The sequence below is a fragment of the Callospermophilus lateralis genome, chromosome 9 (assembly GCF_048772815.1).
Source record: "Callospermophilus lateralis isolate mCalLat2 chromosome 9, mCalLat2.hap1, whole genome shotgun sequence".
Classification (NCBI taxonomy): domain Eukaryota; kingdom Metazoa; phylum Chordata; class Mammalia; order Rodentia; family Sciuridae; genus Callospermophilus; species Callospermophilus lateralis.
The window spans coordinates 71,962,664-72,024,380 of record NC_135313.1 but is presented as its reverse complement, the minus strand read 5'-3'; the positions used below and the strand labels follow the sequence as shown (position 1 = coordinate 72,024,380).

The window sequence follows — 61,717 nt, the reverse complement described above, 5'->3', positions numbered from 1 at the left end:
TGTGTGTTTGATGCTATAGATTGGGAGAAAGTAAAACCCAGAGTTTCTACCTGCAACATGAAGGAAATTAAATGTCACTGAATAATTTTAACTCTCTTAGTTACATGGCTTTGTCTAATCTAACCTTCTATATAACAGTTTCAATAACAAGTGAACTTTCATTCTAGATACTGTTTTGCAGACTTGAAGGAGTAATCAAACTCTAAATTATCAGGGTGCTTGTTCTTCTGTTCATGATTGTGCACAATGCTCTCATTCTTCTCCTTCAAACACTGCTCAAATTTCACTAGTTTTATACATATTAATCCACAGGAAGTAAGCTTAAAACAAGACAAAGAAGAATATTGAAGAATTTTGTTATTGATTCCCTGAAAACATTCCTTAGCGAGAGAACAAGATTGAAGCTATAGAGCATATAGGAATTTGGAGTCAATTTGGACATCTTTATGTACCACATTTTTGCCTATGATCAACCAAAGTCATTATAAAGAAGGAGTTGGATAGATAATTTTTAATTTCTAGGAAAAAGTACAAACAGCTTTCTAAATTTATGTCTAAAATTTCCCTGAGCTGGCAGCTAGTTCCTGGATGTCACCAGTGTGTTTTGTACTTTGCCATGTCTCTAGATGATTTCTGTTGCCCATTACCCACCCACCCCCCGCCCCGTATCATTGTGTCTGTGTAGACAGTATGGTCCAGTCATCTCGTGTTCTTCATGAGCTGTGTAAAGATTTGGGTCCTCATATTTATGGTGTTATGCTACAGTTTGATATTTTAATATTGGCAAATATAACTTTGACATTACTTTTTATAGCCCTCTTGTTTTTATAGAGCAATGAAAGTTCAGACTTTAAGAGAAGTGGTTGCCTTTCTCATATGGTCAAACATATTTCTTCTTTATGATACCCTGGTGTTTCATCCTCTTCCATAATTCTCTATTATTACTTATTTTAAATGTTTTCCTTATCACTTTGAAAAACTTAAATGTCTGTTCTCCATTTGAAAATATGCCAAAAGTACTACCCCATGTAAATATGTGAAAACAATTACTATAAAAGTGCCAGCAAAGTTTAAATGCATTACCTTGACAATTACAAAGATAAATATGTATTTTTTCAAATTGTTGGTGTTAATATGCAACTAAAACAATATCTCAGTTTCTTTCAAAGTAATAGAAATTTTTTTCCTATATATTATATATCTCCCAGAAAGTTTTTATAATTTCATATGTAATCATTTAAAAACCTTTTTGAAATAAACAATGCAAACGAATTGAAATGAGGTGTTCTCTTGATTTTTGAAAAGGCAATTATTGATATTCTTAGTAGCTGCTAATATGGAAGTTTCTTACTAAAATTTAAAAGGTGGCCAAAGAAAGTCTAGAAACCAGAAGCAAAGACACAAACTTTTATTCACAGCAAGCCAGACACAGCAGTTCTTTATTTAAATGTTAATATATAGAGATAGGTTCTACAAATTCTGTGTCTTCACCATAACAATATATTTACAGACAAATAAAGCTATTATTAATTTCTAATCAGATGACAACAAAAGAAAATAAAGGTCATGCAAGAAATATCAGCATTTGTACAATAAACCAATTTTCTTTTCTCTCAGATACCAGAGTTCCAACTGAACCTGGAATCACAATGACTCAGGTAAACCTCATGTGCAGTTACCAATGTGTGTCCTTAATCATATCCCATGTGCCTTTCAAATATGTTGAGTATCCCTCACATAATCTGAAACAGGACCTTGTCTTTGCTAAGCTACAAAGACTTAAAACCCTGTCAAATTTCTCCAGGTAGCTTAACTCTGTGACGGCAGTAAGGGCAACACGTGCCAATGCTGAAGACGAGTGTCAGTGCTCTCTAGTAACCACTTTGCCCCATCCATGAACTTGAAGCATTTACCAATTGAACATACCCTAACATAGTCTTTGTTGACAACATATTTCACAATTGGTTAATTGTCTGGTAAGAATACACAGCTAAAAAGACCCAAACTCTATATACTGCAGCCACATAAGAGCCAGTTGCTTTGCCATGTCACCTACCCATAGACCACCCATCTCCTTCAAGTTTCACAGGAATTCATCACCTCATTTAGAATAACTCAAAATGCAGGCTAAGGTGGACTAACAATATGGTCCTGCTCCATGATGGAAAACACAATACTGTACTTTGACAGGGGAAAGAAAATAGTTTCTAGGTGGAACAATTTAAAGGATCTAAATTAAATAGAAAATTGTCCTAGTACACCCATCTCCTACCTAAACATTATCAATAAAGATCTGACTTCCCTCATGTTGTTTCAAATGAAATCTGCAGGTTATATAGTAACTGTGAAATAGAATAAAAGGAGCACCTTGATCCTGAATAACATTGAGTCTTGCAAACACTAAATGGCAGTATTTAGTGGAAAAATATTATATAACCAGGAAGAATTAAAGAAGCTGCCGTTAAGACATGTGGGATTTGTTACACATAAATAAGCAATAATCTAGAAGGAATAACTCAGGCTTTTTCACAAAATGAAAAAGAAATAAACAAAAGGCTGAATAGTACAATGAAGACTGTAATACACTCAGACAATAAGGAATTGTCTTTTTATTTGTGGAGCCAAAAGATATTTTTAACTGTGGCAACAGAAAGTTCAGGGTAATATATATGGAAACATGAAAAGAAACATTGTGGAACAAACTAAGTAAGAATATAAATATAGACTCTCTTTTCATAAATATTCAATACATTATTTGATGCATTGATTTGAGTGAAGCTCCACAAGTATAATTTTAAGTATTTTTTGATTTGGGCTGAGGTTCAGTGAATTACATATTCCCAACAACTATCAGAACTTTCTCACTAAAAATATATGCTCACACCCTACTTTAAAAATATTCTAAGATAATTATTTCCATTTTCATAGTAACTAGTACAGTTGTGACTAGCATTGTCTCAGGTTTCTAAGGAAATAAGATTATTCTGAGATCCTGTTAATAAGAGAAAGCATGATAATAGAGAGGGACATTCTCTGAAAACTGTGCTAAAATCATCAGTTTTCTTTTTTATGACTTTAATTGTGCTAGACAAGATTTTGTTTTCAGTCACAAAAATACAACTATCCAATATAACTCCTTAGTCTATTGCCCACAATCTTCTAGCCCCTCCCTTTATCAACCTTACAATGGGTTTGATTCAGTTTGAAAGCATAAAGCCAACATTTAGCAAACAGAATTCTGCAATAGCTCTGCCTCTTAGTGAGAAAATTCAGTGAATGGTGACACTAGGAAGGTGGTCCATAGAATTTTCACTCACTAGATGCCAAGGAAAACCACTCAAGATGTTTTCTTTCAGCGTAATAAGGCAAAGAATTTTTGAAAGTTTATTACCAGAGTCTATAAAAACCATGCTTAAAAGGAGGAGGACTCAGAGAAAGAAAGACACCAGAAGAAATACAGGAGTCATTTCAAATAGTTATCTCTTTGATTTGATGGCTACTTTTTCCAGCTTTGCTACTTTTAAAGCCAAATCATGCAAGAGTCCCCAGTGGGTCTGGCTCTTAATGCTTGTCACATAATGCTATATTAGTAAAGTTTTAAATAGCAAGTGCTCAAGAATGAATCTAAAGCTTTTTGATTTGAGGTTACCAGACTGAGTTTTGTCTAAGGTTATTTCCATATCATTCTACAGCAAAAAAGACAATAAGCTTGCCTGTGTTTCAAGGGAGGGGGGGGTAACTCAAGGCATAGAAACATTTCACTCAGGACAAATGGAATTAGCTTTTTCTTTAGTGGGTGTGAGAAATTCTCAGTTCCAGTTAGTTCATAAATGCATCATAGACTCGAATTCATCAATTCTTTGCTTGGTGTTCCCCTTCCTTATTTTCCGATAGGATATTGTATTGTATCTTGAATAAGCATTTCTGGAGATATCTCCCTTCTTTCCTAACATTGGCTGCTCATCGGGTGTCACAGGTTGGGAGCCAGGGCTGCTCAGTGGGGAGTCCTCACTTGCATCGGTTTCTTCTTTAAATTGAGAACCTTCTTCATATTTTTTCTTGAATTCTATCACTCGAACTTCATCTTCATCATCATTGTAATCATCATCATTATCCTCAGGAGCTTCTTCATTCCAAACCTCTTCCTGCTCACCATGTTGAGAATGCAGCATGTCAACTTCGCTAGGTTTGCGAAATCCCAGCCATTCAATTTGTGCTGCCTGGTGAGCTTTGTTCTTCCTATCCTCATTTTCTCTCTCTTCTAGAGGTTGTTTGGCAATTCTTTCTTTTGGACTATTCATTTCCTGGTTACTGCTGCTCAGAGGAATCTTCTCCCACTGAAGCCCTGTAGCAAAATCAATGGGTATTTGAGATGTTCAGAGGTTCCAACATACTGAGCTGTTACTTTGTTATTCTCTGAATTATTTTTCTGGACAATCAGTTTCCAATGTGTGTTTTATGGGATATGACTCTGGGCTACTCATATGTTCTACACAATCAAACATGCTTCATGGTCAGATTAGTTTGGAAAATAACTGCATTAAATACAGTTAAATAAGCTTCTTTGGAATTTATACAAGCCTTTAAAATGTTAATGAACATTGTAAATCTCCAGGAAAGGCTGCAACCCAACCTCGTTTGACTATGGAATTCTATTTTGTGTACCACTGTATTTAGTGAGACTGATATCCCCTAACTATACTCTAACTTGTCAAACTGGAAATATAATATATACAAGAGAATGTTTGGACCTATTTCACACATACACAAAAACAGCCCTAAAGGAAAATTTAAAAAAAAAATAATAATGACTGCCTATTGTCACACTCACAGTAGCAAACTTGACATTTGATGCTCTCTTTCTCAGAGTTGCCCTAAGGTAGTCAGGTATGGAAGGAAGAGCAAAGACCCTCATGTGGTCAGCACACAAGGCTGGCAACTTAGGCACCAAGCCCACCAAAGCCACAAAAAAATAAAAATAAAAATAAAAATAAAAAAAAAAACAGTCTGAGACCTGCCCAGATTTTGAAATCATGCAGAGGTCATTGTTACATAATGTCAGATTAGCCTGTATTTTAGGCATGTTCCAAACAACAAGCAATTGACACAAGTTATTTGTTACTGTGTTAGCAACATTTAAAAGGCTTAAATGCACTGAATTTTCCATTTTTCAAACACCTAGGTCATGTCAGTGTACCTTCAATGATATTTATGGAACATGATAAGAATTAATTATAAGAAGGCAGAGGTTCTTTTCTTAGCTTTTGCCCCTCAACAGCTTCTGTGGGAAGCTTCAGTCTGTATTGTACAAGAATCAGAAAGGTCTGAGTTGGGTCCCTTGCTGGGCCTGGGCTCACCATCACCTTCCAACACCATTAGATCCTATATCTAAGTAAGGTGAGAGGCAATTTTGTTCTCTTTGTTCTTTCCTTCTACAATTCTCCCTGAAGGTTGTTCATAAGTCCCTTTCATCCAAAGTTTTTAGTTTCCTTTCATTTTTTTATTTTATTTTTTTTTTTTACTGTAGGAATCAAGACTATAATCTTACAGAGAAAAAGTGAATTGTCACTCCACATTAAATATACAGCTACAATCAGTTCAATGGCATCCAGTCAATATTCTTTACATTGCATGTAAGTATACATTAGAATGTTTGCTCTAATATCAAGCTTTGTTTTTTTTTTCCAGAAGAACCAAAGAAACTGACATTTTTATTCATATTCAGAACTCAGGCATGGATTATCACCAATGAAATTACTTGAATTTAAGTTATAGTTTTTCCCCAATATTTTTAGCATTTTTATCCAGGAGCATTGCCTTTCAGGATTTTTTTAGCTCTTTGCCATAGTGAAAATAAAAAACACCAAACCTCTTGCTCTGTCATAGAGAAAAAAAGCACACAGTCCATGTTTCATCAGACAAGAAAGGACTCATTCAGGGACAAATTCAGTGATAAGACCATATAGCATTAAATAGAATCTGCTTTCATTCTCCATTTAGTCAAATTGGAAGATCCTAAAAAACTGTCGACTATAGTGGGTCTTCTGAATAGAAATTTAAAGGTGGCTCTGGATGGAAGACTGTGATCCCTGCCTCCAATGGCTTATTCCATTGGAAGCAAAAAGACTAAAACAAAGAATGTATTGAGTTCATTTTGTGGGATCTTAAGTTTTATAAGTTATCTCTGATAAAGTATTAGCTTGACAATAACTATTATTTGCTACCTTTTCCCATAAGTATCTATGTATTGGTCAGCAGACAGTTTGAGAGTTGTCCAGCAAAGGGAGGAAGTCCAAGAAATTGCCAAACACCTCCAGTCTGCCTGAATATTTGCATTTTTATGTGAAGTTCTAATATTTCAACCAGTAGTCTTTTCAATATTTTGCCTGTTAAGGTTCAAAGCTAAATTAGTTATGTCTAACAAATTGGTTTAAATTTCTAGATAAGATGTTTATAGGGGCAGGAGAGGAAAAAATGATTAATTGATAGATTTTATTGGGTACTTTATTTGAAAGCTGCTTGAATGTATGTGTCTTCTTAGAAGTAATATCTAAAGGATTTTGTATCTTGTGGCCTATTCAGTTTATTAAAAATTAAATATTTGTCACTTCAATGTTCTCTTTATTTCCCCATTTACTTAAAGAACAAAATTAAAATCAACTTCATCACGATAGAAGCTTTCTTTGACAAGAAACAGTTCACCATTTTGTACTTATATCAGAGGCCTAGAATTTTCCTATAGAGCAAATCAATTTACAAAGTTACTTTAAACTGTCTGTCAATAATTATCTTTTAGGGTAAACCTATTTTTGAAATATTTACATTTCACAAGGTGCCTGGCAAAGATTTGGAGACACCAAATTTAAAAAGAAAGGTTGATTAAGTGGGCTAACACATTAAGACACAGATATCGAATTGGTATGCCAATCAGCTGTACCAATCCATGCAATTTTAGTCTTGAGTCATCTGGAATGCTTCCTGCGGTGGAACCGACAGATAAGTCAAGACTCTCTTATCTGCCTATTGCAGCCTTGAGATTGTGAAGTCAGTGCCTCAATTGCTTTTTCAACATTTTACTCACACAACATCCCATGTGAAAACTGTCATCATATCCAAACAATTTCTGTGTAGAAAACTCTAGTTCCCATTACCTTCTCTGAATGTCATTTCCTCAGCTCTTGTTTCTTGGAGAGACAGATCTGTGATAGCCTTATGAACAATAAAGAGGTGATCTTCTGGGTTTTCTGGGGGGAGGAATACAAGTATTATAACATGACATATATATATATATATATATATATATATAGAGAGAGAGAGAGAGAGAGAGAGAGAGAGAGAGAGAGAGCGCTCAAGGGATGTAAATTTAGACTCTAGGTAGATTTTTAAATTTTTAATTAGGATTATTAAAACTTACCATTTAACTTCTGATTTTTAACTGATTTCATTTATTTATATAGCAATTAATTTCTTTACTGATATTCTCTCCCTTTATGCTTATATAAGATGGAATCATGAATGCAGACCTCTTTAGTTATGTGTGACAGGAGATTTCAAAATTCTGAATTCTCTTTGTTCAGTAATAATATTAAATCACAGTAGTTAACATTTCACTAACATTTAGTAATTCTTGCCACTATCCCACAAATGTAGTAAAGATTCTTCTGCTTTCTTCTAGTGAAAAAAAAAAAAAAACAGGCACAAGAAGACAAAGAAAATTGTCCAGGATCATAGAGCTTTCAAATACACAAGCCCCAGAGATAGAGGTTCAGTTATTATGTCATGCAGCCCTAGTAGAATAGAGAACTACAGTTCTTCCTCATTCCTATAATAGCAGTTTATTAAAAAAAAAAAAAAAAAAAAAAAAAAAAAAAAAACATCTGAGTGAGCCTATAAGCAAAACTACTAAAGTGAGGAAAAAGGGAAATAGTTTACCTTTTAGAATCTTCTCATCCATGGAACGGTTGAGTAGAATGTTCCCTTGTGATTTTCCTCTTTCTTCCTGATTTCCTTTTGTGGGCACATCTTCAGGACCTGGTTCAACCCTGTAGTCTGGTGGGGTCTCCATATCAGTCGCATCCTCATTGATTTTAGTGGTAGGTTGCTGAACAGTTTCGGGAAGACTATTCCCATTACACTCAGCCCCACTGAATGTCCCAGGAACATCTGTCATGATGTACCCTGGAATCCAATTTGTAAAGAGCTTTGGAGAAACTGAGCAAATCCTCTCTTTGCTCTCAAATCCTACAGTTTCAACTCTGACTCTAAAAATACAAATTATTCACTTTGGTACATAATGATGAGATTCTTTTCCTAAAGGTGTCCAGAGTTTAGAATAAATGCAATAGGATTTGCCAGATTTGCCAGGAGCCCGTAAGCAACCATCTAGCCAATCACCACATCCTTTGTTGCTCAGCAGAATTAATGTCACCCTTTTGATTTACATAAACAAACAATCTGAGGCAATCAGGCTTTTGTGTTGGCATGTAGAGGGGGACTTTCAGCTTGTCAGTCCCCCTCTGGGAACAGAGATTTTTGTCCCTTTCCATAATGGCCCTTTGTAATTTTCCTGGTAACAGGAGCCACAATTGTTCCCCAGCTTTAATCCAGAGAGAATGACCACCTTGAGGCATATTAGTTCTGTGTCACCAGCTTAACATTTCCAAACGGATTTTGTTCAAGTAAAACCTCTGCTATTTTATAGGGCACAATGGCATCGTTTCTTATTTATCAAAGAATAAAAACAGCTTATCGAAAACCTGTAAACAGGATAACTTTATTGTAAATGATTTTGGCAGCAGATTTTATGGTGTGCTTTCAGGAGGTCAAGAAGGGACCTCAGAGAAAACAAAAATGTTACCAACTTGCTAATACCCCAAATTACACAATTTTAGAGGCATTCACTTTGTCTATATCTTTTCATCCTCTAGTTTATTTATGTCCGCTGGAGCCCAAATCATTCTTTTAAGACCTTTACAAATTTCTCCCTGAAGTTTTCTCTTTTCCTAATCAGAATTATTTCTACATTCCAGCTGGTATTATGTGATCTTGGTAAAATGATAGAGCACCAATACAGTCTACCCGTGGGGAAAATGGTGATTAGTTAAAGCATTGCTACCTGCCCCTCGCCCCCACCCCCCACCCCCACCCCCTGTTTTTTAAAGGTATTAATTGTTTTTCCTGTTTGAATCCACATGGTGGCAAATGATTCCAGAGCCTATGCCTACACTGCTGGCTGTGTAGAGTGCCATCCCTTCCTCACAGCCAAGCCCTTCCCTGACCCCCAGGACTTGAACAGGACTCCTGTCACACATTATTTTTTCCCTTCTGACTACTCTTTGCAGATATAATGAAAGAGTAATTGTTCAATTAACTGTGTAATGTCTTTCACCAACTAAAACCTAACCTTCATCTGGAAAGGAATATGTTAACTCGCTAACCTGTCTCCCCAACATGTATCTACAGGTGAATTAGGTAGGCACTCGACTTTTTAAATTTATGTATATCTATATATCTATATTTATATATTTAATGAGTTTACTCCTGAGAGAATACATTTCAGATCTTTTTTAATAAGAAGATATAAAGAATAAGGGTAGGGTAGTAATTGTAAATTTCTCACCTTTAAAATTGTGCCTAGGGCTAGCCTATTAAGGTCTAAATCAGGAATGACAAATGAACTGCACTGTTCATCATCCCCACTCCTGTGTCCTTGGATGCATCTCTATTAGATCCTAAAACTTCTTCCTCCCTTGGCATCACCAGTTGTTCTATCCAGCACACAAATCGTTTGATGGTTTTCAATTTCTTCAGCAAACACTGTATAACACTTATATGTGAGCCACTGTTCGGTTTCCCAAATAGTAATAAGTTCTATCTTCATAACAGCTCTGTGAGATAGGTACCATTATTATCCCATTTTACAAACTAGAAAAGCAGAGCACAGAAAGATCAAGAAATATACTCAAGGTCACACAGCTAGTAAGTCTACTGATAGGAGTTTGCACCGTTAATGAAGCCAAGTGACTTCCCTGACCTGTGTCCCAGAGATCTCTGGGACAGAGATCCTATAGGGATCCAGAATTCATCACTGTGGCAACAGAGAGAGCTGGTGCCATAAGAGGGCAGCAGAAGGCCTGAGGCAGGATCAAAGACTGCCCAGGAGAAACTGCCTTGCAGATAATGTTGAGAAAGTGTCCTTTGAAGAAGCTCAACTAGTAAGCCTATGAAAGAGAAAATACTGATGGCATCATACTGAGATCCTTGGGGGAAGAAAATGGCATTAATTCAACCCAATGCCCAGCTATGTACATAGAAATATAGAAATGCTTTCATTAACTTTGAGGGACCTGTCTCCAATCCCTACCAATAAAACTGGCAAAAGTTTAGAGAGTTTGGGACAATTGATCTCCCACTTTAGATTTCTCTTACTCTGCAGCAAGTGCAACATATACTTACAGACTAGCTTTAATGATCATTTATTTATGTATTTATTTATTTATAAACTGTTTTCTTTGTAATGCTATACTTTGACTCTTTCATGAAATTAGAATTATTTCAGATCCAGAAAGACAGAAAAATGATCCAGAATTCTCTTTGACTTGGCAAACTATTGTATTAAGAAAAAAAAAAAAACCTCTATAACTGGTGTTATGCTGACCTGCAAAATAACTATTGTAAGGTAAATGGTTTTAACATGTTATTTTCTTACAATAAGGTGGCAACATGAAACAGCAGCAAGATGATTCTAACCACGAAATAAAACACAGGTTATTTTGTCTATAAAGAGGTAATTTGTTTTTAACAGCCAATAACTTAAGAAAGTATGTTGGAATTTGCACTAATAAACCTTTAATTCAAATATTATCCCATAATGTCTACTGTATAAAAACATGACTTTTGAAAATATAATTTCCTGGAGTATTTGAATTATTCGAGTTAATATTCATAATGGTAATTGGTAAAATTGTAACCATTATCAAATCTATAGCAAATACAATAATGAAATCTAAAATGTCAAAATAAAATTATAAACATTTGTCCAATGCCAAATGCTTGAAGTTAAGTCTGTATAAGATCCATTTGGGGAGAAGTAATAAAATCCTAATCCTTAATAATTTGTGGAAAAACAGGAAATGGAGAATATCATGCTAAGTGAAATAAGCCAAACTCAAAAACCCACAGGTCAAATGTTTTCTCTCATATGCAAAAGCTAGAATAAAAGGAAGGAAGGAAAGGAGAAAGAAAGAATAGGATAACATAAAGAACCAATCAAATATAAATTAAGAGAGGGGCAAAAGGAAAACTAATATAATATGCCACAGTCTGGCTGGGCACAAATCACGAGCCACTCACAGCTTTGTAGATTCAAACAGCAATTCTTTATTCCCGATCTCACACCGGACTTCTACAAACTCGTTCTGGGGAAATGCATGTTTTCTGCCCAAATCCACACCCACTGGGCTTCTGTCTCTCAAATATATTCTGAATCCCGTGAGAACTCAAGGGGAACTCAGGCAGCAGGATACGCCCTATTCTAAACGGGGAATGCCCTAAACTCGGGTTATCCTAAACCGGGAACACCCTAAACACGGATCCGCCCTGGTCCTTGAGCAAGGTCACCTTCCAGGAGTCCTTCCACTAAAGAAACATGGGGGTACGCTGGCAAGGAAATTGTCATACCTACTTGGCTGATGGCTCCCAGCAATAATAGAGAAAAGAGAATGGGAGCTGGAGGGAAAAGTGAGAGGGGAAAAGGGGTGATAGGGAACTGAAATCGATTTCCATGCATGTATGCGTTTGTCAGGATGAATCCAACTACTATGTATAACCATAAATCTCTAATAATAATATAAAAAAGACACAAATTCATATTCTAGTGAAGAGATAGCCAATGAGCACTGAAAAAACATAAATTAAATTAAAAGACAATTTTTTGATCTTGGCAGCTTGGAGCCAATTCTTATACAAACAGAGGTTTATACAAGTGAGATAGGGAATTGTTTTAATTGTGGTTGAATCATAAAGGTAGAAGCAATCTATCAATCCATCACCTACTTACCTACCTACCTACCTATCTGAGAGGATTTGACTTTAAACAAGGTGGGTGCTGGTTGAGCTGTCTCTTTAAGTCTATTCTCACATCTGATGCTGAAGCTTGAAATCTATGGTGCAGGAAATTGAGGAAAGAAGATGATATGAACAGGGAAAGCAAGAACAAGATGGAAAAGTGAGTATAAAATGAAACACACAAGGGCAAGCTGAAACATGTGCTTCTGACCTTCTCCTCTAGGAAGAACAGTCTCCTTTGGGCCCAGTAATCATAGAGTTGAAGGAAGATCCAAGGAAAGGTAGAACTGTCACTGGCCCAACCGCTGCCTCATTTACCAGGTGAAACAACACATGAGCCATAGCGAGGATGCTACAAATTGGCTGCTGCTTTAATTCTGCCCTACAAAGCTTGGATAAGAACATTTCTGTTTGTTCCACCTTTCCTGGTCTGGAAATATACAGAAAGAGAATTATGGAAAATGCAGTTTAGCATAGTCAGGTAGACAGCAATTCTACCAATAACCCATACAATTTTCTAAAAAGAAGAGAGAAATGCACAACCTTGAATGACCGTGAGAAGATAGGATAATGCAAATTGTTTGATTTAAAGAACTAAAATTCCAAGTGGAAGAGACAGCCCAACTAAAGTGAACTGTTAAAACAGCATAGAATTCAACAAAATCAACAAATATCCATATACTTCACTTCAAAAAACAATGATTGCTGGCTAGATAGTATAAATTAGATTATGTTGATTATCCTGTGCCATATTAGTACCTAGTGTGGAAGAACAGTTACCATTCTGACAGTACAAGATCCTGAAATCAATGATAGTTTCCTCTGAAATCCTTAGTGAAATTCATGAGGGGCCTGAGTTTTGACAACTTAATGTGGCAAAAGCTGAAAATCCAAATGCATCTTGAAAGAAGTGTGCTTTCCAATCTTGAAGAAGGAAAAAGAGAAGATCGTCTATTGTCTCTTCAAAGTAAATCCTTTCTTATACCTGAGGAACGGTGTATCTCTTTATGGTCCTAGAATATGGAGCCTGGCCTCCCAGGGAGTCACAGAACACTGTGTTAAAGAAGATCGCTGGAAGAAATGACGGTAGGCATCTGGTGAGGACTGGAGGAACATTTGACCCTGAACAAAGGAGCAACACGCAGGTCCCTGCAGCCAAGATGGGTGGAACTGGGAAATGGGGAAGGAGAAAACTAAGCAAGAATTAAGTGACTCCTCCAAATAGGGACAAATGAGCATTTCTATCAGTGACCCCTATAGTGGTCAAGAGGAGGGAGCCAGCCTGCTCCTTTGCAACCTTTGGCAACTGTAAGAATCAGGCCTCTCTGAAGTATGGATTACAGAAATTCATGAAAACAATCATTTTTCTGTTTGCTTGCTTGCTTGTCGGCTGTGGATCAAACCCAGGCCATGCTAAGCAAGTGTTCTACCATGAGCTGCATGTCCAAACCCAAAGAATCTTAAACTCTTTGAATTTATCAGATCATATAATAGCTAAGTCCAGAGTCGGTTTCATACTTGTTTTGATCCAAGGATTTAAACAATATTACAGGTAACCCATTACTCTTGATCACAAGGAAAGTACATATTTGGAGGTACTTGGGCCGACCTGAGGTCTAGTCTTTTTCTGGGTTCCTCTAGCAGAATGTAGTAGGCTAAATGATGACCACTCTCAAACATATCCACATCCTAATTCCCAGAACCTGTGAAGTGTTCCCTTCTGTGGCAAAAGAGACTTTGTAGATGTGATTAAATCAAGAATCTTGAGATGAGGAGATTAACCTGGATTTGGGGATTGGATGGAGTCACAAGTGGGTGTGAAAAAGGAGGCAGAAAGGTCAAGGAAGTAGTAGATGTGACCTGGAAGAAGAACTTTGGAGTTACATGAGGAAGAGATGAAGAGCCTACAGATGAGGGAAGCCTCTTGAAGCTGGAAACACAGGGAAATGTCTTTTCAGGGTTTTCTCCCTTGAATCTTCTCAATAAAATATAGCCCTGCCAACACCTTGATTTTAGACTTCTAGCTGAAGTCTAAAACTAAATGAGAATAAATATTTCCTGTTTTTAAGCCATTAAATTTGTGGTAATTAGTTACAGCAGTAATAGGATGCTAATAGACTCAGTCTTCTACATCTCTGTCTTCATTTTCAATGACTGGCTAGGGGCAGAAAATTCAGGTTTCCAACCATTTACAGGATACATATTTTTTAATTCCAGCCATCTTGAATTGCTTCCTTTTGACCAAATGGGTCTCTCTTAACAAGACTGTATTTTCTTCTCCCTCAGCTTTCCAGTAGTTCGTGTCTGAAATTTGTAGAAGGTTACTAAAAGCTGTAAGAAAATCACAAACTCTCTAGCACCCTGATGTTTTTCTAACAAATCTAAAATTCAGTCTTCATCAGGAAATGGTATGAATCAAGATATAAGAAGAAGGCTGGGGATGTAGCTCAGTGGTAGAGAGTTTTCCTAGCATACGTGAGAATCTGGATTCAATCCCAAGTACTGAAAAAAAAAATTCAAGAAAAAAATTTATAGCAATTGTGGAATCGTGGTTAGCTTTACAGTCAAGGATGGGCAAAATTATCTCTGCTTCTCATTGCTCCTCTATTGATCCAGTCTCATCATTTAAGGTCTATAGTATGTAAACCATTCATGATATCTTTTCTTTTTCTCCTTCTTTTGTATGCAATGTTTCATTGTTTGAAAGTGAAAGAGATTCAATCCAAAACAAATTCAACAAAAGCAGGAATTATTCTGACTTCTGAAATGTTCTCTATCCTTCTCTCCTCTATTTTATCTCTCCCATTATTTTACTCCCCTATATATTAGATTTTTCTCAAGCTGGTCCTTCCTAAGTCATGATAAACATTCTTCTGACAACTCTAAACTCATATTATGAAAATAACTAGTGATGCAAAAGAAGAGAACATTTCTTTCTCATTAATTCCAGCCAAAGTCCCTGAGATAGCCCTCAATGAGCTACTTTGGATATTTGTTAATCCCTAACCAACAACAGCTGAGACTAATGGAGATAGATATTCCAATTGTCCATTTCTAGGACAAGTGTCCACTCCTGAGCAGATAAGTGTTCATAGAAAATGAAAATGACTGTAGATCAAACAAACAAGTAATAGGCATCTATTACAGTAAGAGATTCAGATCCCTCATCTGATAAAGGTAGATGCTAATATGATATACCTTTTTAAGTTGTTGTAAAGATTAAATGAGTTAATTCATGGAAAGTATTTATCACAGTATGCAGTAGTAGGTATTTTTTTCAATATTTGTTTTTATGGTTTTATTTTTTTGTTATTATTATTATTATTACCACTATCCATTCAACATTGGCAGTCACAACCTACCTGGGCTACATCCATTCACCTGCTGATAGGAATGATGACACATACCTTGTACCATGACAATTTAGAATTAATGTGGACAGGCATGTAATAGAGACCCATGAATACTAGATATTACTTGTATTGTTATTTGAGAAGTCTCCTGAAGGAATAAGATAGCATTAGCTCATCTACATATGCATGAATATTTTTACAAGTGACACTCTGAAACTCGACTTCTGAGATGGGTTGAAAGTAGATTATGAAAGAGCTCTTTTTACTCTTTTAGGAGGCAAGGTTGATTCTGAGATATGTCTCAGTGGCTTGTTTCGGGGATTCTGCAACACTGGCAGCACCTGTTTTATTTAATAACACACGCCCTGTTTAATAACATGACTTTATTTTCTTATCTTTGTATAGCCATTATAAATACCACAGTGCATTGACTCAGCAGAAATTGACCCCATGAGAGTCTGTCCTAACAGGACGATAAACAGATCTTGACCCCCAGATCTGTCTCACACAAGAATCCATGCAAATAAAGCATGACTTATATTTTTAAAAGTACTGCAGCAATTGTACAGATAAGAATGGGAGAAATACCCATAAAATAAAATCATTTCACTCTCTTGCCATAATTTTAAGTACATTATCCTATATGCATAAGGAGTGTCCCCAGTGAACTGGGCTGTCTGGAGCTTTTAACTAGGCAATTACAATTCTGCTTTACTTACAATGGGATTTTTTTTTTAATCTCGTTTAATGGAAAGAATGATTTCTCTATTCACAGAGACTCCACAGTGTTAAATAGATAGAAGTGGAATTTGTATGGGTGCTTATAAAAGCACAGAAAGTATTTTGAACTGTGGAGGCAAAAACATTCTTTGGTAGTTTTAAAGTACTTTCTAATTCTCCTAGGGAAGCAGAGCTGTATGCAAGTAATATCACTGCCTGCATCTCCCCTCCCAAATTGTTTTGAATGTCACTAGGAGTGAAGGAAACATGTTGTTTTTCAGAGGAGAAAGGGAAGAAAATAATTAAACACATTTTACCTTAAGGAAAAAGAAAACAGAAAAAGCAAATCTGCTACGGGTCTGCGTTTGCAAGAAAGTGATAGTGATGTGACTGTGAACAAAGGCAATTTTTCTTAGGATGCCTCTGATAGTTTAGCTGAGTAAACTTTGTCTTGGGAAAACAGGAAAAAATTCACATGCTGTCAGTGAGAAAATAAATACAGATATACCAAGATCTTTTGTAAAACCTTTGTGTTTAATCCAAGAAAAGAATGTTGGGCAGCTGTGAAGATTCTACTGACTTTTGGATGAGGAGGGCAATGATTTTAAACCTCTGTTCAATGATGAGCTTACACACTGTCCAGAAGCTGAAGCCAGACAGGAAATGCAGTCCAGGAGCCATGCTATCAGAAGACGAACCTGTGGAGAAAAGCAACATCCTCAGTGGGATCTATACGATAAATTAAATTTAGGCTTCCAGAATTATTCTTTTGGAAAATTGTAGCAGTCATCTGACTCATCTCCCACCTCCATTTGCCAATCCTCAGTCTCCTAAATCCTCTGTGTCCAAATTCCATCCATCATTCCTACTAACACCCAATTAATATTCTGAGAGCAAGCTTCTAAAAGAACAATTGAGAGACCATAAGTCTCATAACACATTGGTTCACAGTAAGCGTTTAATAAAAAATGAACTTCTAATAAATTTGCTATTTGCCAAAATCCTTCACACACACACACACACACACACACACACACACACACACTATACAGACTTAAATACTCATGTTTTGTACTTCTTTAAGTACAAACTCCTTATGATATGACCCAGCTGCTTTTCAAGTTTTTCACCCCGTTTTTCCAAGTTCCTCTAGCTACTCAACAGTGAACTATTCTGTATTACCAAATATGGTCACATTTCCATGTCTTGGCTTATCTTCTCCTTGTATCTTAAACATCTGCCCCACCTCTGGTGCCCAAATCACCTAACATCCCTCTCAGTGCCTCTATTCAAGCCAAAGCCACATGTCAAAGCCCATCCCAAATCAAACATTACATCTTCTATAAATTGCCTTATGACACTTTTACCCAAAGGCTCTATTTGTACTTTTGAGCTACCTTAGCAGTTTATCTTTATGTGGTTTTAATGACACCTCATTACTTTGCCTTGGTTTACACAATTTTACAAAATTTTACATAATCACCGTGCTACCAGAAAAGCTTATGTTGCAATTCAAAGACCTCGATTTAAATCTTAATTCTGCCATGGAAATTCTGTATGAACTTAAGCAAATTCCTTAACTTTTCAGTCTCAGGGTATTTGAATAATGCCTACTTCACAGAGTTTTTAAAATACTAAATTACATGGCAAAAATCTATGTGGATCACCTGATACAGTGACTGACACTTAGCAGGAGCTCTATAATTGTAACAGTGTTATTTGTCAGTATATTATCACATCCTTGCAGACTTCATAGGATTAATTTTTGCATTTCTGCATGGACAAACAGCACCTGCTTCATGGTTTGTGTTATATATTCTTTGAGTTGGCAATAACTAGAATTTTCCAGTATTAGAATGTGACAGTAAATTCATTTGAAAATATCCCTGGCCTCATTTTCCATTTTTCTATTATAATCTGTTTCATCTGTTGAACTAAATATTAAAGATCCAAGATCCAAGCATTGGGTTGTTACAGTGTGTGGGATTATAATGTCGACTCAGATGATGCCACCTACTGGCATAAGAGAATGAGTTATAAACTCTGTCCCCAAGGTCTTCAATTTTCAAAACATAGGGATCTTCACCCACCCTTCTGGCTGTTTATTAGACATACTTGCTCAGTGGAATATGCAGTTGGTTAATGCAGTCTTCATGCAAAGGGGGCTCTGCATCAGCCCTGAGTAACTTGAAGGAGAATATTCACATTTTCCAGGACAGAAACTCTCAACAGAGGGGCAGCTTGTGCTCAGACAGGATGCACCATGTTTGACTCTTTAGAAACACCAAATTCACTCCAGGAAGACTTGATTCTATCCCCAAGTTCCATCTACAATGTGCTCTCACCAACATATCTTGAACAAACCATTTAACCCAGGAATTCTGGAAGCCACAATCCCTGATCTGAAAAACTAAGCTCAAACTAGAAGCTGCCCTTTGAGGCCTCGAGTGAGGATTTAATAAGATCATACCCAGGACGCTCAGTAGTTGGTGTATAATATTTGAGTTACCAAAGCGAGTACTCAAAGGCAGTGCAAGCTTGTTTGCTCAGTTGTCTTCAAAGTGCAGTTTGCCTCAGAATCCTCGGGGCACCTCATTTAAAATAGATATTTCTAGAAAAAAAAAATCCAGATATTCTGATTTTATTGAAGCCCAGAATGTGCATCATAAACAAGTACCTAGATATTTCTGGTTCACATTCTAATGAAAAATAGCACGCTTCATAATTTCCAATACATAATAAAAGACAGCAACAGTCTTGGAGGAAAAATTTTTTTTCATTCATATTACTTTAGAACTTATAGCTTCGGGACAAATAAACTTTGGGGAATAACAGTAATAATAATAAGGACCACTCTACGGCATTTATAATGTGACAATCACTGGTCAAAGAGCTTTTAATTTTAGGGTTTTTAAATCTTCACAACAACTTTTTGAGACAGGTTCTCTTTTTTCTTGTCATTTTTATAGATGAGGAAAATAAAACACAGAAGGTTTAAGTTACTTGTCAAAGTTAATAGTCTGGTAAAAGACAGAGCCAGGAATTGAACCAGAGACTGCTGTCCACCACAAATTTGTACTTTCATTAAAAACAGCAAAATTAACTGACTAAAACATATAGAATTCTTCAAAATAAAGGGCCATGTTTTCTGTTGCACTTTTCTATCTAATGGTGGCTCTAGGGAAAAACAACTTCTATGACAGTCACAGAAAATTTTTTAATGCATTCTACTATAGTAAGTGTATATGTAGTGTGTGTGTATCCTTTAGTATTTTTTAATTGAAATGATTTATGCTTCTTCCTTTACTGTATTCCAATGTTAAATCCCCTTGTTAACAATACTTTAGTCTAATATTCATGGACACAGTTGTGCAAAAATCTTTATATTTGCTTGCATTTCTAATAAAAAGTCACCTGCCTAATAAAACCAATCCATCCTTTCTAATAGTGAACATTTAGAAAGACCAAGTGAATGAAGAAGTCCGAGGCAATCTCTATTAAAGGCGAGTTTTGAAAGTACTAACTGATATGAACCAGGAACCCTAATGATCACACTTCGTTTTTACCACGTATCGTCAGTGATACAACTTAATGGTTATATCTCCCAGGGTATGTTGTCATGGTGTTTTATAGTTGAGAATAAAATTCATGCCTAGTGCAGGTTTTTGTGGCCAATTTTAAGAGATAACTTGCCACTCTTTCCTTCCAAAATTCTGAAGGAGAAGAGGAAAATGAGAGAGATAATGGTAGGAATCAGAACTCATAGTCACCCTTGAGGGGAAATCAGTGGCCATCCAACAATGATTTGTCTTCTAACACTGATCTCTCTTGGTTATTTTGCATAGAGTGTGTGCTCCGGTATTCATATGGCCTCGTCACCCATTATTCATTTGATATGGTTGAGGCACATCACTTTAGGGTCGGTGATATAATTGTAAACTTTTCAAAGGCAACACCTGGATCACAGGTATCTGACCACCACCTTGCCATCGGTTTAGAAAACTGCAGCTGAGTAAGAACCTGGGTCTTTGCATCGCACACAGGGAGCTGGCACAGGCCTGCTGCCAAATGTGCACTTCATAAGTGTTTATGAATTAACAGAGTACTTTGACCACCCACCCCTTTTATACTTCAAAAAACCTAAACCTCAAAGAGGTGGAGTTCTAGGAGGCAGAAGTGAAATCATAAGAAAGTTGAGGAGGCCAAGTAAGCCAAAAACATCTGGCTGTTCCATTCCCTTCCTTTTGCTCTCTTTCTCATCCTTATGTCTCTGTCTCTGAATCTTTCTTACCTGCCTTTGGTTCCTTCTTCACTAAATTAATTGGCCTTAATATGTAACCGAAATATGTTTATTTGTTGAATTAAGGAAAATTTGAATATTTAAAGGCTCTTCATTAAAAAATAAGCTTCCTATGGTTTGAGATGCTCTGTACTTTTCTGTAATAGTGAACTGCTTTTATGTCTTTGTTGGTGTTAGTGGTCCTCAGGGGTGAAGGGTTTTCGAGTTATAGTCTAACTTACCTGCACCCTGTCTTGCTAGCTAATTTGTGTAATTTTCTGTTCTTATTTTTCTTCAGCGCTGCCCATGGGAATAAATTATATAAAGTAGATAATTAATTCATAGAAGTGCCAGAATTACCACTGAGAACATATGCCTCTCATTCCCAGAACCAAAGATGTTCAGAGTTCATGAATCTGCCAGTTTATATAGATACTGTTGCTCCTGATTTAATTCATCTTCAGACTGGCTAATCACATTCTTCATATCTTTATGTACATTGGCAATTATATGAGAATTGAGGGCTGGGCATAGTGGTACATGCCTATAATCCCAGAAACTCGAGAGATTGAAGCAGGAGGATTGCAGGGTCAAGGCCAGCCTCAGCAATTAAGCAAGGTCCTAGGCAATTTAGTGAGATCCTGTCTTAAAACAAAAAATAAAAAGGGCTGAGGATGTGGCTCAGTGGTTAAGCATCCCTGGGTTCAATCCCTGGTCTCAGGGAAAAAAAAAAAAGAATTGAAGACTTCCAGATGCAGGTCCAATATGTAACAAGGTTGGAAGTCATTGCTTCCATTTTTACAACAATAACAAAAAAAGCTGGATAAACTGAAAATCAATGACTTTTCTTGGAACCATCAGGAAATTGAAGCTTCAGGGTAAAATGCTGTCCCAAATTCTTCAAAGATCAGTTCATTCAGAGAGATACAGTTCACTTCTACTTACCTGAAACAGAAGTTTCCGAAGCCATAAAATCTTAGGAACACTCAAGAGTAATTATAACAAATTGCTGGAAGCTGAATGTGGACCAATATAAGAGGAGAAAAAACTCATGGGGTCAGATTCTTAAGGGTACCCACATCATTTCTGGGATTTACTTTCAAGAACCTGGCCAGGTTCTCATAGTGAAAATCTGAGGAAGATCCTCTCCTAGATCTGATGGGAAAATGGGAAGGGTAATTATTGTGATCACCCCAGAATAACAAAGGCCTACTTTCCAAGGAAGACTTTCCCTAAGTCTTATTCTAGTAGATGAAGGGCATTCCGCTTTCTCTAGCTTTCCAGTTCCACATAAGGGGGAAATGAAAAAGCTATCGCACAGAAGAAACACTTGTAAAAGTAACAGTTCACAAACACAGGCCCCCAAATCCCAAGACCAAATTTAGTAATAAAAGTGTTGAATGCTTCCCTTTCCCCACACATTTCTACCACATCTGCAGGGCTCCAATGTAATAATAGTGTGTTACAGCTGAAAAAGCTATAAGAAAGATTCCACCACCCCCCCACCCCCCCCCGCCCTGGGGAGAAGTACTTAACAAAATCCAAAGTCAAGAAGGGAAACAAAATCAAGAAAGAATTTGAAGCCTCTGGCACCATTGAATATTAAATCTAGCCCAACTCTTGGACAAATAACATAAATCCTTCTAGTAGGGACCTCTTTGCTTACTTATCTATTTGCCTATCTACATTTGAACAAAAAATTGCCAAGTATGCCAAGAGGAAAAAAAAACAATCAATCAAACAAAAACAACAACAAAAATACTGTCTGAAGAGAACAATCATCAGACTCAAACTCAGATGTGACACAAATGTTGAAATGATCAGAGATTTTTGTAGTAACAATTATGATTAATATGTTAAGAGCATTAATTGAAAAAGTAAGCAACATACAATAAATAGATGCATAATGTAAGCAGATTGATGAAAGTTCTAAGAATCAAAAGAATGGAATCAAAATGAACAGCCCTCTAGAAGAAATGAATAATGTTTTTAATGAGCTCATTAGTAGACACAACACAGTTAAAAAAACAATCAGTGATCTTGAAGATGGGTCAGTAGCAACTTCCCATACTGAAAAGTGAAGAGAAAAAAAAAAAGGAAAATAAACAAAAACCAACAACAGCAAAACCCAAACATCTAAGAACTGTAAAGAGCATTTAAAAAGATATAAAACACATAGAGATCTGAGATCATTGGAATTGGAATTGGAATACAAGATGTATCAAAAACCAAAATAAAACCAGAATGGAGCAGAAGCAGCCATTGAAATAATAATAGCCAAGAACTTTCCCAAATTTTGACAGACTCCAAACCACAGATCCAGGAAGATTAGAGAATTCTAAGCAAGATGAATACCCAAAACATAACAAAACACCTAGTCGTATCATATACTCAAACTGAGAAAAACAAACACAAAAAGAGAAAATCATGAAAGTAGCTCTTGAGTGGAATAAGAATTTCAGTGGACTTCTCATAAGAAATTATTCAAGCAAGAAGAAAGTAGGAAAAAAATTAAGTGTTGAAATTATCCTTCAACAGTGATGGAGATATAAAGACTTTCTCAGACAAATAAAAACTAAGAGATTTCATCACCAGCAGATGTGCCCTGCACTGAATGTTAAATATGAAAAAATTTTGAGAAGCAACATTAAAAACCTCATTTTGGGATGATATCATTTTGCTAAATAGCCCTTATTCAGACACATGGAAACTTTTTTCTAATTGGGTATTTATTATTGCATTAAACCCATTCCTCTCCATTATTTCCTCAGAAATTTAATGGAACCTTGAGTATGTACAGTGTAAGAGTATGCTTGTGGAATACTGGATACATTAATTCAAAAAGCAATATTTTTTTGCTAAAGAACAAATTGATGTGTTTTTTTTTTAAAGAGAGAGGGAGAGAATTTTTTAATATCTATTTTTTTAGTTTTCAGCGGACACAACATCTTTGTATGTGGTGCTGAGGATCGAACCTGGGTCGCACGCATGCCAGGCGAGCGCGCTACCGCTTGAGCCACATCCCCAGCCCGAACAAATTAATGTTATTCGATCATGAATAGATCTTCGTGAACTCTCACTGGATCCACTTCCAGGTTTTCATAAATTATGTCTTTAAATCCATTCTGGAACCTTTCCCAAATTTATCTAAAGCTCAGCAATCTGGAATGTCAGAAAAGAGCCACTTTTTCCTTCTTTTGCAATGTGAATCTGCATTTGCATTTTCCTACCTTCCCTTTTTCCTTTATCCTTCAAATTTTTTCACACATCACTGTCTTCATTTGCACTTCATACCATACTGGGGGGTTAATGCTCATAAAGTGGGAAACCTGAACTCATTTCTAGCAGTAGCATTATCTCTTATAACATTTTATCTGAACCTCAACTCTATTTCTCCTTATCAATGTTCACTCCACACAGTTTAGTGTAGAAGTCAGTCTTTTTCACAGAAAATACGAAGCAACATAGAGATGAACGTGTTCTATTCCTTATATTATCCCTTAGCATTAATCCAAAACCATAGCACAGGGCCTATTCCTTCAATGATCCTACTTTTGTCCTAAAACAAACTAAAATCTCTTGATTATACTTATTGAGTAAGATCCAACCCATTTTGGACCTTACTCTTTCTAACTATGATCTTTAGATTTTTGCTTCCCTCTTTATTGTCACCTTATATTTTTTCATTAAGAAAACTTGTCTCCATTGCTGTGATTCTGAGATCATTGGATAGTCCGGTACAGTTTCTATATAGCTGACCAGGGTCAAATCTCTTCCTTCTCTATACCTTTATTTCCCTGTATGCAAAACCAGATGAATAAAATTCATTTGTCAAAATAGATTACTCTTGAAATAAATCCTTAGAAAAGATTAAATATTTCTCTAATTAATAAAATGCCTATCATCAGTATACTAATATAAGGAAATATGAACTTCTTATATCTTGATAAAAATACTTTGTAACTTCTGATATTACTTTTCTGAGATATTTAACAATAAAGAAACTTGAAATAATAGTTGTATATTGCATGAGACAGTGATATATAACAGAAATATAATGAGTGTATAGGAAAAAGGGGATTTTGATAATCAAAAATCTGGGTTTGTGTGTCTAACATTGACTAAACACAGGGGTTGTTTTAATTTCTTTGTGCCTTTGTTTCCTCATCTTTAAAATTAGGTTAATAAATAAATATAGTGTTACTCTTGTAAGACTGAGAAAAGATACATACATGAATTTGAACTTGCAAGCCAGAAGAGTGAATTTCAAGTGTGAAATATGATTTTAGATGACTATTGAACATCCATTAAATTATGTAGTAAGGAAATGCACTTCAATATTCTTTTAACCCTTATAATTATGTAAAGAAGAAAAATCTCTGGTACTAGTATGTTTTGATCCCTTTCTAGCTCTATTTATTCTCTCTTTTAAGTATGAGAGACTAGATCACAGGTTTCCCTTTGGCATGCAACAGAATATTTCTAGAATTTACCTACATTATTTTGTTTAATCATACTTATTTTACAATTACCTTGTATTATAGCAGGTAATGTTTGTTTGCAAGCTTCCTTTTTTTCAAAATAAATTTATTAAATAGAAATCTGATTTGTGTCAATCCAGTACAGGTAGTGTGAGGTTTGACAAAAATAATACAGTTAGTATACAACAAATTGTGGTAACACTCAATAATAATGTACACATTTTCAAACAAATTAAACTGGTATTTTCTATGAAGTTATCTTTTACTAATTATTATTAAGAAAAAATAAGTCTGAAAAATTGTTTGTACAGGTTCCTAAACTTGATTCCCAAGCTTTGTGCATGGAATTTTTAAAAAATTTATTAGTTAATTAAATATGAAACTTGCATTTTATACCTAACTTTTATCTCTTTCAAGTTAGGGATAAACTTATTCTTATCTCATAGGTCCTACAGCAACTATCAGAGTTCTGAGTAAACAGGTGTTGTTAAGAAAATATTTACATGATGAATTGACATTTAGGTGTGTCAGGAAAGTTTGTATCTGATATGTCTCTCCAGTTCCTCTCCAAACACTTCCAGATGTCAACACTCTCAGGAAAATTCCACTCCTAATTCTAGCTCTTGACTGAAATTATAGCTCAAATAATAGAGAGACCACTTTGACTCTCAGAATCCTTAGCTCTTTGTCATTTCCATAATTGTAAGCAGGCTGTGTGATGTCCAAGTCTCCATCAAGGAATACACCTTTCTTCATGGTTTATACACACTAAACTTCTTATGACATTACAGTGTCTTCTTTATCCCATCCCAGCTCAGACCTGGGTCCCCATTACCATGGCAATGCATGTCTTATAAACAGAGAATTTATCAACAGTCATACTTGAGAACTTTTGACATTTCTGTTCACAGACCTTATTCCTATCCATGTCCTCTATTTGTGGATGACTGACGTTTTAATGTGAAACTTAAATCCTATATAACCAACAGGAAACCACTTACATTCTAATGTAACCACTTACATTCAAATCACAAACAATTTCTCAAAGCCTTAAGCTAGATAAAAAGAATCCAAAATATTTCTTAGAACCTCATCCTTCGGGAAGAAGCATTATTTACCATTAAAATATAAAAAAGGAAAATAATTTTTGTCAACAGCAGTTCACCTAGTAAGTGTTGATGCTTTGGGTCTGAGTGAAAAAATAAAAATAAAAGAAAGAAAGAAATGAAAATCAAAAGCTAAAGAGGAAATCAAGCCAACAGTAGATTTAAAACCCTTTGTCCTTAAAGCTAAGTTAGTAGAGATCACACCAATTCTATTTGAGTGTTTCTTCTTTAAGGCAACATAATCCTCTCAGCTAGTACTGTGCTTTTACTTGTCTTTGACTCTTAGTGTTAAAGCTCTTAATAAAAAGTGTTACATGGTGATTGCAAGAAAAGAAAGGAAGGAAGGAATAAGAGAGAGAAGGAAGGAGCCAAGGAAAGAAAGAAGAATATGAGCCAGTATCCCAAATTCTAACATTTGTTCCACCTGCTAGGTTGTTCATTGAGCATAGGTTTCTGAACCTCTGGATGATGGGCTGACCTTCGGCTAGCTGGGGACTCAAGCATTCAGCAATCTTCCAGCTGCCCCCAGAAGGAGTCCAGTAAATGCCAAGCCCTGTTTTGTCCTACATATATGATTTTACAACCATCTCCCAAAATTCAATGAGATAAGTCCTATTGTCTGCTTTAAATGGAGTAAGGGAATGAGAATCCTGCTGTGAGAAAGTTATATAAATACCTCTAATAAGTCATGAAAATCATGAAGGGCAGAATAAAATAAAAATTCGGGTCATTAGGATGGCAGAATCCATTCCTTATTACACCAGGCATGTCTTATTACACCAGGCATGTCCGTCAAGTGTTATTAATAAAGACAACCTGAAGAATGTTTTAAATGATCTAAAAGAAGTATTTCAGTTGACTTGTATCCAGGATTGGCTTATCACTTACTTTAAGCAGCAACTATTCTTTTTCCTCCATTTAATCAGAAATTATCAATAGGTTACTTGATCTGTCCAGACATTTTATCTCTATAACATCCCTCAGTTTCATATGCATGCACAGGCACCTCTATAATCTATATAATCTATATAATGTGGCCTGAGAATCTTACCCACAATCTCTGTGCCAGTCTGAACCAACTTGACTTGGACTGCATTTCCTAGGCTTCTGTAACAACTGGATTATATGAATAGAAGATTGTTATAATAATTAGAACAAGAAAGGCCAAAACTATAGCATTTTTCCCACTTTCTCTACTTTGTTCAGTGTCTCCAATATCAGCTCCATTCCCTATGAACTCTAATTCCTGTCCTTACTAGTGTTTCGGTTTCTACTTCTTGGGGTTGAATCCTAAATTCTGGGCTGCTATAACATACCCCCCCCCCACACACACACAGCTCTACCTTCTATCCAAGGGTTGTCATGGTTTCCTGCTTTTGCTAACCCATGGGTTAACGTACCGTTTGCTGTTGGCCTCTCAGTTCTTCCATTGTCTTTTGACCAGTTCCCTGTAATAGCTTCCCTCTCTGTTTTAAACACTCATCATGGTTTCTATTCTCCTGGTCAAACCCTTACTGATATGCTGATTAAATAAGAAGTAGAATTGAGAACTAAGTTCTAAAGCCCATGTTCTCTCTACTAAGGAATAAATAGTATCCTTGTGAAGGAGGTAAGGAAATTTCCATCACCTCAGTTACATTTACTTAACTGGCTGAATTTTAGCACAGCACTGGATGGCTCCATAGAAATCATTCTAGTCTAATGTTCTTTTTTTGCCAATGTGAAAACCGAGGCCCAGAGATATTAAGGACTTGTCACCTTGTTTAAGCAGCATCTTGCTTACAGCAAGGACTTTATCATTTCTCCATGATAGTAGCATAGTCATAACATGAACATGAATCTGTTTTTTAAAATTCTAATTTGTTATATATGAGAACAGAATGCAATTCAAATAGAATACATTTTTTCATGTCTCTGGTTGTACACAAAGGAGAGTCACACCATTCATGTTTTCATACAGGTATCTAGGGTAATGACGTCCATCTCATTCCACCATTTTTCCTACCCCGTGCCCCCTCTCTTCCCCTCCCTCCCCTTTGACCTATCTAAAGTTTGTCTATTCCTCCCACACTACCCCCAATCCCCATTATGAATCAGCATCCTTATACAGAGAAGACATTCAGCATCTGATTTGGGGGAATTGGCTTAATTTACTTAGCATCATATTCTCCAACTCCATTCATTTACCTGCAAATGCATGATTTTATTCTCTTTTAATGCTGAGTAATATTCCATTGTGTATACATTGTGAATTATCCATTCATCTACTGAAGGGTATCTAAGTTGGTTCCACAATTTAACTATTGTGAATTGTGCTGCTATAAACATTGATGTGACTATATCACTGGTAGTATGCTGTTTTTAAGTCCTCTGGGTATAAACGAAGGAATAGAATAGTTGGGTCAAATGGTAGTTCCCTTCCCAGTTTTATAAGGAATCTCAATATGTCTTTCCATATTGGCTGTACTGATTTACAGTCCCACCAGCAAGGTATGAGTGTGCCTTTTGCCCCACATCCTTGTCAACACTTGTTTGGATTATTAACAGCTGCCATTCTGACTGGAGTGGTTTTGATTTTTAGAGTGGGTTTGATTGGCATTTCTCTACTTGCTAGCGATGCTGAACATTTTTTTCATATATTTGTTGATTGATTGCATATCATCTTCTGAGAAGTGTCTGTTCAGTTCCTTGACCCACTTATAGATTGGGTTATTTATTTTTTGGTGTTAAATTTTTGAGTTCTTTATATATCCTACAGATTAGCGCTCTATCTGATGTGCATGTGGTAAAAATTTGCTCCCATTCTGTAGGCTCTCTATTCACTTAACTGGTTGTTTCTTTTGCTGAGAAGAAGCTTTTTAATTTGAATCCATCTCATTTATTGATTCTTGATTTTAATTCTTGTGCTACAGGAGTCTTATTAAGGAACTTAGGGCCTAATTCAACATGATCTATTGAGTGATATTGTCAAAATGACCATACTACCAAAAGCACTATAAGATTTAATGCAATTCCAATGACATTTCTCATAAAAATAGAAAAAGCAGTCTTGAAATTCATCTGGAAAAATAAGAGACCCAGAATAGTTAAAGCAATCCTTAGCAAGAAGAGTGAAGCAGGTGGCATCACCATACTAGACCTTAAACTATACTACAGAACAATAGTAACAAAAATAGCATGGTATTGGCACCAAAATAGACTTGTAGACCAATGGTACAGAGTAGAGGACACAGAGATAAACCCACATAATTAGAGTTATCTTTTATTAAACAAAGGTAACAAAAACATATATTGGAGAAAAGATAGCCTATTCAACAAATGGTGCTGGGAAAACTGGAAATCCATATGCAACAAAATGCAATTAAGCCCCTATTTCTAAACATGCACAAAACTCAACCCAAAGTGGATCAAGGACCTAGGAACACAAATCTTTTGAGTCCCATAAGATTAAATTTATCTGATTAACTATTTAATTTTCATGGCACCACACAGGAAGAAAAAGTTCTGGGAATAGGTACAAAAGGAAAACAGATTCGGGGGGCATATCTAAGAAAATGGGGACAATATGGAAAAGTCTATATCTTATAGATCAATTTAGGATTAGATGGAGGATTCAAAATTAATACTGTCTCCTCCAAAACTTTCCAGTATAATTCACACACAGACACACACACACACACACACACACACACACACACACTGAGCAGTTATTTCTCAAAATAGTGTAATTTATGGTATGAAAGTATGGGTCTAATGCAGTTTCATTCTTTAAGATTAAAATCATAAAGGATACTTGGAGGCACACAGGATAGGAATACAGATTTACCATTTATGATTCAATAGGATTGAGCTCACTTTATTCCATATACTGCTTATGGGTAATGTGCACATATATAGTACTCCACAGCAGTGATACCCAGGGCAGAGACTACAAAGGAGAGGAAAGTATGGAATCACAGTTATTTCAAAAGTTCTTCTGATAGACATGAGTTCCATCTGTAGATTTTTCTCTAGACTAATTATTTCAGGGAGAAGGCAATAAGAAAATAAAATGGATTCTGGCACTCCAAATGATTGTGTGTGTGTGTGTGTGTGTGTGTGGTGTGTGTGTGTGTGTTTAATGTGATATCTTGAGCACATTTTCGCATCCCAGTTGTTTCCTGCCTTCCCCATCTTGCTCATTTCTGGGTCACTGCATGTCACAGCTGAATGGGGCAACTGGGACTCTGTTCTGGGACTTCCCCAGACACCTGGGCAAGAGACACAAGGATGCTTTGCTATTTTTGTATGAACACAGGGCTCCCTGAAACAGAGAAGAAGTATTTTCATACATTTTTATAATTCTTTCGATTTTTACCAAAGACAAAATAGGAAAAGCCAAAAAAAAAAAAAAAAGGAAAAATAAAACCTGAAAAAGGTTTGAAAATATCAATCAAGAGCACTTTGACTGAGAGAAAGGGTTGAGACAATCAAAAGAAAGTCCAAAAAGCCCTAGATCCAAGTTGATCCTCTCAAAAGAGTGGGAAAGGGTTAGAGAGGGGAATGACACGTGATACAGGGCAAAGGAGGCAAGGTCCATGTGACTGGCAAGAATCCTTAAGAAACAGATGTTGAACTGAAGCAAAACCAGCTGCCAATGTGGAATTCCAATTCAATATAGAGTAGAAGAAAAAATAATCCTAAATAAAAATACATGTTGTAGTCAGGTAGGTGGCACACACCTATAATCCCAGGAACTCAGGAGGGCAAGGCAGGATCACAAGTTCAAAGCCAGCCTCAGCAACTTAGCAAGGCCCTCGGCAGCTTAACAAGACCCTGTCACACAAAAAAACAAAAAACAAACAAAAAAAAAAAAAACAGGTTAAGGATGTGGCTTAGTAGTTAAGCACACCTGGGTTCAATCCCCCATATCAAAATAAGGGTGGGGGCCATACTCTTTTAAATATTGTAAAGTATAAAAAAAATCAGTATTCATTGAAAAAATAAAGTATTCATTTAAAAAATGAACATGAATGTTTTGGTGGGCATAAGTGACTAAGTATAACAAGATATCAAGGTAAAATAATAAATATAGTAAACTAAAAACTTAAGAAAGAATAAGAACAAGAAGCAGCACTATTTGAGCCTTTTCTATGAGAAGGAATTCAAATATAGCATCTCCTTTAATATCATGAACTTCATGAGACTGGTATTATTATTCCCACCTTATACATTACAAGGCCATGATTCAGGAAGATTCATAACATACCTGAAGTCACAAAGACATTTGTGTTCTTGCAAGATTTAGTAGTTGTTCTACAAAAAGAGTGCCATTATGAATAATCTTCTAGAGATTAGACTTTGAGGGTCATGCAGATAAATCTTTTAATTCTTCTTTAACCCAGAAGTTTTCAAGAAGATGTGTGCTATTACCAACTTTGTAAGCACAGGAAGGTTCCACAGAACACAGATTGGAAAAGACAGCAAACGGCTATAATTACTTAGAGCTAAGTCACTAAGACTAAATTTAATTGCTATAAATTTAAATCTGGCATGGATATTTTAAAAGTGCCATTATGCAAGAACAATGCTCAGGCCAAGTATGCCTTTTAAAGGGCTCTAGAGGAGGACTCTCATGAGTCAAAAAATGGTGACAAAGCTGAAAGTTAATGAAACCTTAGGCTACACTCATAGAGGTGCACTGCCTGCAACAAGGAAGGTTAAGATGTACATCAAAGTGTAAAATGGGTACATTAAAGGGGGTCCAGACATTAGCAATGAGGTTGACGTGTGCTGGTACTTTGTCATATGACATTACTAGAGAACTTGGGAAACTTGAGAACATTTTAATTGGTGTAAATATATGGCTAGCAGTTTAAGTTTGCTTTGATGTAGTAGTGATGTTCCTGTAGCTAGCAGATTGTCATAAGAATAATGATCTAGACTTATGGTTTAGATATTAGGTGTCCCCCAAAAGCTCATGTGTGAGACAATGCAAGAAAGTTTTGAGGTGAAAAGATTGGGTTATGAGAGTTGTAACCTAATCCCCTGATAGGAATTAACTAGGTGATAAATGTAGGTAGGTAGGGCATGGTCAGAGGATGTGGGTAGGTAGGGCATTGCCAGAGGATGTGGTTTTGCTGAGACCTCTGAAACTGTAAGCCCCAAAACAAACTTTTCCTCCTCTAATTGTTCTTGTCAGGTCTTTTGTTCACAATGTTGAAAAGCTGATTAAAACAACTTCGTTGGTGTTTTCCTGGAGTACTAGATGATGGCTAAAAAATTATTATTCTAAAAAAATAGGTTTAGATTTTCCATAAATAAAATATTTCAACAAATTTTTCAGAAGAAAATGGGCTGATGAAAAATTAGTGAAAATCCAAACAGTCTTTTTAGATCATGTCCTAGACGTTGCCAAGAACAGAAGCAATTTTAATGACCTCATTTAATAGGAGTTGACTCTGTAAATTGATTAATGAGAAAGGGAGTCTCAAAAAAGTTTCATCTCAGCAAAAGAAACAATCTGTGAGGCAAACAGAGAGCCTACATCCTGGGAGCAAATTTTTATCCCACACACAACCTATAAAGCACTAATCTCTAGGGTATATAAAGAACTCAAAAAGCTAAGCACCAGAAAAACAAATAGCCCAATCAATAAATGGGCCAAGGACCTGAACAGATACTTCTCAGAAGAGGACATACAATCAATCAACAAATATATGAAAAAATGCTTATGATCTCTAGCAATCAGGGAAATGCAAATCAAAACTACTCTAAGGTATCATCTGACTCCAGTCAGAATGGCAGCTATTATGAAGACAAACAACAATAAGTGTTGGCAAGGATGTGGGGAAAAAGGTACATTCATACACTGCTGGTGAGACTGCAAATCGGTTTAGCCAAATTGGAAATCAGTATGAAGATTCCTTGGAAATCTGGGAATGGAACCACCATTTGACCCAGCTATCCCCCTCCTCAGACTATACCCAAAGTTCTTAAAAACAGCATACTACGGGGACACAGCCACATCAATGTTTATAGCAGCACAGTTCACAATAGCAAAACTGTGGAGCCAACCTAGAGGCCCTTCAGTGGGTGAATGGATAAAAAAAATGTGGCATATATACACAATGAAATTTTACTGAGCAATAAAAGAGAATAAAATCATGGCATCTTCAGGTAAATGGATGGCGTTGGAGAAGATAATGCTAAGTGAAGTTAGCCAATCCCCCAAAAACAAATGCCCAGTGTTTTCTCTGATATAAGGAGGCTGACTCATAGTGGGGTAGGGAGGGGGAGCATAGGAGGAATAGACAAACTCTAGATAGGGCAGAGGGGTGGGAGGGAAAGGGAGAGGGCAGGGGATTAGCAAGGATGATGGAATGTGATGGACATCATTATCCAAAGTACATGTATGAAGACACGAATTGGTGTGAACATACTTTATATACAGAGATATGAAAAATTGTGGTATATATGTGTAATAAGAATTGTAATGCAAAAATAAATAAATAAAAACAAAGTACATGTATAAAGACATGACCAAAAAAATCTCACATCCATGTTTAAAGAGGAACTGAAGTTCCACTTCATGAAGCCCATAATTCACCAGCATTTTTGATCATCAAATAACTGGCTTTGTTGACTCAGCAGCATCAACCATGCTCTGCTCTGCTCTGATTTACCTGCCCAACACCCAGCTAATTTCTTTCCTTCCCATGCCTTCTTCAACTCATGGTTTCTTAAATTTCAAGGCTTTTCATGCTGCATGACTTCTCCTCTTGAGCTTTTTTCTCTGATGTTTGTCTCTGACACTTTGTCCCTGTCTGATGATTGCATCCACAACTTACTTCAAAACCCATTGTCGATGATCCCATTGAATGAGCCTGTTGACATCTAGTGAAGTTCCTCACTGTTGCTCTCTCTCACCAGGCCATCTTCTGTATTGCTTTCTCCAAATGGCTGCCTTTTGGACATCCACAGGACAGCCATAACCCATCTTTAACCTAGCCATAACCCACTTAGCTGTGACCAGGATGATGGGGTAACTTGATGGCAAACCCTGCCAATCTGCAAGAGTGCTTAAAGGAGACATAAATGGCAGACCCTCAAATGGTCTATCCAGTACCATCATCTCAGAGGAATACTTTAGACATTGTTTTGTTTTGTACTAAAGGTTAAATGAGGTCTCCTCTAGAGTTCCTTGCAAGACTAATATCCCATTATATTAGTGTATAACTTGAACACTATTTTTTGTCTATATTGATAAACTGAATCTTGGATCTTATGAAAATAATGTCTACTAGCTCCATGTTCAATATATAGTATAATTGAACTAATAACTAATATCATTTCTTTCAGCACATGATTTTAGTTCAGATCATTTATCAATAAGTAAGGTAAAAGAGAAATTTTTTTAAAACATGTAAATATACCCAGACATAAGAATGTCTTTGACACATTTCACACTGGGTTTTATTTGTTTAATTTAAGCAAATATCTTTATCTCTCTCAGACTCAGTTTTACCATTTGAAAAACGGGGAGATATCACCTGACTTTCAGGTTACGTGAATTCACTTTTATAAGCGCAGCAATTCTTTATGAATTGATAATTTTTTATGACTTGATAAATTGCTGTAATGCTTAACCACTAACACAAAAAGGAACAAAACCACAGGATTTTGTGTTCATTGATAATGCCCAGTTAGTAAAGAAGATGTTTTTCCAGGCATCATAAATTATCTGTTCGGCACACAGAAGAAAATTTTGCATTTAGAATTTTCAAGGGGGTAGAAAAATTCAGGTATTTTAATTGATGACTGACTTACCACCAGGTAGCGTTTTTGCCTTATTTCTCATCTTTCCCTCCCCCAAGTTCTACCATCTGATTTCCCTTAATGTTTTATAAGCATAGAACCATCAATTATTTTATATTTCATATTAAGCTCTGCAAGCCAAATTGAGTTACAACATAGACAATAAATCCTAAGGGAGATACCCAGGAGACTGCCATGACACATTTTTTTATTCTCTGGCATAAGCAGAGGTAATAATTAAGAATCACATGACATATCACTCTAAAAATAGATTTCCTGTGTGGTTTTTGTCATAGACACATCTAAGGGGTTGTTTTTTTTCTTACTGTTTATTTTAATGTACTACACATTTAGCCTCTGGGAATCATTTCACTGAGTAGCTGAGAAGCTGCAGTATATTTTTGGTGACGAAAATGACATATGGATGGGTTATTTAAATATCTTTATGTTTATAACAATAAATTTGCTTGAGACAAATCTTTGTGCTATAGCTAACTCATAAAGTCCTCATGAGCTAAGCAGGAGATGCCATACATATATTTTTCCTCAATTCACAACAATCCATTCACTAAGCAAGCATTTAGCTACTCATTCACTCAGCAAACATTTATTGAGCATCTACAAAGTGCCAGGAACTGTCCCCAGGAGTGAGGATACTGAAGTCAACAAAACAGATGAGTATCCTGCTCTTGCAATTCGGTTTTAGGAAGGTAGAAAGTGGACAAGGAAATAAGTCAATAGATAATTCTAGTTTAGAGATAAGTATTATAAAGAAAAAAAACTGGGAAATAGTATAAGGACAGGCAATAGAGATGGGTAGCAGGAAGAGATTATTTAAATGACCTAATTTAAACCACCTCTTCTTACAGGTTCTTTCAGAAGTGAAGAATTGAATGATGAGAAGCATGCCAATCAAACAGTGGAAGGAAGAATGGTTAGAGCAGAAGGAACCACAATGGTAAGCATGTCACATTTAGGGAAGAGAGGACAGTGTGGCTGCACAGAAGTCAGAGTGTGGTTAAGAGATACAGTCAGTGTGGTAGGCAAGAGCCAGTTCTGGCAAGGTCCTGAGCACCATGATAAGGAGTTTGGATCTAATCCAAGTTCAACAGGAAGAAATTGAACAGTTCTAAGCAATGGAGTGATACAATCTAATTTATATTTTTAGAAGTTTAATCTGATTATGCACAGGTGGAAGTAAGAATGGAAGAAGAGAAATAATCTAGGCACTTGAAGCCTTCAGTAGCATAGGCATAAATAAAGCTAGTAGCTTGTATCACTGTTGCAGGCAGACAGAAGCAGAAAATGTGGCTGTAAGAGGTGGTCGGATTTAGGATACATTTTGGAGGTAAAATTACCTTTCTAAAAAAAATTGATAGGATGTGAAATAAAGAAGAATCGAAGCAGCCATTACTCTATGCATTTTTATGCTGGTTTCTGGATTGCATAGTAAGAGTTCAAATTTGGTTTGAGAAGTAAAGCATTAATAATGTCTCCTTAAGCCCCACCAACAGATTACCTAATCTCAATAAAACTTAGTCCACTGTAGATGCGACAATGCAAAGCGAAAACAAAATGCCACAAAAATATGAAAAGGCAAAAAAGTATGAAAAATAAAGGGGGGAAATGCCTGAAGCCTGCCTGCAAAAATGCATAGCTCGTTTCTAATCATCAGCTCCTCTGTACTTTTGAACTGAGGAAATTTTGAACTGAGTGAGTTCAAAAGGTGGCCAAGACTGACGAAGTGTCTTTGTTAACATAAAAATTTAAACTGTGTCTCTCAAGAGAGGCATATTTAGAAGCTTGCTGAAGAGCTACTCAGTGGGGGGAAAATGAACCTAATCTTTTGGTTCAATAAGTAAGTTCTCTCCGTGAAAGGAGTCTAGGAAGCCAACTTCCATAAAGTGCTGAAAGAAAAACCCGACAGAGAATTGGGACTGTGAACCCTTACATTTTAGGCCTCTTTCCCTCTGTTTTTTTTTTTTTTTTTCCCATCCCCTTTGTTGGCTAATTGAGGAACCATTTATCAGCCTGTGGAGCTGTGCCAAGTTCTGAACTCTTTATGAGGAGAATCTGAAATAATCACATGTGTGTCAAAGCTTTGGGATTATGGAAGTGAACAGTAACAACCAAGAGAAAAATTCCACAATGTGTGTTTGTGAAACAGGGATAATTCCAAGGAATTGTTGAACTTAGGGGAAAAATACCACAAGATCTCAGATAAGTCCTTGAAATATAAATATAGCTGTCCAAAGTTTCCCATGGAAAGCTTCTGCCTTGGAGTTCATGGTCCTTGGTAGTTTATTAAACCTAGTTTTTAATAGGCTTATAAATGATGCAAGGGAATTTCAGCATGGATATCATGAAAGCAGACTTGTGTTATAGAACATTTCCTAAATCTTTACTTCTGTAAGTCTAAATGTATTGGTAAACATTCAGTTTTACCAACTCAATGTATCTGGGAAATAGTCAACTCCATTTAGCCACAACATAAAGAGTAGAAGAAATTTAAAGGGTCCAAGTTCTATAGTTTATCAACTCATTTTAAACAATTACAGAAGATATTTTGTCAATATGAATAAATTAAAGTGGTGTTTGAGTTAAAATTTCATTATTACTTCACTCTACAAATTTTCATGTCATTTTCCATAGCAAAACAAACAAGGCAAATTGGATAATCAAGATGGTCATTACTAAGTACCATGTACCGGTATGACACTCTGAAAACAGTATTTCCATCAAAGGAAGAAAAAGAACAAGTACATAAAGATGGGTAAGAAGAATCTAAATAAATTCAAAAACAAGATTATGCATGTAGTTTAATCCATGTATTTAGTCTACTTGATTTGAAAGTCACATGGTATTACAAAAGAGTGCTTAGTATCCAGTAAAAAAAAAGACATGTTTGCATCCATAATCACTTACCAGCCTGGTGATCTAAACCATTAATTTCACTTGCTAAGCCTCAATGTCCTTCACTATAAAATAAATATTCACAAATCAACCTAATGGAGTTGTTGGAAGCAATAAATCAGATACCACCTTAGAAACACCTGACTCATGGAAATTGAAATCTGGAACACCATCACATCCACTACAGGTTGTTTACTAGTATAGGCAACAAAAGTGTACCAATCCATATTTAAAGAAAATCAGCACCTACTCAATAAATAATAGAACTACAAGAATTTCATGATTCCATTTTCCTTTAAAACACTGTACCATCCACAGTAATGATAGCTGAAGCATCTTACTAGTGGCATTTAACTAACCACCTCTTTACACAAGTACACTCTTCCTGTTATAACCTGAAACCCAGGTTAGAGGATGATGGCAAACTTGACTTTTCTACAAGCATGAAGGGAAAGACAGAGAATTAAAGAAGTTAACAAAGGCAATTTCTTCATAGAGTTGGCATCAGTGTTTCTAGAGAAAGAACCAGATATGATTTATCTAAAGAGAATTTTATTAACTGAAATTAGTGATCTGAATTATAGAAACTCAGCAGGATATCTATAAATAAAAAGAAATTCTAGAAAAAGTTTTGCAGAATACAACAGTTACTATTATGGCATTATGTAAAAATGTGGAGGTGTAACCGATGTGATTCTGCAATCTTTGTAATGTTTTGAATAACCAATAAAAAAATAATAAAAAATTAAATTAAAAAAATAAATTTCAAGCCAAAAAAAAGAAAAAGTGAAAGAATCTCTCAACTTTCATCCTCTTAGAGTTAGGAAAATGTGCCAAAGCATGGCAGATTTTAAACGTAACTCACTCTTACTGAACCATTGTTATGGACCAGGCACTGTACTGAAAACTTAGTTATGATCACATTTAATCATCCAAAACCCTGTGACTTAAGTAACATTTTATCTCTATTTTAAAGATGAGGAAATGGCCAACGTCATACAATACTTAGATGGAGATCTCAGGCATCTGACTCCAAAGTCCTCATTCTCAACCACTTCACTGCACTCTGACAATACTGGTTAATCCCATGAACTTGTTGTGCTTGAATATTCTCCCTACTAATCACAGCCAGCTAGTGGTTGGCCGTATTTCACAGATTGAAGTTTTCAAAGGAAACATTATAATAGGGAATGCAGTCAGAAAATGTATTGTCATTTTCTTAAAGATCCCATGAAAATCTTATACTGGGGCTTTCTCCTTTTTAAAGTGAATTTATAAATAAAATGTTTCCATTTTATTTTTCTAATGCAATTATCACCAAATATCAGTTTCATGGAACTCTGGTTGTCAGATTGCTTTACAGGAATTTCTGATGTAACTCCTTGCTTTCAATAGAGAAATGAACTATTTATGGCTTTTATAGCTAGCATCTACTGGGTGTGCCAACCACTGGCTAATTTCTTTTCTTTTTTTTAGGGGGCAGGGGACGGTAGCAAGATTGAACTCAGAGGCACTCAACCTTGCTTTTGCTGAGGCTGGCTTTAAACTCACAATCCTCCTGCCTCAGCCCCCTGAGCTGCTGGGATTACAGGTGTGTGCCTCCATACCAGGCAAGCATTGGCTCATTTCTATATGTAATTTATGCCATTTGACTCCCACAAGCCCCAACAGTAGGAGCTACTGTTATTTTCACATTGCAGGGAGGCGTCTTGCCCAACAGGACAAAGCTGGCAAAACATAGAGGAAGGGTTTTATCCCAGAGCCATGTAACTATAAACCCAAGCTCTTAATCATTGTAAAATAAGATTACCACCACATTTTACTAGTAATGTGTGCCTTGAGCAGAAAAGTTGATCTCAGGTCGACACAGTCTCCTCATATGAAAAGATGAAAGAATAACAACTCCTCTCAGAAATGCAATAATATATGTGTTAACAGTCTGAAGAGTGGTAGGGCATATATAGAAAGTACTAAATAAATGATGACCAAAATTCTAATGTTACTCAACAATGTACTCGGAATAGCAATGACAAACTTCACACAAACATGTTTACATCTATCTTGGGTTCCAGGAAACATCAAGTTGCAATAATGATAAGACAAGAAAGCATCTGAAAAGACCTCAATCTGATCCCACACATACTGTTAAAATACTACTATTGTGGATGGGTATTTTCTATGTGTTTGTCCTTTGTCTCAAACTCCATTTTCAATGTGAACTAGTGTCTAACTTCTATGGAAAGGGGAAGCTACAAGCAAAATCTCACACAATGTTTTTGTATGCAATAATATCTATAAGACTCTGGTGGATAGAAATGAGAATTCAGGGTATCCCTTCTTTCTGGTGGAAACAACATGGCAGGAAAAGATTCTCCTAAAAATATCTTCCTGGAAAGAGGCTGATAACATATGCATTTTTTCTTTGTTTTCTGGGTTGCCTACCTTACAACCTGCTTCTCACAACACACCCATCAGAGGACTACTTTGCAGTTTTCCATTGTAAAAATAAATAAATAAGTAAAAAGTAGTGTAAGTCTTACACTTAGCTCTATTCTTCCTAAAATTTGTTTGGGATTTGAAAAAAAAATATGAGATTAAAGGCATATTTATTCCGTAGCCTTCCTTGGATTCTACCAAAAATACCCAAAACCTTTTAAAATAGGAAAAACCATTACATCCACAAGTTCATGAAAGAGCCATAAAACAAAAAACCATGGGACACATTTGCACATATGCATGTGCATGCACGCGCATACACACGCACGCACTGAAGGTTTTAGTGAAATATAGACCAAAATGACAGTGAAAACAACAAAACAGTGCATCATAAAGTAAGCCAGGGCATCTCCAAAGTCTCTTCCAATGACAATTGATATAAAATAAGAAGGAATGAAGACATACATGGACGGTTCACAAAAGACTCAAGGAGCCCTAGGAAAGTTGAAGTCAATACTGCAAATAACGTACAAAAAATTGCCACTGAGGCTGGGATACTTGACCTCAAAAACCATCCAGAGTAACACGAGGAGGGGAATAAAAGGAACAAAGACCAGATTTGCTGTTAAAAGCAAATGCAGTTGAGCAGAAATTAATCCAGAATGATCACTTCTAAAACCCCACTAAACCCAGGGGCTCTACTGAAACCGAAGATGACCCTTCGCTAGTTCACCTGCTCACCGTGAAAGGAAATGTGTTGCAAGGTTGGAAAAAAATGCTGAATTGAAGAGAAGAAGCTGGGAGGCAGCATTCCTTATCTGAGGACACCCATGCCCTACAGCCCCTCGGGCCAGTGGTGTGTCTCCACACTGCTCTTAGTCAAAGTATAGGTGCACATTAATTTCCCCCATTCAAGAAGAGTAATAAACATCAAGATTTCAGCCTGAAAACATTTTGTTTGTTTTATGGCTCTTTCAACGACAAGCTACAAAAATTTAAAAATCAACCAAAGGACAAGAAAGAGTAGAAAATCAAATAAAACCATTTACTAAGAATTACAATAAAATAATGCTATTATGAAATTAAGTGGATTATGAGCTCAGAAAAGGGACTCAATGAAGAGCTATAGATGATTAAGAAATACACATGCAGAAGCAAATAAAAAGTAAGCTGGCACAGTTCATAAAATACATGAAAATAACAACAAACAACTGGAGAAATAAATGTCATGTTAGAAGCCAGGATAAATCACAGGTACTTGTAAAAACCAACACTACTGTTTCTAGCAGCATGGCAAACTATGGAGGTCCTTCATAGAGCAATAGTAGGAGATTCTGAATAAGTCATAACAGTATGACTTTTTTAATATAGCTGAACTTAGAAGAAAACAAATGTGAAAATTAAAAAAAAAATAGAACTGGAAAAACAATAGTAAGCTGTAAGTAAATGTGGGCCTTCCTGGGAGCAAAGGTATTAACAGTCCAAAAATTATTTGTCACTGCCAGGCAACTATGTTCATGAGTGTCCTCATTTGAGGACCTGGTAATCTGTGCTTGACTCCTGTTAATCATGTTTCCTGTTCTGGCACCCCACAAGAGGATTTGGCTTATAAACCTGACATTTTCAAGTTCTTTCTTGTTTCCAAAATAAGTCTAAAGGACACCCATATTTCTACTGCTTTCTAAAATGACTGCCAATTTTTTGTCTGGCCCATGCTTAATGATGGATTTTTTTAGGATAAATATGTCCATAAATATCTTTTTACACTGTTTTGACTGCAGTATTTTTTCCATAAAATCACACCAATCAAAAATCTCCAATTATACATGCATTTTTTATAATCCCATAACTATAATAAATCAGCACAGACACTTGCAAACATAATCAGATATTAAATCCAAATATTTTGTTCAAAGCAATGAACATCAACTCAGCGCTGGCCTGGCAATACACCATTTCTAATTTCAGAGTATCTTTTTACCAAGAGCTGATTCATGTGCCTTCTGCAAGGACACAGAGAAAGGCGAAATTCATTCATTAAAATGGACTTGCAAGTTCTGATACAGATTCTAAGTCTCTTGGGTATTTAAATACAATTTATTCAAAACCCTCTGATTATCACTATGTTTCAACACCAACTCTGAGGCCTTGATGAACTTCCCAGACAGCATTATTTGATCTCAAGCAAATTCTATTAAGGTAGGTAATAATGAAATGGTGTATGCTCTGAAGATGTTTTATTTTAATCTAAAATGTATAACTTGCCGCAGTCCGGCTGTAGCAAACTAGCCAGGGGGTGACGAACAACTTGTGTAGATCGATACAGCAGGAGTAGGAGCCGTTTATTGTAGGACAGGAGCGGTATTTATACATTCCACACAGCTTATCTAATTAACATAAACTAGATAACAGCAGTCAACCAATAAGGAATCTCCACACTTAATGGCTCGCTTTTGTTACTTCACAAACCACTCCCTCTGGCATTTTCCCAAGCGCCATCCTGACTTGTTTACAGACTCTAACAATAACTAAAAAATAAATAAATAAATAAATAAAATGTATAACTATAGATTTATTCACCAACATTTGTACCAAGGGCCTACTACTCTCTGAGTATGAGTTCGCTCATTGGAATTACAACATCATAATTCTTGTATAAAGCATTATCTAGAACATCCCGGGCCATCTAATCTCTTCCAAGTGAATGGAGAACCAAAAGATCCCAGGAAAGCAATCTAAGTGCAGAAGTTTGGATTTTTACAATTTTCTTTTCTTTCTTTTTTTTTTTTCTTAAAATATTGCCCCGCCCAGTTTCAGCAGCAAATTTTAAATCACAAATACAACTGGGAACAAAAACCCTCAAAGCTTGAGTAGCATACAACTCAATTAGAGGAGCAGAAGTGCATGAATGCACCAAAGGCATGGAGATCAGGAGGTGGTATGGAGGGGAGTGAAGCAGAGTCCTGGGAGGGAAGCCTGGGCTGCAGTCCAGCTGCAGGAGGTGCCTAGAGTATACCCGGAAAGGTGAAGCTGTAGAGCAAAGCTGAGACTATGTCGAGGACAGCACTCAGAGATCTGCTAAGGTTTTGTCTTAATTTTGTCAACAGTGGAATATTTTACATGGAAAATGACATGATCAGCAGTTCAGCTTAGCCTTCGGTCAATCTAGCAATTGTGTAAAATGAGGAAATTCATTGTAAGAGTTTGGATAATGTAAGGGTTTCTTCAATAACCTAGGTTTAGGTCAGAAGTTCCAAACCGGTCATCATCAGGCTAAATATGATTGACAGATATGTTTTCTTGGCACAGTGTTTTCCAAAATATAAAATGCAGTGGCCAACATTTAGAAGCCAAGAAACCACATGAAAAACTGAAAACAATTTCCTGGAGCTGGACAGCAGCTCACCTTCTGAACATGGGCTCTTCCACTACTACTACCCCCACCTCTCCTGCTACCCTGTCATCAAGGCTGCATGTGTACTACAAAATGATCTGTCTTCCCCACATCACTCTTCCAGGTACTCTCTCTAATCTTGATTGTCATGGAGACAGAGAAGTTCGTTTAATACAACAGAAGTTCAGGATATGTAAATGGAGATTAGAAACAAAGGATAGGGAAAACTAGAGAGCAAAGGATAGAACTTGAAGAGAGTCTTATTTAGGTGACAGCAAGGTTAATTAGAAAAGGAATGGGCCAGAACACAGGGGTGGGATATTTAATTGCAGATATCAAATTCTACCAAAAGGCTGAAAAAAGGGTGAGGAGGACAAGGTTCGATAAAAAAAAAATAGCATTATTTTTTAAGAAAGTTATTAATAACAAAAATGTTAAAGGAGTAATGAGACAAAAACTAGATCATAGAGGATAAATCAGTGAGTAATTGGATCAGAAGAAAGTAGACAAAGCAATGGGTGGACCACTTTTACAAGATTGGTTCTTAAGAGAGGGAAAAAGAACATGAGATTCAAAAGGAAATCAGAGAAAAGAAGATGCATATATACATTTGGATACACATACATACACTTATATATGCATATACAGTCATTCCAAAGTATCCACGTGGGATAGTTCCAGGATTCCTGATGGATACTAAAGTCCTTAAACTTTAGTATCCAAGTCCTTCCTATGAAATGGCTTACTATTTGCATATCACCTACACACATTATCCCATATATTTTAAATTTTCTCATAATTATAACACCTAATCAGTCCAAATACGATGTATCTAATTGTTATACTATATCATTTGAGGAATAATAAAAAGCAAAAATATCAGGACCTGTCATTACAGATACAAACATCATAGGCCTGGCTACATAATATAGGTCAGCAAGAACCTATTTTTAAAAAAAATATTTTTCATCCATTTTTGGTTAAACCTTTAAAATGTGGAGCCCACAGATACAGAGGGCTGACTGTATATCTGTATCTATATAAAGAGAGTATATAGAGACAGATACAGATATAAATATGCATCTATAAATATATACATGTATTTAAGGCATATAAAATTATGACAATTTTTCTAAGTTTGGAAGTCAAGACAGCAAGTTATTTTGGAGTATGATTTTGTTATTAGCAGAAGAACCACTGGAGTAGCTTTTTAATTAGCGAAGTGTAGCCCATGTTGTACAGACCGCCCAAGGTGAAAGATATAACTGGACCTTCCATGAGTTGAAAAATCCTGCCTTGGAGGAGGGAAGAGGACAGAAAAGAAACACTGATCCCTTACTCCAGACTATAAAATGAGCTCTTTAGAACCTCTGCTGAATTAAGAATGTCCTCAATGAGGTCCACTACAGGAAGAGACAACAGATTGGAGAGAGGATTTTACCACAACTGAAAAAGCAGTCTTAACAGGTGGTCATTGCTCAATACCAGAACCATGCTGGCATGCAAGAAGGGTTTTGCTCAGTGTGCAATTAGACTACAGCTCCTTCCAGTTCAGCCAAGCCATCCTGGAAGGGGAATAAAGACAAATGACTGAGCATGTAAATAAAAGCAGAAAGACCTGCCATCCTAAGAGCTCATGTTCTCTTGACTGATTCAAATAACAGAAAACCAGACTGACTCCTTTTCATAAAACAAAGGTTTTGAAGTCTCTAAACCATGAACGATGTTGGAGTCTTAACCACCTCAGGGCAGAGTGTTAGTACTGACACAGTATAACAGCAGCAAAAGCAATAGAAGCTGAATGTGTGCCACTAGCAGCTTTGTCTAATTCTCCATGTATGTTTTCAGGAAGTTTGGAAGTAAGGCTCTGAAGTTCTCAGGGAGCTTAGGAAGGAAGATGGAAACATGATCTAAGAATGCTCGTCACCACCTGCTAAGTGGAGCAAACCAGGGTCTCCTAGAGTAATTTAAACATAGAAGAGATAGGATCATTTTACTCTGAGCTGATAAAGCCAGTCTTGGTGGTTAAATTCAGAATGAGGAGAATGGAAAATCTCTATCAGCCTGGGGAGAGAAGTCTGTGGTAAGTGAAGATGTGATGAGAGAGAGAGGTGGGGAAAATGTATTCATTTCAGGCAGTTCTTTTTCTCAGAAATTGGTAAAAAAAAAAAAAAAAAAAAAAAAAAAAAAAAAGATGGGGGGAGAGAGAGAGAGAAAGAGAGAGAGATGGATAGGGGTAAGGTAACTACTGGATAAATTACTTTCAGGTGGTTTCCTCTTCAGTGGACTAGGTAGGAGTCCTTCACTTTCTGAAACTCAGTGTATGATTGAGGCTGGAAAGAGTGGAGATTTCTCAGGATCATTTTGGGAAAACAAAAGTTTATTGGGCGGTAGCTTTCTTCTAAAGATACTTCAAGCATTTTTGACATATTTTAGGACTTTTCTTAAACTTCTTTCCTTATTAATCATAGTTCCAACCCTTTTCCAATACCAGAGCAAATAGAGAAATTAAAACCCTCTTCAGTATTGTTTGCCAAGCCACGATTTCTTGGCTATCCACATGAGAATTCTTTGGGGAACTTGTTGAAAATGAAGATTCTCAATCCCACCCAGGTTTACTAGAATTTCTCTGGGGCCTGATGCCTGGAAATTTGCATTTTAAAGCATGAGTTTGATTTCGTTTCACTACAAACTTCTGCTGAAACGCAAATGGAAAGTAATCATTTAGGAATGTTTATTATTTAATAATATCCACAGCTTGAAAAGAATCAAACCCATTTTTACCTATTTTAGGTAAATATTTTTATTAGTGGACATTAATTATTTAGAATGATGGGTTACATTTTAGCATATTATATATACATACATAAACATGCTAAAATTTTTTATACATAACATATGTATGTTATACATACACATAACATATGTATGTATACATATGATCCTGACATATGTATTATGTCAGGATCATATCCACTCCTGAAAAACCATTCTCCCAACCCTTCGTCTTCACTGATAGTCTATTTTCAAGTCATCTCTCTCTCTCTCTTTCTCTTCTCAATTCTTTATAGAAAGAAACATGTCTTTCTGAGTCTGACTTATTTAGCTTAACATTGTGAACTCTGGTTCCATTTGTTTTCCTACAAATGACGTGATTTCATTCTCTTTATAACTGAATGAATAAAGAATATGACATATTACACATATCTACATATCATATTTTCTCTATCCATTCATTAATTAGTTAATGGACACCTAGACTAATTCTGTAAGTCAGCTATTGTGAATTGTGCTGCAATAAACATGGGTATGCAGGTATCTCTAGAGCATGCTGATTACTTTGGCATATGCACAGGAATGCTATAGCCAGAGCATATGGCAGTTCGATTTTTAGTCTTTTGTAGGCCCTCCATACTGATTTCTATGGTGGCTATATTAATTTATAACCCCAACAGTGTTAAAGGCCTTCTTTTCCCCTACATCCTTGACAGTATTTGTTGTCTTCTGTACTCTTGATTAACAACTGTTCTGACTGGAGTGAGATGGAATCTCTGGGTAGTTTGATTTGCAGTTCCCAAATGGCTAAAAATGCTGAATATTTTTTTCATATATTTGTTAGCTACTTGAATTTTTTCTTTTGAGAAGTAACTCAATTCATTTGCTCATTTTATCAACTGGGTTATTTGTGTTTGTGTTGTGTGTTGTTTTGAATTTTAAAAAATATATTCTGGATATTAATCCTGTGTCAGAGAGTAACTGGCTACGATTTTCTCCCCTTCTGCAAGCTGTCTATTCATTCTGCTAATCGTCACCTTTGCTGTGCAGAGCTTTAATTTGATGCAACCCCATTTATCAATTCCTGGTGTATTTCCTGTGTTACTGGAACACTCTTCAGGAAACCATTGCCTATGCCTATCTCTTGAAGGGTTTCCCCTGTTTTCTTCTGCCAGTTTCAAAGATTCAAGACTTATACTTGGGTCTTTAATCCATTGTGCACTGGTTTTTGGACAAGGTGATAGATAGGAATTTAGTTTCAGTTTTCTGCATAAGGATGTCCAGTTTTCCCAGCACCATTTGTTAAAGAGGCTATCTTTTCTCCAATGTATGTTTTGAAAAGCATTGTAAAGAATAAAATGGCTGAAGCTATGTGAGTTTTATTTGTGTTGCCCTTGATTCTGTTCCTTTGGCCTAAATGTCTGTTTTTATGCAGTACCATGCTGTTCTTGTTACTGTGGCTCTGTAGGATATTTTGAAATTAGGTCTTGTGATGCCTCCCACATTGCTGTTTTTGTTCATGATTGCTTTTAGCTATTGAGTCTTTTGTGCTTTCATGTAAACATTAGGGTTTTGTTGTTATTGTTGTTTGTTTGTTTGTTTTTAGTTCTTTAAAGACTGTCTTGATATTTTGCTGTGGTTACCATTGCATCTGGAGATTGCTTTCAGTAATGTGGCCATTGTAATAATAATTCTGCCGACCATGAACACTGGAGATTTTTATATCTTCTAATGTCTTCAGTTTCCTTCTTCGGTGTTCTCCAATTTTCATTGTAGAGATCTTTCACCTCTCTGGTTATTCCTAGAATTATTTTGTTTATTTGTCTTTTTTGTTTTCACATTTTTTTATTAGTTCACTTTAGTTATACATACTATTAGGATTCCTTTTGACATAATTATACAAGCATGGAATATAATTTGCTATGAATCAGTCTCTAGTACTTCCCCTTTCCTTCCTTCTCCCGATTCCCTTTCCTCTACTGATCTTCTATTTATTCACCATTTTTTTTTCTAAACGGCATCTTATGGACAAACATGGGTGAAATTCATGGTGGTATATTCATATATGTACTTAGGAAAGTTTGGTCAGATTCATTCCACTTTTCCTCCCTTTTTCCATTCATCCTCCTCCCTTCTCCCCTGCCCCAATTCCTTTTATCTACTCACTAATCTCTCTTCTATTTTCATGGAATCCCCCAATGCTTTTTCTTTTTTTTTTTTTTTCTTATTTTGGGATAGCTTCTGCATATTGGAGAAAATATTGGACCCTTGACTTTCTGGTCTTTTTGTTTTTGAAGTTATTATGAATGGAATGGTTTCCCTGGGAAATTTGCATTTTTTAAAAAGCAGCAGCCCAGCTTGTTTGAAGACCCTTGCTCCAGAACCACTAGCTTAGCTCATCATGTCTAGTCCAGTAAGTCTCATGCATGACTCTTCACCCACATCCTGTTTTAATCTGTGGCTCTGTCTGTACTTTAAAAACAGAATAGAGGTATCACACACTGTGGTGAGGAAGTGACAACTGAGTCTTCAAATATAACTAGTTAGGATCAGAAACTTCCCCATTATTATCTTCTATGTTCTTCTTATATTTTTATTTAAAAAATACTTTAAAATTCATTTACATTATTTACAAATCACCAAAAAATGGTAGTGGCCATAGTAATCTTATAGCAATAGATTATATTACCTAGTCAGTTAATTTCTTTCTCATTTTCTCTACCTGAAGCAGTGATAAGAGTTGGAGATATATTGACCCATCTACTCAATTCTGGACATTTTGAGACAAAGTAATTACAGAATTGCATTCTCCAAAGAGTGTAAAACTTTGACTTTTCTCCTCTGGGCATTGTTGTTTGGAAAATCAGATAAGACAAAAACATAGTCAGGAAAGGAAGGCCTCTCTTCAAATTGTTATTGAAAAGAAAAATGTGCACTCTCCATCTTCTATACATTTTAATCTGAGTGTATACACTCACTAGTAATCAATTTGTAACACAATCAGAATGCTCTAAGACCACATTCACCAAATCAGCACCAATGTAAAGAATACAAAGGCTTAGTTCAAACCCACGAGATTTGCTTGGTTTAATAATTTTTAAAATTCCCTTTATTATGCGTCTGACTTAATGTCATAACATAATGAAGTGCTTTCTACTCTACAACCCGATAGTTTTATCTACAATAATGATCATGCGTATAACTCCTGTCTAATTAAGCATTTTTAGGGCTGAATAGTATTCCATTGTGTTTTTCTCTTATTTTTTTGACCCATTCATCCACAGATACTTGTTTTTTTCTGTATCTTGGATGTTGTGAACAGTGCTGTAGTGAGCACAGGAGAGCAGCCATCCCATTGACACACCGATTTCAATTGCTCTGGGTAGACACTCGTACTGAGATTGCTGAATCATATGGCAATTCTATTTTCAGTTTTTGGAGGATCCTCCATCTGTTTTCCAAAATGGCTATACTCATTTACAATATTGCCAGCAGTGTATTGGATTTCCTTTTCTCTAAATCCTGCCAACACTTGTTATCTTTTGTCTTTTTCATAATAGCAGTCTAACAGGTGTGAGGTCATACTTCATTGTGGTTTTAATTTTCATTCTCTGATGATTAGAGATGTTAAACATTTTCTCACGTATCTTTTGGGAAATTGGTAAAATCTCTACTCAAGTCCTTTGCCAATTTTAAAATATGATTATTTTCTTGTTATTTAGTAGTTTGAGTTCCTTATATATTTGTAAAGTTTTTTTTTTTTTTTGGTAAAACGTGGATTGTCTCTTTATTATTTATTTCCTTTGTCAAGAAGAAGCTTTTTAGTTTACTCTAATCTCATTTGTCTAGTTTCTTTTTCATTGCCCATGCTTTTGGGGTCATATCCAGGAAATCTCTGGCCAGACCAATGTCATGGTCCATCCATAAATGTCTCCATTTTTAAAATGAGTTTCTTATATACATCACATAGGTGTATTTTCCTTTAATGATTTATTCTGAAAATCCTTCTTTTTAATGTATTCTAATTTGTTATTTATGACAGCAGAATGCATTTCAATTAATATTACATATATATAACACAATTTTTTTTAATCTCTGCTTGTACAACACCATTCCTTCGTTTAATTAATGCATTTAGACCATTTACTTTCTAAGTGACTTTTGGTACCACTGGATTAATATTTCTGATATTTATTATTGTTTTCTATTCATTATCCTTGCTCATTTTTTTGACTCCCAATCTATTTCTGCCTTTGGTAGTTTTAGGTGAACATATTACATGATTCCATTTTCCTTCTCAGCAAATCAGTTATTCTTCTTTCACTATTTTTAGGGGTTACCCCAGAGTTTTCAATATATATTCACAGATAATTCAAGTCCACTTTTAAATAACACTGCACGACTTCCCAGGTAGTGCAGATACCTTATAATAACAATAATCCTAATTCTTCCTTCCGATTCCTTCTACCATTGCTGTCATTCATTTCACATACGCATGATTCAAATATGTTATTGCTTTTATATTTTGAACAAACTATTATATGTTAAATCAATTAAACACTTAGCCTCACTTATTCTTTTCCCTATATAGATCCAAAGTTTATACCTGTATCGTTTCCCTTCTTTGGAAAGGACTACTTTTAAATTTCAACTAGTTACAAGTTCACTCAACTATTGTTGGCCTGAGCAATCCTTCATTTCTTCTGTACTTAGAAGGAAATTTTTATAAAATTCAGAATTCTAAGTTGGTGGGTTTTTCTCTATGAACACTTTAAATATTTCACTTTCCTCCCCTGGTATATTTTTTGTGGAGAATGCAGATGTGACCTTATCCTTAATATGGGTATTGTGTTTTGTTTTTCTGGTTGTTTTCACTTTTATTTTTTTCTGAATGTTGATTTTCTGCATTAAATATGGCATGCCTCTGTGTAGTTTTCCAGATGTTTTTCCTATTTGAGGCTCTCTTCACTTCCTGGATCTGTGGTTTTGTTTTCTCACATTAATTTGGGGGTATTTCTCACATGTTGTTGCTTCAGTTACTGCTCCTGTGCCCTTCTTTCTTCTCCTTCCTCTTTCTTTTATAAATTAAAGGTTTTGTAGTTGTCCCACAGGTCTATCCTGTTCTTTTTCATCTCTTTCTTTCTTTCTTCTTCTTATTTTTTCCTTTGCTTTTGAGATGTTTCAAGTGTCATATACGCAGACACAGAAATTCTTTCCTTGACTGTGTTCTGTCTCCTCATAAGGCCAAAATTAATTCCATCTTCCTTTCTATTATAGTGTTTTGGGTATTTTTTTTTCATGGTGGTAAGAATGCTTAACATGAGACCTGCACTCTTAACACATTTTAAATGTACATTATTGTGGGCTAAAATTACAACTTTGCATAGCAGATCTCTAGAGTGTATCATTTTACCTGAATGAGATTTTATATACATTGATTGGTAACCTTCTCTTTCCTCCTTTCCCCAGAACATGGCCACCACCCTTCTACTCTTTGAATCTCTGAATTTGACTATTTTCGATACCTCTTTTTTTTTTTTATTGGTTGTTCAAAACCCTACAAAGCTCTTAACATATCATATTTCATACATTAGCATACATTAGCTTCAAGTGAGTTATGAACTCCCTTTTTTACCCCAAGTACAGATTGCAGAATCACATGGGTTACACATCCACATTTTTACATAATACCATAATAGTAACTGTTGTATTCTGCTACCTTTCCTATCCTCTACTATCCCCCCTCCCCTCCCCTCCCATCTTCTCTCTCTACCCCCTCTACTGTAATTCATTTCTCACCTTGTTTATTTTCCCATTCCACTTACAACCTCTTATATGTAATTTAGTATAACAGTGAGGGTCTCCCTCCGTTTCCATGCAATTCCCCTTTTCTCTCCCTTTCCCTCCCACCTCATGTCTCTGTTTAAAGTTAATCTTTTCTTCCTGCTCTTCCTCCCTGCTTTATTCTTAGTTGCTCTCATTATATCAAAGATGACATTTGGTATTTGTTTTTTAGAGATTGGCTAGCTTCACTAAGCATAATCTGCTCTAGTGCCATCCATTTCCCTGCAAATTCCAAGATTTTGTCATTTTTTAGTGCTGCGTAATACTCCATGGTGTATAGATGCCACATTTTTTTAATCCATTCATCCATTGAAGGGCATCTGGGTTGGTTCCACAATCTAGCTATTGTAAATTGTGCTGCTATGAACATCGATGTGGCAGTATCCCTGTAATACGCTCTTTTAAGGTCTTCAGGGAATAGTCCGAGAAGGGCAATAGCTGGGTCAAATGGTGGTTCCATTCCCAGCTTTCCCAGGAATCTCCATACTGCTTTCCAAATTGGCCGCACCAATTTGCAGCCCCACCAGCAATGTACAAGAGAACCCTTTTCCCCACATCCTCGCCAGCACTTGTTGTTGTTTAATTTCATAATGGCTGCCAATCTTACTGGAGTGAGATGGTATCTTAGGGTGGTTTTGATTTGCATTTCTCTGACTGCTAGAGATGATGAGCACTTTTTCATGTACTTGTTGATTGATTGTATGTCCTCCTCTGAGAAGTTTCTGTTCAGGTCCTTGGCCCATTTGTTGACTGGGTTATTTGTTATCTTATTGTCTAATTTTTGAGTTCTTTGTATATTCTGGATATTAGGGCTCTATCTGATGTGTGAGGAGTAAATATTTGTTCCCATGATGTAGGCTCCCTATTTACTTCTCTTATTGTTTCTCTTGCTGTGAAAAAACTTTTTAGTTTAAGTAAGTCCCATTTGTTGATTCTTGCTATTAACTCTTGTGCTATGGGTGTCCTATTAAGGAATTTGGAGCCCGACCCCACTATATGTAGATCGTAGCCAACTCTTTCTTCTATCAGACGCAGAGTCTCTGATTTGATATCAAGGTCTTTGATCCATTTTGAGTTAACTTTTGTGCATGGTGAGAGGAGGGGGTTCAGTTTCATTTTGTTGCATATGGATTTCCAGTTTTCCCAACACCATTTGTTGAAGATGCTATCCTTCCTCCATTGCATGTTTTTAGCCCCTTTATCAAATATAAGATAGTTGTAACTTTGTGGATTGGTCTCTGTGTCCTCTATTCTGTACCATTGGTCCACCCGCCTGTTTTGGTACCAGTACCATGCTGTCTTTGTTACTATTGCTCTGTAATATAGTTTGAAATCTGGTATCGCTATACCGCCTGATTCGAACTTCCTGCTTAGAATTGCTTTTGCTATTCTGGGTCTTTTATTTTTCCATATGAATTTCATGATTGCTTTATCTATTTCTACAAGCAATGCCTTTGGGATTTTGATTGGCATTGCATTAAACCTATATAGAACTTTTGGTAATATCGCCATTTTGATGATGTTAGTTCTGCCTATCCATGAACAGGGTATATTTTTCCATCTTCTAAGATCTTCTTCTACTTCTCTCTTTAGGGTTCTGTAGTTTTCATTGTATAAATCTTTCACCTCTTTTGTTAGGTTGATTCCCAAGTATTTTATTTTTTTTGAGGATATTGTGAATGGAGTGGTTTTCCTCATTTCCATTTCAGAAGTTTTGTTGCTGATATACAGGAATACCTTTGATTTATGTGTGTTGATTTTATAACCTGCTACTTTGCTGAATTCATTTATTAGTTCTAGTAGTTTTTTTGTAGACTCTTTTGGGTCTTCTAGGTATAAAATCATGTCATCCGCAAATAATGATAATTTAAGTTCTTCTTTTCCAATTTTTATGCCTTTAATTTCTTTTGTCTGTCTAATTGCTCTGGCCAGTGTTTCGAGAACTATATTGAATAGAAGTGGTGATAGAGGGCATCCCTGTCTTGTTCCAGATTTTAGAGGGAATGCCTTCAATTTTTCTCCATTCAGAATGATGCTAGCCTGAGGCTTAGCATAGATAGCTTTTACAATGTCAAGGTAATTTCCTGTTATCCCTAGTTTTTCTAATGTTTTGAACATAAAGGGATGCTGTATTTTGTCGAATGCTTTTTCTGCGTCTATCGAGATGATCATATGGTTCTTATCTTTAAGTCTATTGATGTGGTGAATAACATTTATTGATTTCTGTATATTGAACCATCCTTGCATCCCAGGGATGAATCCTACTTGATCATGGTGCACAATTTTTTTGATGTGCCTTTGTATCCGATTCGCCAGAATTTTATTGAGGATTTTTGCGTCTAGGTTCATCAGGGATATTGGTCTGTAATTTTCTTTCTTTGAGGTGTCTTTGTCTGGTTTCGGAATCAACGTGATGTTGGCCTCATAGAATGAATTTGGAAGAGCTCCCTCTTTTTCTATTTCCTGAAATAACTTGAAAAGTATTGGTATTAATTCTTCTTTAAAAGTTTTGTAAAACTCCGCTGTATACCCATCCGGTCCTGGGCTTTTCTTGGTGGGTAGTCTCTTGATTGCTTCTTCAATTTCCTCCATTGATATTGGTCTGTTCAAATTGTGTGTATCCTCCTGACTCAGTCTGGGCAAATCATATGTCTTAAGAAATTTATCGATGTCTTCACTATCTTCTATTTTATTGGAATATAGGTTTTCAAAATAATTTCTAATTGTCTTCTGTATTTCTGTAGCATCTGTTGTGATATTGCCTTTTTCATCCCGTATGTTAGTAATTTGAGTTCTCTCTCTTCTTCTCTTCGTTAGCATGGCTAAGGGTCTGTCAATCTTGTTTATTTTTTCGAAGAACCAACTTTTAGTTTTGTTGATTTTTTCAATAGTTTCTTTTGTTTCAATTTCGTTGATTTCCGCTCTGATTTTAATTATTTCTTGCCTTCTGCTGCATTTGCTGTTGTTTTGTTCTTCCTTTTCCAGGGCTTTGAGATGAAGTGTGAGCTCATTTATTTGTTGGTTTTTCTTTTTTTTGAGGAATGACCTCCAGGCGATGAATTTCCCTCTTAAAACTGCTTTCATTGTGTCCCATAGATTTCGATAAGTTGTGTCTGTATTTTCATTTATCTCTAAGAATTTTTTGATTTCCTCCTTTATGTCTTCTGTAACCCATTGATCATTCAGTAACATATTGTTCATTTTCCATGTGATATAGGATTTTCCCATCCTTCTTTTATCATTGATTTCCAGTTTCATTCCATTATGATCAGATAAAATGCATGGTATTATCTCCACCCCTTTATATTTACTGAGGTTTGCCCTATGGCATAATATATGGTCTATTTTTGAGAAGGATCCATGTGCTGCTGAGAAAAAAGTATATCCACTTGATGATGGTTGATATATTCTATATACGTCAGTTAAGTCTAGGTTATTGATTGTGTTATTTAGATCTATAGTTTCTTTATTCAACTCTTGTTTGGAGGATCTGTCCAATGGTGAGAGAGGTGTGTTGAAGTCACCCATAATTATTGTGTTGTGGTCTATTTGATTCTTGAACTTGAGGAGAATTTGTTTTATGAACGTCCCAGCACCATTATTTGGTGCATAAATATTGATAATTGTTATGTCTTGTTGGTGAATGGTTCCTTTTAACAGTATATAATGGCCTTCCTTATCCCTTTGGATTAACTTAGTCTTGAAGTCGATTTTGTTCGATATGAGGATGGCCACACCTGCTTGTTTGCGAGGACCGTGTGCATGGTATATTTTTTCCCAACCTTTCACCTTCAGCCTGTGTATGTCTTTTCCTGTCAGATGTGTCTCCTGGAGGCAGCATATTGTTGGATTTGTTTTTTTAATCCATGTTACCAGTCTATGTCGCTTTATTGGAGAGTTTAAACCATTAATGTTTAGAGTTACTATTGCTATATGGTTTGTACTTCCATCCATGTTTGATTATTTGTCTCTCTCTTTTTTTTTTTTTTTTAAATTTAGTTTATTTCTCCATGATTAGCTTTCCCCCCTCCGTCAGTCTTTACTGGGGCACTTCCCACTGTTGGCTTTGGTTATTGTTTCTCATTTCTTCCTCATGTAGTGTTTTGCCCAAGATATTCTGCAATGCTGGTTTTCTGGCTGCAAATTCTTTTAGCTTTTGTTTATCATGAAAGATTTTTATTTCGTTGTTGTACCTGAAGCTTAATTTTGCTGGATACAGAATTCTTGGTTGGCATCCATTGTCTTTCAGTGTTTGAAATACGTTGTTCCAGGATCTTCTCGCTTTCAGTGTCTGAGATGAAAAATCCGCTGTTAACCTTATTGGTTTACCCCTGAATGTAATCTGCCTCCTTTCTCTTGTAGCTTTTAATATTTTCTCTTTGTTCTGTATATTGGATATCTTCATAACAATGTGTCTTGGCGTTGGTCTACTTTGATTTTGTATGCTCGGTGTTCTGTATGCATCTACAATTTGTATATCTGTTTCCTTTTTTATTTCTGGAAGGTTTTCTGTAATTATTTCATGTAGTAGATTACACATTCCCTTGGTTTGAATCTCTGTGCCTTCCTCTATCCCGATCACTCTTAAATTTGGTTTTTTAATGTTATCACATATCTCTTGGATGCTTCTCTCGTGATTTTTGACCAGCCTATCAGAGTTGGCTAGACTCTTTTCAAGATGATATATTTTGTCTTCATTATCTGACGTTCTGGCTTCTACTTGCTCCACTCTGTTAGTGATACTCTCATTTGAGTCTTTAATTTGGTTTATAAGTTCCTTCATTTCTAAGATTATTGTCTGATTCTTTTTTATAATCTCTATCTCCTGATAAAGATGCTTAACTTCTTCTTTTATCTGTTTTTGTAATTCGTTCTCAATGTGTTCTTTTGCTGCTTGAATTTGCTGTCTCGTATCCTCTTTAAGGTTCCATTCCATCTGTCTAAGGTATTCCTTGAGGTCTTTATATGACCATTTTTCTGATGAATCTATATTCTCCTGGGTATTTAGGCCTTCCTGCATTGTTTGTACTCCTTTCCTTCCTTGCTTTTTCATATTGCTTCTTGTTCTGTTTGACTACTGAGTTGTTGATTACTCCTATAAATTTATTTGCTGCTTGGGAGGAAAGGTATTATAGGGGGAGGGAATAAGTCACCAAGGAGAATGAGAGTAAGCAGGCAGAATTCAAGGAAGGGGGAATATGAGAATTGAAAATAAATGCAATGACAGAAGAAAAGAAGAGAGAGAGAAAGGAAACAGAAAATTAAAAAGAATTAAAAAGAAATCATAATTGCAATAATAAAAATGAAAATTAGTATTAAAAAATAAGATAAAATGAATTAATAAAAATTTGGGGAAAACAACAACAAAAACAAAACAAAACCAAAAAAAAAAAAATTTTAATACATGCAGTCTTTTAGACTCATCAATTCAGATTGTTAACTACAATTCTGGTATGAGAGAGATCATCCATAGTGTGAATAAAACAGGAGTCCAGAGAAAAGAAAAAAAAAAAAAAATGCAGTCTTAGAGTTCGATTCACTATTCTTCCAGTAGGTGGAGCTGTGCCCACCGGGCCACGCTTCTCCTCTCAGTAGGCGGGAGCCAATTGCTGTGCATCAGCTCTTCCTCCTGGACTGGGCGGGTCTCTAATCCTGAGTGCACCGGTGAAGCTCACCACAATATTGGCTACACACCAAGTCTGCTGTTCCTGTGAGCCCTGTTTTCAAGAACGCCTGGGCACATTCTCCCTGTTTGCCATTCCCTTGGACCCTAAGTTTGTAGAGCTTGGGGTTGAGAACCCCCAGCGAATTTGCTTGCCCTCTGGTAGCCACGCCCCTGGAAGCTGGTGCAGGAGACCTCAGTTGTCAGCACTGGTGATAGCGGTAGCCGGAATTCCGAGCCGCGGGTCACGCGCCACTCCTGATTCCCCCGTGCAAGAGCCGGGCGGGCGGGGCCTTTAGCAGCGCCCGGCAGGCGGGGACTGTCCACACGAGCACGGGGTTGGGGGTTGGGGTGGTTGTTTCCAGTGCCGAACCGCCAAAGGCGGCTCACAGAGCTGGGAAGGCAGGACCCAGCCTTCCGTATGCTCGCTGCAATGTGTGAGCAGCGGTTTTTCGGCTGAGCCGGCGGGACCGCGCCCCAGTGGGAGCTGTTTACACGAGCGCGGCGGGGCAGGGGTGGGGGGTGGGGGTCGTTGTTCACAGCGCCGAGCCGGCGGGGGGTGGGGGGGGGGAGGGGGTGATCGGAGGGGGTGGTCGTTTGCAGCGCCGAACCGCCTCTGCGCTAGGCCGGCTGGGGCCCAAGCAGGCTGTGGCCGTTTGTAAGTACGCTGCAAAGTGTGGGCGGCAGCAGGAGTTCGGCGTTGGCCGTGAGTTTCTGCTGAGTTTCACTCGCTGAGATTCACTCGTCTGGGACAAAGTGACCCCTCTAATAGACTTACTAATTCCCGGCAGGTCTCCTTTCAGCGGAATTTTGCTAGAAGTCCCTCAGCAGGCTGTATGCAGGTGAATTAATGGTCCTCTCTGCTCCCGTTCCTGCAGAGGCATTGAAAGTGCTGCCTCCTTGCCGGCAGCCATGTTGGGTCCCCCCCTCGATACCTCTTATAAGTGGAATCATGTAGCATTTTTCTGTGAATGGCTTACTTCACTGAACATAATATCCTCAAGATTCATCCATGTTGTCACATACTGCAGAAGTTTTTTGTTTTTAATGTTACATGATATGCCACTTGTGGATGCGCCATGTTTTCTTTATCTGTTCATCTGTCAATGGACATTTAGGTTGTCTAAGCATCTTGGCTATCGTGAATAGTGCTGCAGTGAATTGAGGAATGCTAAAATCTCTTCAAGATCCTGACTTCAGTTCTTTGACATGGAAAAATGCCATGCATCATCCCGACTCGGCTGTGGCCCTCAACAGAACTGCTGGCTCGAATCACAGCTCTACTTTTTAAAAAACTGTTTAGGCCCCTCCATATTGGCTTCTGTAGTGGCTGCCATTTTAATTCTTACCAACAGTGAATAAAGAGTTCCAGTGTCTCCACATCCCTGCCAGTACCTTTTCCTATTTGTTTTTATATGATAGTCACTATGACAGGTGTGAGGTGATGTTATGGTTTTGATTTACATTTCCTTGATGATTAGTGACATGGAGCATTTTTCATATACCTGTGGATAATCTGCATGATATCCTTAGATAAGTGCCTATTCCTAGTTGTAGGAATTTCTTATGTATTTTGTAGATCAACCCCTTAACTGAAATGTGGTTTGCAAATATTTTTGCCCATCTTATACCCTGCCTTTTCACTCTTCTGATTGCATCCTTTGCTGGGCAGAAGCTTTTTAGTTTGTTGTAGGTTGTTATTCATGTTGTTTTGTTGTTCACATTTAGTGTCGCTATGTCCATGAAATCATTGCCAAGGGAACTGTCATGACGCTTTTCTCCTGTTCTAGTAGTTTCATAGTTTCAGACTTACTGTTAAGTTTCTAATCCATTTTGAGTTGATTTTGTCTCTGTGTGTGTGTTATAAGCATCCAATTTCATCTTTTCACATGTGGTTATCCGGTTCTTCCCATTTGTTGAAGAGATTGTTCTTCCCCATTGTGTATTCTTGGCACCCTGGTTGAAGATCATTTGGCTATATATTTGTGAATTTATTTCTGGGCTCTCTAATCTGTTCACTGGTCTATATGTCTGTCTTTATGCCAGTACCACATTGTTTGGATCCCTCTAGCTGCGTAACATATATGCTAAAGGCAGAAGGTGTGACGTCTCCAGCTTTGTTTTTCTTTCTCAAGATTGATTTGACTATTCATAGACTTTTCTCATTCCATACGAATTTTAGAATATTTTCTGCATGTATAAAAAATGCCACTGGGGTTTTGATCACACTTGCATTAAATCTGTAAACTGCTTTGGGTATTACAGCTATTTTAACATTATTAAGTCTTCCTACACTTGATTATGGTATGTCTTTCCATTGGTTTGTATCTTCTTTAATTTTTTTTTATGAGTATCTTGTAGTTTTCAGTAAATATGTCTTCCATTTTCATAATCAAGTTTATTTCTATATATTTTATTATTCTCCATGCTATTATAAATGGGATTGTTTTCCTAAATTTCCTCTTCACATAATTCATTTAATTTATAAAAGCACAAATGAGTTTATATGCAAATTTAGTATCCTACAACTTCACTGGATTTTTATTAGTTCTAACAATTAGTATAAAACCTTTAGGATCTGCGTGTTTGTATTTATATATTTTTTCATGTTGTCTGCAAACAAGAACTGCCATGGCCTGCAAAGCTGAACCCTAAAAACTGGTGAGGGGTAATGGGGTACTAAGGAAGATACACAAACACTTATAGAGAGAAAGCTGGGGACCAGGTGAGACACTGGTCTCTGATGGAGAGATCAGCACATTTATTATATAGGGTCTCACAATCAGGAAGTTAAAACTATAGGGGCACTGTTTGTGCACTAAAAGTTACAGAACTAGAAACATTTTTATAGCTATTCTACTGTTGAAATACTACTAATGTCCTGTTATTATTCTGCTACATGCAGGAAGTCCATTGTCCAGCGTTTCTGCAATGCAGACAGGCTTGAGGATTGCAGTGCTTGTAAGATATTGTGGTTATCTTGTTATGCTCAGAGTTCTCTATCTCTGGTAGCTGGTGTCTGAGGTCAAGATTAAGAATATTAACTGTGAAATTTTTATATATGACCTTTATTATATTGAGGTAATTTCCTCCTAGGTTTGTTGAGAGTTTCTTATAAAGGTGTTGAATTCTGTTACATACCTTATTTCTGTCTCTTAAGATTACCATGTGGTTTTGATCCTTTATTCTGTTATAACCTATTAATTGATTTCATATTTTGAGTTAATCTTGCATTCCAGGGGTAAATCCCACTTACTTGTGGTATATGGTCCATTTGATGTTCTGTTGAATTCCTTCCTCTGTTAAATGTGGGTTTGGTCCCAAGCATTTCTTTTTATTCTTTCTTACAATTTCCATCTCTCTGGTTACTTGCCCTTCTATTCTTACATGCTGTGTACTTATCCCTTTAGCCCTTAGAATGTTAATCATAGTGTTACACATTCCCAATCTGATAATTTCAGAATCCCTGCTATTTCTCATTCTACTTCTGATGCTTATTGTCTCCACAAACCATGCTTTTAATCTTTTACTTTGCCTTGTAATTTTTTTTCATTGCCCAAAATGATGTACTAGGCAAAAAGAATTGCTATAAATGAGCCTTTCATAATGTGGTGATGAGGTGCAAGTGTAGGGAGTATTCTGTAGTTTTAGGATCAGGTCTCAATGTTAGTGAGCTTGTGCCTTTGTACTGTGGACTTCATAAGTACTTCTCAGTTCCATTCCCTTAGGTGGGACAGGATGACTAGAGTGAGTTGAAGTTGATATTTCCTTTTCCCCAATTTAGTTAGGCTCCCAAAGAAAACCAATAAGTTAGATCTGGTAAAATAGTTTCTGCTAAGGACAGAAAGAAGGAGAAGAGAATACTCTGGCTTATTTCAAAATAGTTACTATC

At 36.4% G+C, this 61,717-nt stretch overlaps 1 protein-coding gene and 1 non-coding gene across 3 annotated transcripts; one reads left to right on the top strand and one right to left on the bottom strand.

The window, feature by feature from the left end:
* Positions 1 to 3,824: 3,824 nt before the first annotated feature.
* On the bottom strand, positions 3,825 to 8,170 carry Ermn (ermin). 2 transcript variants are annotated; one of them, XM_076866642.2, is made up of 3 exons: positions 7,933 to 8,170; positions 7,152 to 7,244; positions 3,825 to 4,345 (listed from the first exon to the last, which is right to left on the bottom strand). In XM_076866642.2, exons 1-3 carry the CDS (start codon positions 8,168 to 8,170, stop codon positions 3,825 to 3,827), a joined length of 852 nt encoding a protein of 283 aa, XP_076722757.1. The 2 variants fall into 2 exon arrangements, with proteins under 2 accessions (XP_076722757.1, XP_076722758.1); XM_076866643.2 differs by having other exon boundaries at positions 7,152 to 7,184.
* Positions 8,171 to 26,024: 17,854 nt separating this feature from the next.
* On the top strand, positions 26,025 to 26,096 carry LOC143407625 (small nucleolar RNA SNORD56). Its single transcript, XR_013092377.2, has one exon. It is a non-coding gene; the product is annotated as a small nucleolar RNA SNORD56 (small nucleolar RNA).
* The last annotated feature ends 35,621 nt before the right edge of the window (positions 26,097 to 61,717 follow it).

Bases quoted from the DNA above. Each gene is read 5' to 3' on its own strand.
- Ermn (XM_076866642.2), bottom strand. From the start codon at position 8,170: ATGACAGATGTTCCTGGGACATTCAGTGGGGCTGAGTGTAATGGGAAT. The intron at 7,245-7,932 runs GTAAACTATTTC...TCCTCCCCCCAG, and splicing joins GGATGAGAAGATTCTAAAAG to AAAACCCAGAAGATCACCTC. The intron at 4,346-7,151 runs GTAATGGGAACT...ATTTTGCTACAG, and splicing joins GGAAATGACATTCAGAGAAG to GGCTTCAGTGGGAGAAGATT.